The following is a 72,089-nucleotide window of genomic DNA, read 5'->3' as shown; positions in this document are numbered from 1 at the left end:
TCCAATTAGGTCTCCAAAGTGGAGATACGGTCAGCTAAATTGACTGTTTGGCTATCTGGCAATACTGGACAATAATTGAAAAATATTGGAGAATGAGGATATGCTATTTGTCAAATTTAACCATTAGTTACTTGCCAAATTGTGTTGTAATTTTTTTGAAAAAAGAACGTATGCAAAGACTTTCGTTTTCTGAACATCTTGATATATATACAGTACATTTTATAAAGTTAATTTTCTTGTATTAAACAGGAATTTCTATGAGATCTATTGGGAGATGTCTGAAGATTATCCTGCCTTATCTCGATTCTTGGCTAGATAAATTGGAAAGATGTGAGGGTAAGTATATAATATTCAATAATTAACTGTCCACTCGAATCCGTTGACACGGCCCTAAAATGAAAAAAAGCCTTTGTTCTTCGACGTTTTTCAGATCTCGAACTCTTTTCGCACAAATATAGTAAGAAGAGCACCCATTTGATAGCTCTGGCATGCTTAGACTCAGGCCAGGATAATTCTTTTTGAATGAGTCGAGACCTCGGAAGCACGAGATCAGACACAAGCATTGCGCGCTTTCGGGTACTTCAGCGAGAACAGTGCGAAGTGCTCGCGAGACATCGAAGATGCTGTCTCTAACTACTTCACCTAAAAGTGGAAACATGTTTTGATGATAATCCAAAAACAAATTTGGGTTATCCCCCTTTTTAATGAATCGGTGATAAATCTGGTAACCTTGTCCTAACCTATGCACACATTAGGAAAAAAGAGGGGTTGGGGAAGTGAAAATATAAAAAAAGTATAATAGATAAGAGAGTTTTTATTTTTTAAAGCCCTCTTTTCACCCTCACCCTAAGGGTTATCTTTCACTATTTGCGTGTATACAGAATGTTCTATAAGGCTGATGCCGCCTTTGTCTCATCAACCGTCCATCGTAGAGGTATGAATTCAAGTTTAAAAAATGCTCAAAAGGAGTTAAGATGTTACCTTGTACACCAGTTTTGAGAGTGAAAATACGGTGTGTACAACAAAACAAAAAAAAAATCTAAATTTTGATACGGCCCCTTTGTCACCTAACTTCCAATTAGAAAATTTCTGCCCCGTCTTTCCTGAGACCAACAGAAAAAATTCCGTATTCGTTAGTGCAATATTCATTCGCTAAGATATTTGAATTCGAAAATCGGTGAAAAGTTATCAAAGAACAGCAAAAACTAACGGACACAACTCTCCTTTCCCTCATTTATGCTGTCCTTTCCCGTCTTTTCTCCGATTTTAGAATTCGAGTATTTCAGCGAACATTGCACAGGAAACTTGGATTTTTTTTTCTGTTGGCTCCAGGTGATACAGGGCAACAATTTCCTTGCTGGAAGTTAAAGGACAAGGGGGACGTATAAAAATTTAGATTTTTTTTAATTTCGTTACACACTGTATTTTCCACTCTCAAAACCGGTACGGGGTAATTTTTGAACTCCTTGTGAGCATTTTTAAATTTAAATTATACATCTAAGATAAAGGCCGCGCTATCACTTACAGGACACCCTGTATAGTAGAATGATACATTATGTAAGTGAGGGAAAAAACTTCGCGAGAGGTGAAAAGAGGAAAGAAAACACAGAGAACCTGTTGGAATTTATTCCACTGAAGTTTTGACGTAATGTGTGTAACGCCGGTGATCGTAAAGAGCTGTCCTAACAGTTGTGTCTATATTACAGGCGATTTGTCTGAAGTCTGCCATAGTGCCCAGACTTCAGACATCTACTATTGGCCTGTCATTTGCAAAATCAGATATTGCTCACCACTGTCATCTCCAAATTTGCACAATTCTTCGCACAATAATTGTCAGCTTTTACCATTTTTGACTGACGTTGCATTTGCACATGCTTCGTTTAAAAAAAATGTTTACAAATACTTTACATTAAAATTTTTGTATAACATGAACATTTTTGGAAACTAAAAGGTCTAATGAGTGTGTCATATTTTTATATTTGTTATTCAAAATATGTTAAAATATATGTTATTATCATGTTTAAAAAAAATTGTGCAATTTGGTCACAAATTGTAAGAGCGGTCAAAAGTGGGTTAAGAATAATTTTCATTGGCTTGCTGTTACAGGAATTCCCCTGATATCCATCTCAACATGCCTGAGAGTTCTCTTGCCATATTTTGCTTCCGAGATCGATGGATTAGAATTGATAAAAGGTTAGTAATCTTTTTCATCAAAATTATCATTTCGTGTTGTCATTGATCAAATTATCTAAATCACGGGTTCTTAACCTATTTCAACCGTGACCCAAAATCAACATTAGCTTCGCGACCCATGGGCCTGTTTGTTTTTCGAATTTAGTGAAAGCAGTAACGCAATAAGTGCACTTATAACAGGACTCATGGAGCCCCTTCACATCCTAGAGAAGGGCTCCTGGACTGGGATCTTTGGATGCCCCCCAAGAAAGATTTTTCACGGGGCCTTTCTATAGTGAATTTGTAGCATGAAAAACAAAAAATGATGGTAATTGTACCAAGCCCGGGGCTGTAGGCCTGTCAGCCCCAGGGCCATCTTAACGCATGGGCCCATCCGGGCACGGCCTGGGGCCTCAAGAGAAGAGGGGCCTCAGAAAAACGATAATAAGTTGAATTTTTCGAGAATTTTCCATGTAGGGCCTCAGAAAAATCACTTGGTCCGGGGGCCCATGATGTTCTTAAGACGGCCCTGGTCAGCCCCCACTCTTGCGGGGGCCATGACAGGACTGTAAGTGGATTAGCATAGCACATCTCGGAAGCCCCTTTGAATAAAGTTTGAGCCGGGACCCTTATCTCATCCACTAATAGCCAGGAGTCCCTGGCTATTAGTGGATCTGAACAACCCATCTCGGAAGTCCTTATGAGCAGAGGCGTAGGAAGTGTTATGCACCTGTGGGTGCTTGGATTGAGTTAAATATGTCAAATTTTGATTTCTCAATGAATTCTAGGGTTGCTCTGACCGATGGTACTGAATACCATTCTGGTGTTACACCCGCAGCTCCGACGCCATTATTTGCCAACCTAGTTTAGATCGCGACTCTTAAGAGCTCCTGATCTAAATGTTGAAACATTATAATGTATTTTTGATTTTGCAGTTCTGACCACACTGGCGTGTGCAGTGGTATGCAGCGTAGCCATTATCGGATGCGTCAAATTAGGCATCGAGGCCCTAGGCTTCCGCTCAGAGGGTGTCACTGCAGGTTCGATAGCAGCTTGGGTGCAAAGTACTTTCTACGGTGGCAGAGTTGATTCTGGTAGCTTGTTCTCGAACATGCAGAGCGTCGGCGCAGTAGGATTGGCACCGAGCACCCAGAGGAAGATCGCTGTAGCGAGTGGAATTGGCTCGGCGGCTTACCTGTTAGGTTCATCAGCGAACGCTTCTACAAACACTGAGGAACAGACGGAGAGAAGGAATTGGAGAAGAGTCAATTCCAATTCAGCAACAACTTCGGCAATATTTCCATTTCACAGTGGAGCAGCTGGAGCACGCGGTAGTGTGTTCCACGACGTGCGGAGAATTGGCGAAGTTAGTGGATTGGATCCAGAAACCTGTACGAAGATCGCTGTAGCGACTGAGTTTGGTTTCGCGTTGGGCAATCTATTGTCCAAACTAATGTCGGACAACAACAATGACGAATGATCCGATGCTGAAAATCTTAGTATGAATGTTGAAAGACATATAACAATCGTGCCTTTTGGAATTACTTATTTTGTAAAACAATTAGATAAATTAAAAATACTGTAATTATTATTTTAAATTCTTTGTGGATTTTTTCTCCCCGTACCCTTTTAGGGTGCCTACACAAGTAACTGCACTTGAGCGTCGGTATGAGAGGTTTGCGCTAGCATCGTGATAGTGCAAGTGGCTTGAGGCGTGAGCGAATGTTGTAATGCATGCTTGTTAAAGCCGCTTCAGTGAGCTGTGCTTCTGAGTGCGTTAATGAAGGATAATTCCAGCATTAATTAAGGATAATTTCAGATTGATGAAAGTGATAATTCCAAAATTAATGAGATATAATTTCAGAACTAATGAAAGAAATAATTTCAGCATTAAAGAAAGTGATAATTCCAAAATTAATGTAAGAAATAATTTCAGCATTAATGCAAGCAACTATTCCAGAAGTAATGAAAGAAATAATAATTAAAAAGGAAATAATTCCAGAATTAATGAAGGAAAATTCCAGAATTAATGAAGGAAAATTCCAGAATTAATGAAGGAAAATTCCAGAATTAATGAAGGAAAATTCCAGAATTAATGAAGGAAAATTCCAGAATTAATGAAGGAAAATTCCAGAATTAATGAAGGAAAATTCCAGAATTAATAAAAGAAATAATTCCAGCATTAACAAGGGAAATAATTTCAATATTAATGAAAGAAACAAATCCAAAATTGATGAAAGAAATTGTTCCAGAAGTAATGAATGTGTGTGAAATAATAATTAATAAAGAAAATGATTCCAGAATTGATGAAATAAATTTCTCAGCATTAACGAAAAGAATTATTCCAGTGTATTAATGAAATAAATAATTTAACCTTTTTTTACATGAGTTCTCTTTTTTTTTTTAGTCTTTAAAACGCAATATTTAGAGACCGAACATTTCGACCGAGATGTACATTTCTATGGGGAAATTGCCAGGCAGGAACTGTGTTTTCACCGAGTCACGTAATTTCCTTGCATTCGATGTCGCTGCCGTCGCGACGGCTGGATGGTGCCCCCAGTAATATAATTATCGTTACGAAACGGGGCTCGATGCCGCTGTTTACTGAGTTTTTAGCCCCGTTTCACTATGAGTGACGTAATGGTTTCATCATTAACTGCGACCAATCACGATGAGCGAAATTTCTATAATGTTGCTAGAAAAGTAGGATTTTTTTTTTTATGCGTTCCCCGCGCGACTTTAGAAATTACACTATATGTTCGCTCTAACTTGGGTCCTGATGTAAATAAACCACTGTACCAATTTTTGATATCACTCCGCATCCTTTATCTCTATTGGTTGTAATTTTACCCGCCCCTTCATTACGTGTTCCGAACACGTGCGTTTTTTTCCTCAAACGCGAGATTGTAAATCATGATTCTAATTTATGAAGAATTTTCCTGGAAATTTTTTTTCACTGTTCTCCAAATTTTTTTGAAATAAAAACTGTTGATATTACTAATTAAAATGGAAACAGGTATATATCTCCCAAAAAAAAAAAATTCGATAAGGTATTCTGTCGTTATCATGGCACACTCCTCAAGAGTTGGGGTGACAGGGCTCCAGCCCGGACACAGCCTGCGGGGGGGGGTCTTGCGGCAGGATGTGGTGCCATGGTCGTTACAAAAGTTTGTGCGAGTTTATTATTTTACGGCAGATAGTGAGAAAAAATCCTCTTTTTTTCTTACTTTTTTTTCTTTAGAATTTTACTATTTTATTTCCGAGCTAATTTACGCCGTATGACTTTCCTGGGCCGGATATGATACCAATTATAACGTGAAACAAATTATGAGCAACTTACCGTTGTGTTGCCGCTTTTTATTTTTCTTGCGGTTCTGTATAATTAAATATTTCATAATAATCCACGGGCTGTAGAAGTTCCAATTTGATGAGAGAGTCATCCGCATTTACTTCAACCTGTTGTTGATATCCTGTTTTTTGTCGACAATTTCGGTTTTTTATCCATGCGTAGGTTGCGAGCCATGACCCCAACATCCAGCAGCAGGAGCCCCTGGACTGGAATCTTTAATGGGTCCCCCAGGCCAGGCTTTCTCACCGGATCTATAGTGTCTGTCATAATGAGGCTAACTGAATCAAAAATGAGCGTTACTCATTCGAACCAGATTTTAAAAACGTTACCTTCACGTCTACGTGATAATCCTGACTTCGGCTCGCCGCCTTCGACGAAACCAATATTACTTCCTCCCAACAAGCTGCTCAAGTGAGAAGTCTTTTGAAATGCGCATATTCACCACGAACGATAAGTGACCCCCCCCCCCCCACCGTTCAGTGTACGTCAAAGCGTGTGGGTGAGAAAAAAAATCTTGTTGGCAGAAACTTTGTTTATAGGAGTCCAGAGCAGCTGCAAAGAAATGCATTTTCAAATGGCTCTGCCAAACAAGATAGACACGGATATTTCATTTATGTCATCAAACGATAAAGAAGAAAACTCTTTTTCTTGCAAGACCTCTTGAAGAAACGTATACAAGTGTATATCAAATCTGTTTGTTAATGGGAATGATAATAATAATATAATGAAACTTCCGTTTAAAAAGGGGACGGTAATGTTTGAGTGAGAAAGGCGTATCCTGTCAACACCCACCCTGAAGACATAGCAGCAAAAATGCTTTGTGTGACCGATCTTTAAAAAATATTTTTTCCCGTCTTCCAGATAACTTTGAAATAATATGGAATAAATATTAAAAAAAAATAAAAATTATGAGGTATTTTATGGTATGAGGGGCAAACGACAAAGGATTATATTTTTGGCTGTGTTGCACAGTAAGGAAAGGTGAAATGTTCTTCAACCAATCATTTTGGGCATCGTACACGTGCTTTTATTTACATCAGGACCCAAGTTAGAACGAACAGAGATTAGGAAAACCCGGCTTTATGCAGGGCTATCGGTTGCGCATCCGAAGAAAATCTTCCATAAGTACGTTGTTTATATTCACAGGTTTGAACGGCTTTGACCACGCTTCAAAATTTCGTTACCATCTAGAAAAATATCCCCATAAAGGTACCCTGGAGCACAGCCAGAGTACCCGGAGTCAGCATTGTACGACGTTGTCGCAAGCACCCCCTATTTTGGTATTGCGATTAGTTTGAATTTCGATGATTCCAGTAGAAAAAAAAAATCGTGTTTGAAGATCCGTATATATATATATACCAGAAGCCAGGGAATGGTCACAGCAGCCAATAGCCCTGCTTAATTCAACCGTAACCGTATACCCGAAGAATATTTTGATTATTTTAATAAGAATTTCGATTATTTCACCCGAAAAATAATTTGATTTTTTTTTTTCGCATCAAACCCGGCAATATGTAATTAAAATCCGGAAACCCTGTAAACGTTTAAAAAATCCGACATTGCCGGACCAAATCCGGAGAGTTGTCAGGTCTGAATATAGATAAACATCAGTGTAGTAGCACAAACCATTCAAATTCGGACATTGGGCGGTCTCCAGATCCGAAGAGAGGGGGGGGGGATGAAGAAAAAAAGAAATACAGTGGAGAGAGAAAGAGAGAACCCCGTTTATAGCCCTGAGTCTCCCATAATTTTTATTTAACTTTCGGATTATGCTTAAAAGTTACCTGAATATGAAGAAAACAAAATGATCACGAGATTATGAAATTATATTATTACTGGAAATGAAAGAACGAATTCATATATTGTACTTGTTTCTTACCAGCAGACCAGTTGAAAATGCTTCAAGAATAACAACTGGGAAATGAAACACTAACACAATGGGAAAAAAAACTTGGAAGGCACATGTAGTTATGCGAAGAAGAAGTATGGCCTGTTTATGTAGTATAGTTTCCTTTCGACAAATGTGAATTATTTTGTTTATGGCTCGCTGCGTTTCCGTAGTTCTCAAAAGCTTACAATAAACAAACCATTTTAGAGCCCACTTTAAAGGGGATCATCAGCTTGCTGAATGTTTATGTATCCGTTTACAATCATATTAAAAATTATGGCTGTTCTGGCGATAATATTCGTAAAAATATTCATTTCAGTGACGTCTTTTGCTACCTACAAAAAAAATTGAAATCCTATTGACAGAAATAAAACACAGTAAAAAAATTGACAGTAATAAATTTTACCGAGTTTCGGGGTTCCAGTTGACATGAAAACGCCGTGTAATTGATGTTGCACGTGAATAAAATTAAATATTTTAACATTAATATGTCTAGGAATAAACTGTGACTGAAGCCAAGTGTGTATAATGAGTGAGTAAAAGTCGTACAAATGAGAGTCGTATTAACGAGTGTTCCACTGTAGTGGGGCTTCATGAGTGTTTACTGAACCCCACTATGTGAGTATACAATACTTGAAGAGTAATTCCGTCACTATTGAATCTCAAATGTTTGTAAAAAGACAGTATCTCTTTGTGGTGAAGCTAGCCAATGGTCACTTTCAAGCGGGGCCAGACAGTAGTAACAAACCATAAAAATAATACCAATCAAGACCTGGGGTATCATACGTCAACAAAGCCGCTTGAAAGGTTAAAGACTCTTAATGCAGCTTTGTACGTCAATGCCTTCTTAACACATACTGGGGATGTGAGCGGAGAGGTACGAAATAGCGGCGAAAACAAATGTACTGTTTTGTTCTGCGCCTCACATACTCGGGCAGCGAGACGAGGGGGAGAAAGAGGCAGCTCAAAAGGTACGCGACTCTTTCAAGCCGGTTTGTTTTCATCGCGAGGTAAAATCAGACGCTATTTGGGGATTGGTCAGTTTTCTCCCCCTTTTTTTTCCCCTCACTCTCTTGGAAAAAAAAAAAGAACTTCTGAGGGGGGGGGGGGAATCATCATCATCATCATTACACCCATTTGGTTTGGAGGCAGTGCTTCGGGTGTTTTTCCACTTTTGGCGCTCTCTCTTCTTTTCGATTCCCATTTTTTGTGCTTAACCCAGTCTATCCTATTTTTGCAACAGAACTTCCTTCTGACGAACGAACAGTGCTGCAACTAGGAAGGGAGCGGGAGGGTGTGTGGTTTCCCGGGTGTAGTATCAGAAGGGGCGCAAATTCCATCCCTTAAATTTCATCTTTTTAATTGTCCCTGAATAGTTTTTAATAACAAACGTACTGCCACGGGACATAGGCACCAGAACCTGGCCGGGGGGGGGGGCTATTTCAACCCCCCCAATAAATTTTGTGTTAGGGGGCTGAGAACCCCCTTCCCCAATTAATGAATAAATAATGCGGGGCACTGCACCCTTCTACATACGGGCTCGAGGCTCACCGCGGAACGACTGGCAACTTTCAGCCCTCTCAATGTTTTTCATGCCCACGCCTTTGCCCTGGGCAACAAAATGTAAAGGGTGGCAAATTTTTGTCGGAAACTGGAAAACCACTAAAAAATCATAAGTTATATACCACTATAAATCATTATGCAGTCGCGGAATAATCATTTCTTCCCCACAAAGACATCAAAAATCTTTTACAAAGAAAACTATCTATGTACTGTCTATACCAGCGCAGTGGCGTCGGAGCCGGGGGTGCTGTGGGTGCTCGAGCACCCACGGAAGTTTGTAAAACGGGTCCGAGCACCCACAGAATTGATTCAGAAATCGAAATTTCCTACATGGGACTCAAGACGAGCACCCACAAGTTCGAAACACTTCCGACGCCCCTGTACCAGCGGTTCTCAACCAGTGCTCCGCGTTCACTCGATGAAAGTAAAATGAACCAGTAAATTTTATGCCCGAATGAAAAAAAAAAACGTTGCGTACGGGGCTCCGTGACTCAGAAAAAAGGTTGAGAATTGCTGGTCGACACTAATTTTCTACTCAATACTGAACATGTTCTTAGAATTTCAACGAAAATTTGTAGAGATTTTTCCAGGAACGTCATTTCAACGTTTTCCAGGGAAGGGGGCAGGCAAAGAACATGAACTCAATGTATGTATATCTACTCTATAATATAAAACACAAACTCGAAAAGTGCCTGTTTCTAAGCAACCGAAATTTGTGACGATTCTATGTTACGGAAGTGGGTGACGTTTTTTGAGTGGTGGAAATCTGTTACGGAAATCGGTTACGATTTTGGGTCAAGTATTCATTTAACTCTAGCATATTCGGGACCCATTTGACCCATCGGGACAGAGTTACGTGCATTTACGGAGAGGCTGCCACATCCTACAGCAGGGCGCCTAGACTGGAATAGATGGCGAGCCCTCAGGAGCTCTCTATGGTTAATTTATAGTGTGAAAAATCAAAAAGTGATAAGAATCGTTTCGGCCCCTTTCAGCCCTGCCCTTGTAGGGGGGGCATGACGAGAGGTATAATATACATATAACACCAGTGCTCCCAACACACAGGGTCGTCAACACACCCGGGGGATTGCACGTATATCTTAATGGGGAAGTTAAAAGGTTTGATTTCCAGGGCCCTTGATGGATCTCGTTGTTGTCTTGCTGCTTTAACATTGAAAAATTTGCGATAGTGGAAGCCCAAGATATATCCAGTCTGGGGACCCCATAAAATTTGCGAATTCGGTCACGGGTAACTGAGGGGGGGGGGGCCTGGAATTTATTCGTTGGTAAAATGAATACAAATGAACATTTGCCGTGGCACTCACAGGGGAGATGTATGACAAGCTCCGAGTCAGAGGACCGTTTCATTTTGGGGGGCCTGGATGAATCTCATTTTTTTCTGTTATTTAACATTTTAGAATGTGCAACAGCGAAAGCCCGAGATAAAGCCAATCTGGGGGGCCCACTAAAAGTATGCGAACTGGTGTCCCAGGTAATTGGTTGGGGGCCTTGGACTTTATTCGTTGGTAAAATTAATACAAATGAAAATTTTTCATGGCACTTGCAGCGGGGAATGACCAACAAGCTTCCAAGTCGGGGCCCCATGTTTAGAGGTTTCATTTTGGGGGCCCTGGATGAATCTCATTCTTTTCTGTCGTTTAACATTGTAAAATTTGCAACACATCGATAGCCCGAGATAAATCCAGTCTGGGCCCCGCTAAAATTCAGCGAATTGGAGTCTGGGGACCCCATGGGCATGTTTTCTGGGGGTTCTTGATGAATCACATTTGTTTTATGTTGTTTTATTATTGTAAAATTCGCTTCTTCAGTAAGCTGGTGCTTTCACATGTCCCTTTCCATAACGCTGATGAAGTCGCTGGGACGAAATAAACAAGACATGTTGTGATGAGAAGAGGGGGGGGGGGGGTTGGCCGCCAAAGGCTGCAGGGGCGCAGAGCCCCTAGTATATATATATTTGTATGTATATATACCATTTTTATTGTATTTTCAAAAGCTCCTCTCCCTCGAATGACGGCCCTGGATTTGTCAACACGTTGATGGATTAGCAGGGTTTCTCAAACTGTGCGCGCCAACCTTCGTCAGGGGTGCAGCTTGGCAGTGATCCTGACAAAGGTTTTTCAAAGAAATGCTTTGCTTACAACTGCTCTTCACATAGGCGTACGGCAGAATTTTCTCGGGGAGGGGAGTTCAAATTTTACGTTATGGGGGGGGGGGGGGGGTTAGAACCCCAAATCCCCCCTTTGCGTACGCCAATGTCTCTTCATAAGGGAAATGGGTGGCGCGGGTGGAAAATGTTTGAGATCCCGTTTTTTAGGAAAACGGATAAACACCGTGATGATTGCTCATCGCTTACTAACATTGTCGAAACATGGTTTCTGTTTTTTCTCTTTTATTTTATTGTACTGAATATCTATTATGTCCGTGGATTTGAATTGGAATGTCGTGTGTTATGAAAGAGGCACAAGATTTTTTTCTGATGCAAATAATGAACATCTCACACACAATACATATTTCTGTATTTCTTAAAAAATCGAAACCAGTTGATTGCAGCATCCGTGCGTTCATTGAAATTGGTTATGCACAGAACATGCCGGTTATAATCAGTGCCCTCGTAAGGCATGGGCACACCAGGGCAAGAACCGTGGGACCTCAAGATAAAAAAGGCTTCACAAAAGTGAGATGTGGTTGAGATTTTCGGGAATTTGCCTGGTAGGGCCTCAGAAAAATCCTTTGGCCCTTGGGCCCATGATGCTCTTAAGACGGCCCTGCATACAGGAGGAATCTGTAATTCTGGGATTTCATAAATAATGGATCCACACTGATAATTTGTGATTAACGACCACGTATACATTCAACGCTAATAACAATCATTTTCATAATGATACGCTGGCCATAAAAAAATTACGGTTTCATCATCTCATTAACGGTGATATTTTCTTTTGAAAGTATCGAAATTAGCTTCTGCGGATTGTAGGCATGTAGTGTCTAACTAATTGTATTGTCTCTCTATCTTGATTGAAGTATAATTATTTCAATCTTTATACATATTGTGCAATAATATTCGAAACAACGGTTTGATACAAGAAGTCATTAAAAACATACATAAACAGGACTTGTGGTCTTTTGAGGATTAATGCGTTTATTGCAGCGCTTCTCAACCTTTTTTGACCCACGGAGCCCTTTTCCGGTGTGTAATTTCTATGGCGGAGCCCCAGACGCCTATTTTTTTTATTTATTCAGAAAAGTTTCTGAGTTATTTTAATTATTCAAAAATATTAATTATTTTTTTCAAATTTACTGTTTTTTTTTATTTATTTTCCTCGAGTGGCCACGGAACCCCTGGGAGTTTACACGGAGCCCTAAGGGATCTTCGGGGCACTGGTTGAGAACCGCTGGTTTATCGGAATCCTCCAATATTGCCAAACTGATTGATTTGGCATGAACAGGCTGGTAGGGTTACTAGTTGGCGAGATGTCACTTTTCCCGCTCAAAGGCTTTTCTTCTTTACCCTTCAGAACGCCTGCGGTCATTTTCGCTCTTCTGTGCCTCCTCAGTATGTTAGGGGACATCGATGCTGATCTCGATGTATTTCTCGACTCTCCAGTATGTGTTCGGCCTAGGAGATTTGCGGGTCGGTTTACACACGTTAAGTGATTAAGTAGTAACTAAATTTTCCAAGTTGCCAAGTACTTTTTAATGTATGCAGACGATAAGGGCCGTTGACACGGAAGGAAAAAAACTCACAAACAATATCACAATCAAAAATCCGTTTAGTTTCAAAAATCGAAATTCGGCCAAAAGCCAAAGCGTTAGTTAATTATAATGTTGCGATTATTTCACAAATAGTTGTTCCATTATCGTCGTCGGGCCAATACAGCTGACCCAGCTCCACAGACCATACCGATCTTAGCACATGTGGCTGTTGCTAATCCGGTAGCCCCAACGCTCTGCAAGACGGCGAAAACGCTACCAGAAGCGACGGCACCACCATAGACGGCACTCTGTATTCCCGCAGCGATCGAACCTGCAGTTACTCCAGCTGCACCGAATCCTAGCGCTGCAACTCCCAAGGTAGTCCCTCCGATAATAAGTGCAGTGCTTCCGGCTGTATACGCCACCGCTTTCAAAACTGAAAATAAAATTGTAACAATCGTAATAAATCTTTTTATGCATTGATAATTCGATTGATCATCGATTTGATTAGAAAAACGATACGAAAAGAATATCCCGTATCATGTAGGGGTTTCGATGATAATTATTCCACGATTTCTGCGGTGGAAATTTCGATCAAAAAATACATACTTTTTTTCTTTAACGGACCCATTTTAATCAGCGAAGAAAGGTTATGAGCGGATATTCTTCAAATATAAACTGTAGGCCAACACCACTCGAGGGATTGCAGTAAATATTCCTGCAAATTAAAGTAAAATATAGTTAAAAATGGAATGAGATTGACGTGATATGGTCTTGATATCTCTGTTCAATATCAGGGTTTTTAAGTGCCCTAGTTAGGAATTGTACGTACAAACCTATTGACATTTGCAATTTAATTTCATCTCCAAAAGGCTCATTGATGTTGTTGTTGCCACAAGACCAAAGACCAATCTCAATGCGCCTTAAGATGCCATACACCATTTGGAACTCGCTGCTCTGGGATTGTATTTTTCATTTAGTACACTCTTTCACATAGAATGATTTAACCCGTCCAGTGTTACTGACGTTGCCCGAGTGGCGTATATGGTGATAAGATGCTCGTCTTCCACTGTGAACGTTACCATTAAGGTCCATGGGTTCGAATCCGGGCATAGAACGTCAGTTCATTACCTACAGGGCCGCAACTAGATACTTGGTCAGCCGGGGCAAGCACGCTTTTTGGCGCCCCCTCATCATGTTGAAGGAGAAGTTGAAGAGTGAAATTTGCTCCCCCTCTAGTCCGGCACACGGGGCACCAGACCCGGCTGCACCACCCTAGTTGCGGCCCTGATTGCCTACCGAGCCTGGGGCGACCATCGATGGATTTAACCTTCATATCCCACCCAACTCCACTGGTTGGAAATTGCCGTATGGCGATATATGAACGGAGTTGGTGTACGGTAACGTAGGTTACTGACGGAATATTACGTCGGAAATTCTACGGAAGAAATACAAACACCATTTGTTTGTTTGTGTGTGTGTGTCTTTTGGGGTTTTTTTTGCTTGCCAAGTATTTACGCCAATTTGAGATAAGAGTAGATAAAAATACGTTTTTCACTCGAAATCTTCTTTTTTTTCCTATTCTTGTCTTTGCTTGAAGGATCGCACATAAGAAAAATTTCGCAGTGAGAGGATTTAAAACTGACTAGAGTGTGTGCGTTATCAAATTAGAAATGATATCATGTACAATATGCAAATGCGTGAAGTTATTGGAAATAATGTGGGGGCGGGATCAAAAATATTATGGGGCGGGGCTAAACCAAATATTTTTTATGTATCAGGTATTATCGAGATCGTGGCAAATATTGAGTGGGCTCCAGCTTATAGACCGGATACAAGTCCGAGCTTACGATAATATGCGGTATTATATAGTTCTGAAAGGATGACGTCACTCCCCGCTATCCATACAAAGGTTTATAACAACTGGCTGTTGCGAAAATGAATTTCTGGAAGTAGAGAAAAAATTCAACTTCCTTTGCGGGGAATCGAACCTACGCCCTAGACCACTAGACTACAAAGGAAACGAATCTTTCAATCTTTCGTTGGAGCTCGTATATACTGAAAGGGACCGTTGGCAGCGTCGGCAGTTGTGAGCTTGGCCTGAGTTAGGTCCGGGCGTCCATGTTCGGCCCCTTTCAGGGTACACGAGCTCCAAGGAAAGAGTGAGACATTCGTTGCCTTTGTAGTCTAGTGATCTAGGGCGTGGGTTCGATTCCCCGCAAAAAGGCAGGTGAATTTTCTCTCTTTCCAAAAAATTCATCTTTGCAAGAGCCAGTTGTCAAAAACCGTTCGCTAGCAATTTATTTGGCATCGTATATATTTTTTTTTATTTGCTGATTATACACTGGTGAAATAAATTAAGAGAATTTGCATATTTTATCGAATTTCATGAAAAGAACTGAACTGACTGTAAAAACACTGCTTCTAGACGAAAATGCAAATCTTGTACGTCAAATACGTAAGCGTACACGTGTGTGTAGGCGGAGCCAGTAGAGAAACAGGCTTTATAAGCGCGCGTAAGTTAAGACGCATTTCGTTCGCTAGCACACCTCGGCGAATTTCTTGGTGTTATTTTGCAGCAATCGGTTAATTTCAAATTGTAACAGTAAAAATGAGTAACCACCAACGTTTAGATGATGGAATGAAGTGGGGAGGCTAGAAGCAGGCCAATCTCAAGTCCAGATTTGTAAAGAGCTCTCTTTAACGCCCAGTGTCGTGTGTAACTTATGGAAACAGTTCCATCGAGAGAAAGCCTGGGCAAGGTCGTCCAACAGCCACGACGGCCAGAGAAGATCGCCATTTGTCGATTATAGCGAGGCGTAACAGGAGTGACTGTTTCCAAAAGACTTCATGAGAGAGAGTTGTTTGCAAGACCTGCTGTTTGCCTCCCGCTCACTTCTACGGACAGGAGAATCCGTTTATCATGGTGCAGAGAGCATAGAGATTGGAGTATGGATCAATGGGCGACCGTTCTCTTCACTGATGAGTCCCGGTTCAGCCTAAGCACCGATTCTCGCCGTACGTTCATATGGAGAGAACCAGGGACCCGCTACCTACCCTCCAATGTCCGCGAAATCGACCATTATGGAGGTTTAATGGTCTGGGCAGGCATCATGTTGGATGGCCACACAACTCTCCATGTCTTTGAAAGAGGCACTGTGACTGGTGTGAGGTATAGGGATGAGGTCTTGGAGCCCTATGTTCGCCTTTTCAGGGGTGCAGTTGGCCCTGAGTTCATTTTAATGGACGATAACGCGAGGCCACATAGAGCTCTTCTGCTCGACGATTTTCTAGTGAGTGAGAATATTCGCCGGATGGATTGGCCAGCCAGATCTCCAGACCTTAACGCTATAGATCATGTCTGGGATGCTCTGGGGAGGGCAATTACAACTCGCAACCCCCTCCGGGAACCATCCAGGGAATAAAAACAGCGTTGCTGAATGAGTGGGACCAATTGCCACAGGAAATGATAAACTGCCTTATTACAAGTATGAAATCACGCTGCGAGACCTGTATATCTGTATACCTGTATAAGAGGGGACCATACCCCCCTATTAACCCATCTATTAACCCATTTTTTTGTTTATTCTGCAACCGCTGTTTCATACCTTCCGACTCCAGCGAGTGTTAGGCACGATCATGCGTGTGTATTACAATTATTGACTGGTTATTTGTTTTGTATAGTATCAATGTATGTACATATCATTGTACCCCCCCTCCCCAATCGGGAATTGCTGCTTTAGAGCCCTTAGAAACTACCTGTACTGGTAAGTGGATTACTTTACAGTAACTTCAGATCCCCTTTAGCAGAGCCGCAACCGCGGGACAGCAAGGTGTTTTAGTGCCCCGGGCGCTGAAACAAGAAGGGTGATGAATTTACACTCTTCCCTTGGAAACTACGTGAGGGGGGGAGCAAAATTGATGCTGGCCCAGGGCAATAGAGTGGCAAATCTTCGTTGCGGCTCAGCCCTTAGGTTAAGAGCCCCCTACCCCCGTATGCCTCAACTGGTTGAAATAATAAGCAAATACAAGCTCCTTGAACTGGGGGGGGGGGAGGCCGAATGCTCACCCCCGCCCTCTCACCTATGGCAATGATACAATTTTCTTTCATTGAACGGGAGGTGATAGCCCCTAGCGCCACCTCTGTACCTGTTTATGATTGGTATGTAAATGAAGAGATTTTTTTAACCACCTGCCGTGGCAGGGGGGTACGCAGGATCGAAGAGTTCGGGGGGTTTACAAAAGTTTCTTCCAGAGAAATTTTGAGAATCTTCAAGAAACATTCAAATTAAAAGATATACAGAAAGCTGGATGTTGTAAAGATGATTATTTTCTGAGATGTTGATTTAAGCAAGGAAAAATCTCATTTCTGCCTCTACCGGGCGTCGAACACTGGCCCCTCGTGTGCCAGATGCGTGCTCTCACCACTAAGCTACAAAGGACACAGATTTTCTTTCATTGGAGCGTATATATTACGAACGGGACCGTGCAATGGACGGTGAGGATCAGCTAATAGGTCATAGACAAGCCACCAGATGGCTATATATATATATAAAACATGATGTCGCGCCCTCCACTTGTTAATGCAAGATATTATGTCATAAAAGAAATTGATTACAATGGCACACACATGAAAGATATTCCGGTATTGCAATGCTTTTACGAAAATATATTTAAAAAAAATTAAATTTTTGGTTGACTTTGGTTGCAATTCTTCTTAACCCTTTAATTGGCAAGTATTGAAATATCCATAGAAGAAAAAGTTTTGAGGGATTATACAGGGTGTCCTATAAGTGCTAGCAAGGCCTTTATATCATCAACCGTCAGTCGTAGAGGTGGGATTCCAATTTAAACAATGCTCAACAGGCGTTCAAAAATTACCCTATACCAGTTTTGAGAGTGAAAATGCAGTGCGTAACAAAATAAAAAAATCTGAATTTTTATAATGCCATAAAGACAACGCAGGCGGTTAGGTTTACCAGGTATCAGTTACGTACAGAACATACACTTTCGGCATAGTTGCATATCTGAAAGCAGATAAACTGGTAGTAAATTGTCCAATCATGATAGATTGGTGTTTTGCCGTGTTTAAAAGAAGGACCGATTGCACCACTATATTTTATTCTGTTAAATGTGTTAGAAGTTCCAGCACTAAATCGATGTTAAAGCAAAATTTTAATTCAGCTTCAGGAACAATCGACGAGATTGCAGTGTCTAAACTTCTGCTCTATGACAAGCATTTTTCATAGGCTTTTTTCATGGATCAATAAAAAAATATTGCTCCATCTGGTAATTTTTCCCGAAATCTTACATTAATGTGAAAGTATGTAGGCCTATGTATGTTAATCCTTTATACAAATATACAATTTTAGACCGATCGTCGCCACAAATTTTGCATATACATATACCAAACATGACCGGGATTGAATGATAGGCTACTTTAAAAGTTCGTCAGAGCTGGGCAAAAAACATTGCAAAAAACATTTTGCCCATTTCGGGCATCGAAATGGCAAAAAACTTCCGGGCAGCAATGGTTCGTGGGCCTCAACAATCACTTCCGGAATGTTTACTTAGGTTACCGTGGTTCTCAAACAATACGTTTCAGACATGTATATGCCTTCACAATGGTTTGGCACTTCTTTAATACTGCCAGTATAACAGTTTATTCCTTTATAATGGTTTGTCACTTTTTCAATTCTCCCAATAATTGAAGAAAAACCAGAGAAGCTCCAGGTATTTTTGCTAGTTTTCAATAAACGTTTGCAAAGTAGTTTCCTCAAATATTTCTTAAAAGAAAGAAACTAAAAGCAGTATCTTTTAAACATTTAAAACGGCTATAAAATATAAATTTCTATAAATATATATAATAAAAAAATATATATTATATATCTATAATATAGAAAAATGTACATTATGAAAATTTAATTTTCGTCGAAACACACATATATATATATATATATATATATATATATATATATATATATATAAAATCCAGCGCGATTCTAGAACGACCTAAGAAACAGCTAATGTGCACGAGAAAGGCGTGATTTTCATTTGAATCAGTTGAGAGAATTTTAAGTATAAAATGGTAAATTGATGAATTTTTTATATATATTTTCAGCTTAATAGGATAAAAAGCAATAACTGAAATATTTTCGTGCTTTTTAGGTCACACAGTAAATGCTTGCATATCTTCAAAATTTTTAGGTCATGTAAATCCGAGCCGTAATAATTATAAAAAATTAAGATAGACGGTACTAAGTATAATAATAATAATTTTAAAATGAAAAAATTGCATTTTTGTTCCGATAATGGCGATGTACGTGTCTTGTTTTCGCGCGTGAAAAAAAGTGTTTTATATTATTTTGCATTATCTGAAAACAGTAAGTTTTTTGTAATTGAAATGTCAAAAGCAATGGCTGATAAATAATGAAAAATTATTGACAATATAAATTTTCCGTGAAATATCAAAAATATACCTACTTTGATGGTCGGAATATAGATGAATATAATTTGAACTTAATACTGTATTACAGGAAGGTTTCAGTTCGCGGACTGACGTTTCTTCGCGTTTGGTTATGGATTGGCATTTATTTGGCGGGATAATATTTCATTTGGCTGAAACGAGTCAAGTTTATTTAGCGAAAATTGTATCTTACTATCGATCGTAATACAAGCTCGATCTATCTTTTACGTAATACGAAAAACACACCTGAGACGGAACAGTCAACAGAGTTCCAGCTGTTGCGTAAGGGTTGCCATGTTTGAGAAAAGGGAAAATTCCCTTCCTTTGTTAAAAGTTCATCTGCGTTTATTCAGAAAAAGAGGTAAAAAAAAGCGGAGGACGTTCTTTTGTGGTGACGTAACAGCGATGTCACCATCTGAAACTCCTCCCAGTATTAAGACGCGGGGAGGAATGTTCAACCTTTTAGACACGGGGACGGGGCCGCCCTTACCAGACGCGGGGCCCGGTGTGAAAATGGGGTTGTGGGGGTGGGGAATCGAAAATTCTGAAAATGAAAGTCGTGAAAATTCTGAATAAACAATCAAATCTCGATAAGTCGAACGCGCAGCGGCCGACGAAAAACTTATCGTTAGTTCGATTTATTACAGGAAATTCCAATTTCAGATTGGGGAAAAAGAAAGATGTTTTAAAATAACTAATAATAAATAACTCATAGTAATTTTATGAATATCGTGTTAGGACAACATGTCAAACTACCAGAGATGAACAAATTCGGAAAGGAAAGAGTTTTTCTAATTCAATCATATTTAATTAATATTTAGAACTAAATTTGACGTACATACCATATTATGGAAAAGGACGCATACATGATATCCATACAAACATAGGCGGAGATAGACTTGGCAGTCTGGAGGGGGGGGGGGAACACGGTCAGTGTTGCTGGGGGAGGCAAGATGATGATGTGATGTCAATTTATATATGCACATATATATCAGACTAGTCGACTTCACCTTTGACGCTGGGGGACGCTGCCCCCCCCCCGTATCTCTGAACATGCATACAAATGAAACGACACATTATTAATTGTACACATTATTAATTTCTACACTATTTTCTGCCAACAAATGTTAATGATTTTTGACTGTCCCTTTTTTTTCGTCCTTCTTACATGAGAAAGGCCGGCATTACATTATAAAAGTTTTCGAAAAGTTCTTTTATAAAACTTGAAAAATGCAACCAATAAGATCATCGGTTGCATTTGCTCGAATGTAACCAATATGCTTATTGGTTGGATTTTTTAAGTTTTATAAAAGAGCTATTATCAAACTTTTATAGTGTAACCCCGGCCAAAGTCATGAATTTTTTGCAAGCAAACAAATGAATCCGCTGGATGAATCTGCTAAATTCCGTTGATAAATGCTGAATTCTAGTTCTAAATGCTCAATTCTGTTGCTAAATTCTATTTCTAAATGTCTTTTTTTTTTAATTTATTTCGTTTCCGAAAACTTCGACTTAGAGGAAGAAAATTTCGAGTTAAGAGAAAATTTTAACATTAAAATACAGAAAAAGTTCTGGGGCTAAGTGAAAACTTCGACTTAAACATACATTCGAGTTATCGGAGTTCGACTTATCACGAATTGAGTGTATGAACGAAATAGTTTCTGAATTCCATGAAAGTTTAATTCTAATTGCGAATTTTCATTCACTTCTGGAATTCTAAAAATTTATAATTTATTAAAGAAATAATTCCACAATTGTTTCTTTCTAAATGAATTTCAGAATAGATGCAGATTTCCAGAATTTATGAAAGAAATCATTGTTACAATAGATGCGCCCGCCCCCAAAACGCGGAACCGCACCTTTCGCACACCCCTTAAGGTGGCTCTGGACGAGGAGGGGGACAAAATGAAACTTCCCTCGAAGCCTACGGGACATAACGCTTACAGGACCGAAGCCTACGGACATTTTTTTTCACTACCTCCTATATATAGGATGTATCTAGGAGATAGTGACACATAACTCATGCAATTTAGTAGTATCTGAATAGAAGGGGGCAACGGGACCCCGAGTTCAACAGGAGCAAAGTTAATTATTAACTAATTATTATAAAACATTTATTAATTCTAAAATTAATTTGTTATCGCAGGGAGTCCCCCCTCGAGGGGTTAGCGCACCAACCTCTCGATGAGTATAAAAAACAAGCCTGCCGTTCGGAATCAGCAATAAATTGTAGGTTCCGGTCTAATTAGCCCTCGTGTGCAGAAAATGACCGTGGTGCGATGAAAATGATCAAATCAATTCTGAAATTATTTTTCTCATTAATTATCAGTTTCGATCAGTTCTTAAATAATTTTTTTTCACTTTTCAGGATAATGTTTTTGATTAATTATTGATTAAATTAATTAACTATGAGATTAATTTTAGTCTGAAATAATTTTAAATGATTCTTTAATATTGTTTATTTCGGTATTTAATTCTGAAATTATTTTCCTTCTCAACATATCTTGGAACCATTTCTTACAATATAATTATGCAATTACTCTTTTATTGATTGTGCAATAATTTCTATCAGAAATTAATGAATTATTTCTCTTGATTTGTATAATTTATTTTTATCCCTAATTCTGGGATTATTTCTTTCAAAAATTATGAAATTATTTCTTTCATTAATTCAGAGTTTTTATCAATTTGATTCGGTTTAAAATCGTTTTTTCAATTTTTTAAACCATTTTCTGAAAATAATCAGTGGGCTACGACAAAAAGCTATAAAGGCCAAATATATCCCGTGGGCCATGCATTGAAGACCCCCCCCCCCTCTCCCACTCCTGTCGTAGAGGATATGTTCCTGCCACGAAGATGGGCTGGAAGATATCACGGCAACGGGATAAGTCCAGTGGCAAAGTTCTGGCGTTGTTGCAGAGGACTTTATCGTTATATCGAGTATCGTTGTAGCGAGGTTTCATGGTACAGTACATGTAACAACTATAATTCGAATACTCTGCACTATGAACTTGATAAACTGGCGGATGCTTGAAATTTATGCATTCACCTACAACCAAATAAAGAGACCAAAAGAGTGATGTATAGAGTTTGCAAGCACGTGAGTGAGCAAAAGAGTGACTTAAAGCGTGTGAGTGACCTAGAGTGTGTATAAGCATGTGAGGGGTGACCTAGAGTGTGTGTAAGCATGTGAATGACCAAAAGAGTGACATAGAGAGTGTGAAAGCATGTAAATGAACAAAAAAGTGACCTAGAGCATGTATATAACCTTGTAAATGATCAAAAGAGTGACCTACAGAGCAATAAACCATGAGCGACCAAAAGAGTGAACTACAGCGTGTGCAAGCATGTGAGTCACCAGAAGTGTGGAAGCATGTGAGGGACCAGAACAGTGTGCAATCACGGAAATGACTAAAGAAGTGACTTAGTGTGTATGAGCATGGGAGTGACCATAAGAATGACTTAGAGACACAGATGTACTTGCAGGAGTGGGGGGAAGGAGACCAAGTGTTTGTGGAAACAGTAGCTAAGAAATTCTAACAATTTCATTTCTCTGAGGAGACCTGGTGAAATATTTAAAATCCCTTTACATAGAAAAGAGATATTTTAAAAACACTTCGTCTCTATTTAGCTCCCAAAATTTATAATGCCTTTGCCATTCGAATTAACAAATATAACTTCGTATCCTAAATTTAAAAAGGAATTATTTACTTACGTTACTGCTATCACTAACATTGAAGATTATTTTCAAATGTATATCACGGGACTATGCGAAAATACGGTACTTGAATTAAAATTGCCGCTTTATGTTTATGACTATTATTAGCATGTACATTATATATGACTGTTAAAATTGTTTTGACTATGATCATTAATTTCGTTGATTGGTTGTCAGTACGGGCATAATTACCCCTTGACAACTCATATATATCGATTTACTTGCATATGTTTAGATGCATCATATTTTACATCATATTGTATTGTGTTTTTGAGTGAATTTGATTGAATAAAGTTTGGTTCCTAAAAAAAAAAAAAAAATTAGACTAGAATGGGAGAAAAGCCGTATAAAATACGTATATAGCCCATAGGTGGCAAAACCATAAATGCGCCTCTGTCTGTGGTGGCCTTTAAGCAACTGTCACGGCTCCCCCACTTTCATTGGATTTTATGCCATTAATTTAAAATATCTCTGTAACGATGTGTGTGTGTGTGTGTGTGTGTGTGTGTGGGTGGGGGAGGGGAGCACATCTGCCCAGATTAAAAAACACTGTAAAAATTAAATATAAAGTGTATTAAATGACAAACACTGCACGCAGCATCATATGATCACTTCAGGACAGTATATATCAATGAAAGCTCAGAAACAAGTACAATGACCATACGTCCCGTTCGAACTGATGAAAAACGGGACAAGAAAATTTGCCAAAATTATATGTCTATATTTTTATACAAATCATTTTTACTCTCAAATTTCTCCTCTTTTTCTCTAGCCACATGGTATGATATATGGATATATGTCATACCATGGGATATATACCATACGGAATGGATCCATATATCATAAAAAATGGATTTGACGCCTACCGGATAATTTTACATCATGACATCGAAATTTTGATAAGAATCTCCGGCCACTTCGCGAATCGGCCGGGTAATTCCCGAATCATTTCTGAAAATTGGACTTTGGCCAAAACTTTCGGAAAATTCATGAATTGGCCGCACTTCGGGCTTCGGCAATATATATATATATAATTCAGCCATTGTGTGAGGAGTTAATATGGAACCTATCTAATGGAAATACCGAATCGCATTAAAATTTATTTTTAATATACGATAGATTCCAAAGATCCCTTGGGAAAATCTTTCGGTCGAGTAACTGTAAATCCGGTAAACTGAGAGAAACTGACCAAAAACTAACCTGAAGTAAGTATATGCGTCCCCAGAATTTTCTCGGGGGGGGGGGGTGGTACGTTTTTTCCTGCAAAATAACACTATAATCTCGGCTTGGGGGGTGGGAGTTAGAACCCTCCCCGCCCCCCTTGCGTACGCCAATGGAAGGAAGGCATCTTTTTTTTCATTCCGTGGAACTGTCTTGTAACCATCGAGAGTTTAAACCTCTGAGGCAAAAAACCCCAATTTGTAATTGCATTTTGACACAGAGCTTAGTGGTTTACGCAGAGCCGCAACTAGATGCTTTCTTTCAAACCGAGCACAACTCAGGTCTGTTGCCATGGGCAATTTATTACCTAATGAGTTTTGCCGGAAGAGTAAGTGTGCGTACCTAACAGTCTGAGTGCGTATCTAGTGTTGTGTCTGATTTCGCAGTGCTGCCATCTGCCGCTGTGGTGGTCGATTGGTCCTAGTGACAGACTCGCATCGCGAGAAGAGCAATAGGCCTACAATGGTAAAATATTGAAACATTACACCACTCATAGTTCGAAAAATATGTGGTAGATGGCAGCACTACCACTATAACATGCCTTACACAGAAACAAGTTTCACGTTAGGTTCACAACACGGACACGCACATTTGACCATGCACCAATTCGTTAGAAATTCCGTAGAAGAATATGGACGAGGTATATGTGTGGTTTAGCAGTAGTGCGGCCAAATATAAGTCAGAGGTGACGTGAGTGATATGTAATGCTTGAATATTGGTACCGTTTGTTAGCCTGTTGCTCGTGGTGGCGAGACTTTTAACGGGGAGATCGGCTCGCATTCACGCCTCGAAATTGGGAGCCACTGAAAACCAAATTCAGCGATCACCGCTGTGGTGCCAGTGGGGTTCGAACCTAGGACCTCGCGATGCGAGTCCGTCACTATGACCACTCGTCACCGTAGCGGCTGCAACTAGATGCCGGCCAACTGGAACAAGCACGCATTTTGGCACTCCCTTGTAATGTTGAAGGAGAGGTTAAAGCAGTGTTTCTCAAAGTGTGACGTGGCTCCAAGGGGAGTCGTCAACCTTTGTCAGGGGCATCGCAGCGACTTGGAGATATTCATTTGTGAGGCTATTTATGCTTTGAAATGGTTGCTTTATATGAGAAAATATCTATCAAGCTATATATATATAGACTATATTCTGGGGAGCCACAGATGAGCAATGAACTAAGCAAAGGAGCCGCGAGTGACAAATTTTTGAGACATCTCCTCTAAGATCCAAAGGCGGCTCAAATTTCACCCAGTGGTTCTCAAACTTTTGTCACCTACGGCTCCCTTACTTAGTTTATGCGTCATCTGTGGCTCCCCAGAATAACTTGGTAGATATTTTCTCATAAAATTGTCTTAGAGGAGATTAGTTACGCGAGCCTCGCACTTATGGGGAGAAAAATTATTTCATCAATTCTGAATTTTTCATCCGTTCTCGAATTTCGTAATTTCACACAACTATGGTCCAAACGCTCACTAAAACATCGATAATCCAGATGCTAACAACATCTAATGGACTATTTAATTACTAAAGCAAAAAGACCATGGATAGTGTAATATGGCGATGTAGTTAGAACGCCCTCCTTACTTACCGATACTTTCCAGCGAATCAGCTATTAATTGGGCGTTGTTTTTCACGTTATCTTGTCCAGCTGCAAACTTTCTCGGCTGCAAGTTACAAATACATACAAATACAACGCCACAACAGGCAAAATGCCCAACGAGGTGGCTGAGAAAAAGATGTCCATAAGAATATGGATGTCATATATTTCAAAAATACAGCAACCCAATTAAAAATGCAATTAATAAAAATTATAAACAATATATACACATGATAAAATATTGTACAACGCCCATAAAGAATACTTATGGTTGTCTTATTCTAAGAATGGATAGCTTCTCGATTTACCTCAACATGTTTATCGTATTTCTTTTTAAACGTGCCAATTGTGTTACAATTTACTACCTCCGGGGGTAAGCTATTCCATTTATTAACAACCCTATTAGAGAAAAATTCCTTGCGACACCATAACCTTGCATTGTCCCTCAACAATCGATACTGGTGTCCCCTTGTACGTAAAAGCAGTCGATTGGCGGTGTACTAAAAGTTCATGGTCCATCTTATCCATCCCATTGAAAATCTGGAACACTTCGATCATATCTCCTCGACACCTGCGTTCATCCAATGTAAACATATTCAAAAAATGAAGTCTCTCTTCATAACTCAAGCCCCGTGTGCCAATAAGGACACGCGTAGCTCTTCTCTGCACCCCTTCAACCAAGTCTATGTCCCTCTGTAGGTATGGTCTCCAAAACCTTACTGCATTGCATACTCCAGTCCCGGACGAACTAAGTCTCGAAAAAGCGGAAGAATTACTTTAGGAGAACGCGAAGAGACCTTTTTGAAAATAAAACCAAGCATTCTATTCGATTTTTCGACCACCGCTGAACAATGTTCAGAAAACCTAAGCCGCTCGTCAATGAGAATTCCCAAATCGGTGACCCTAGTTGCATCCGGTATAGTGACACCATTCAACTTGGCGATGCAGGATCGACATTTCGTCCAAAAAAATGTTATATTCAAGTCTATTTTTACAGATTTTCTTGGTGATAAACCTGCGGGAACCATCGACTCTACTCTACTGTACACTTCTGGGAGGAAAAAATACTCGTCATGCCGTCTCTGGGTTTTTCTCCGCCATCTCCTCCCGATACAAGAGCCGTATGACGTCACCATTCGATTCGGAACGTAGCCGCCAAACCACCCCTCCCCAAGAGTGGTCTCGTCTCGCAGCCGTCTCTGGGTTTTTCTCCGCCATCTCCTCCCGATACAAGAGCCGTATGACGTCACCATTCGATTCGGAACGTAGCCGCCAAACCACCCCTCCCCAAGAGTGGTCTCGTCTCGCAGCCGTCTCTGGGTTTTTCTCCGCCATCTCCTCCCGATACAAGAGCCGTATGACGTCACCATTCGATTCGGAACGTAGCCGCCAAACCACCCCTCCCCGAGAGTGGTCTCGTCTCGCAACTACTGCTGCCACCTGGATTTCGCTGTCGAAGTGGGCGTTTCACCGCTTGTATTTAAGTGTCGCTACCCATGGACTTTCACGATGCAGGATCGACATTTCGTCAAAAAAAATGTTATATTCAAGTCTATTTTTACAGGTTAGTTCGCTTCACATTTTCATACCAACTTATTTAATCTTTATAAATTTAATATTCTTTGTGTCGATCCTGCATCCGACGTTTAAAATTATTATATACTGTGTGTTTCTATTTTTTGCTCAACCATCAATTTTTTACTTAAAATATATGTGTGCTTTAAAGAAAAACCCTTTTCGCTCCGGTCCTTGTTACCACCATTCGAAATTGTTCCATTCAAAACCTCTTCCCTTTTTCCCTCTTGTCCTTTTTACCCACTTGGCTAGCTTGCTTCTACTGGCGGGAGATATCGAATCCAACCCTGGGCCTAGGGTCAGCCACTCCCCAACACGCTCTCAAAATAGATCAAATCCTTCATCTGAATCTTCGACTCTTTCGGGTAACTCATCCATTCTCCGTAATATTCAAGACACCCAAGTAGCCATTCTTGACAAACTTACCCTCCTCACCCAAAAACAGGACTCATTCAGTCATCAGCTAAGTGATCTATCCCACCGTCTTAGTGCAGTTGAGGAAAAACTTTCCCCAGTAGAGGAACTCCAAAGCCAAGTCTACGACCTCTCCTCTAATCTCTCTGAACTCCAATCCTCCCTTACCAATAAAGTCATCGATCTTGAGGATCGTTCTCGACGGGATAACTTGATTTTCCGAAACATTCCTGAAGAATCTGACTTCGAGTCCTCCTCCACCCTCGAATCCAAAATCATCCAATGCTGTTCTGATCACCTTGACGTAAATATTACACCTAGTGAGATAGACCGCTGTCACAGATTAGGTTCCAAAAAGACCCACGGATCCAGACTTACCATAATAAAATTCAACAAATTTAAAATCAAAAGTGAGATTCTAAAAAATGCCTCGAAACTTAAAAACAGCAACATATCTATCTCAGAAGATTTCTCTCTCGATACACGCAAGCTTCGTGGTCAAATTTGGAGAGCCAGTCAAAATACCGTGACGAAGGCATTAAAGTAAAACTTATCCACAATTTTGCACTCATAAATAATACCAAATATGTCTGGGATCCCGATATTAATGATATCCGCCCCCTCTTCCCCGCTCATGCTGCTTCGAACCTTTCTATGCCCTCCCTCTCCTCCCATATTTCCTCGGTACCCCCTTTAGGCTACTCCCCCCGAGCAACCCTTCCGTCTACACAACCTCCAAATTAAAAAAATGCCTTCCAGTTGGGAACTATTAACACTCGCAGCCTGAAAAACAAAACTGATTTTCTAGAATCATTCTTACTCATCCATAATCCCCATTTTCTTGGTGTTACAGAGTCATGGCTAAATAATACAATCTCTAATTCCGAAATTTTGCCACCCGATTACAATGCTTTTCGAAAGGATAGAAACTCTCGGGGGGGGGCGGGTCTTACTTATTTTCAAAAAATCTATCCCTTTAACTGAAATTCTATTAGATTCCGAACTCGAAATTGTTGGAGCCGAATGGCTTCAACCCAACTGTCCCCCACTTGCCATCTTTTCTGTCTATTTCCCTCCCTCTCCTGATTTCCACCTTTTTGAACAACTGGAAATTATTCTTGAAAAATTTTATAACACACATTCTATTCTTATCTCCGGAGACTGGAATCTTCCCGGCATTGACTGGAAAAATATGGAATCCCTGTCCGGCAATCACGGAATTAATAACAAAGTCCTAGATATCTTCCTTAAATTTAACTTGGTCCAATCCATTTTTGAACCCACAAGAACCACCCTCTACTCCAGCTCTACCTTAGATCTCATTGCTACCTCCAATCGAATTTCAGTCCTTTCCACCTCCATCTTTGAGGGTTGCTCCGACCATAATATCCCAGTCATTAACTTTTCCCTCCGCCACTCTATCCCATCCTACAAACTCGCCCCTAAACGTAATTTCAACAAGGCAAATTATCCACTTATGCAAAATATTTTTCGCTCTCACTTCAATGATTTCTTATCCATATCCTCTTCTAACAATATCCACACCCTCTGGACCTCTTTTAAATGTATTATAGACAAATGCTTAACTACAGTTCCAATTAAAAATGTTTCTCCTAAGTCTTTTTTTAATCCATGGATCACCAGAGATATTATTCATTTAAAGAGGAAAATCCGCCGAATCGCCTTCAAATATAAAACTAACAAATCCAATTCACTCAAATCCATAATTTCAGCCTCCACCCGAGTCCTCAGAAACCTCATTTCCGTCCAAAAGTCCAGATACCTCTCTCATTCTCTACCCCATTACTTAAAAACCAATCCAACAAAATTCTGGAGTTTCCTTAGACCTAAATCTGTTGGTCCCACTTCCCTGAGAAGTTCAAATAAATATACATTTTCTCCTTCAGAGATGGCTACCGAATTCAATTTAGCTTTCTGCTCGGTTTTCTCAATAGACCCTTCTCCTCCCCAATACTCTTTTTTTGATTCTATCCACAACTCACCCCCTATATCCTTATCCAAACAAGGTATCCTAAAACTTTTGAAAAAACTGAAACCCCATTCTGATGGCCCTGACGACATCCCAAATTCTATTCTTAAATTCTGTGCTGATGAAGTCGCCGACTATCTTTTAATCCTGTTCAATGTTTCACTAAATTCTGCTACCCTCCCGAACGACTGGAAAATCAATAAAATTATTCCTATCCACAAAACGGGTTCACTTTCCAATCCCCTTAACTTCAGGCCAATAGCAATCACTTCCTCCTGCTGTAAAATCTTCGAGCATATTGTAGCAAAAGAAATCCGTATCCACTTAGACTCCATCAGCTTCTTTTTCCCCAACCAACACGGCTTTAGACAATCTCTCTCTACTACCTCTCAACTGGCCCTCTTCATCCACGACCTCTCTGAAGCCATTGATAAAAACCTACAAACTGATATCGTATTCCTAGATTTCTCTAAAGCCTTTGATAAAGTTCCCCACGATAAACTTCTTCTCAAACTCTCCCGCCTTGGCCTTAACGTTCAATTACTTAATTGGGTGGAGGCTTTCCTAAAACACCGTAAACAGTTTGTTCATTTTAATGATCATAACTCGTCATCTGCCTCCGTAAAGTCTGGGACCCCTCAAGGATCGGTCCTCTCCCCGTTACTTTTCCTAATTTATATCAATGACCTTCCTCAATCCCTCAACTGCACCACTAGACTTTTTGCTGATGACTGTGTAATTTACCGTATCATTCACCATCAATCTGATCAAGAACTTCTCCAACATAACCTGGCTTCCATCGCCGACTGGTGTTCCCTATGGCAAATGCCAATGAATATCTCAAAAACGGTTCACATGAAAGTTACCCGTAAACTTCTTCCTCTTGAATACTCCTACTCCATCAATCATTTACCGTTATCCCAAGTTTCACATATCAAATACCTTGGTGTCATTATTTCAGCCGACCTACGTTGGAACAAACACATCGACTACATTTACCAGAAGTGTCTTAACAAACTTTTCTTCCTCCGCCGCAATCTTAAACACTCTACTCGGGATATCAGACTTCTCTGTTACCAAACTTATATATCCCCCGTCCTCTCCTACGCCGCTGAAATCTGGGACCCTTACACCTCCAGTAATATAGACAAACTTGAATCTATTCAAAATAAATCCGCCCGATTTGTTCACGACTGCTGGTCATCTTTCATTTCTGTGTCCGAACTTAAAAATGAACTTCATCTCCTCCCTCTCTCTACTCTTCGTCTCATCTCTCGATTAACATTGCTTTCTCATACCATTGGTGAATGGAGCAAACTCCCAAGCTCTATTGTTGAATCTCCCTCTATCACTAGTTTTTTATCCAACATCAAACAATATCTTTGTCATTCCCAATCGCATCCTCTTGTATAGGCCCAAGGGCCAACAATATTGTATAAATAAATAAATAAATAAATAAATAAATAACTCATAGGAGAACCGTGGGTTGTTCGAACCAAAATGAGCGACCATGCACTTATCAACTATAAACGTCATGCTCCATTCATTTGCCCATGCTGCAATCCTGTTTAAGTTGGTCTGGAGCAACTCCCTATCGCTTTCATTCCCGATTACCCCCATTAGCTTCACATCATCTGCGAATTTGCTAGTAATCCCATCGATACCCTGATCGAGTTTGTCGATAAAAAGTGAAAAAAGTATGGTGCCAAGGACACTTCCTTGAGGAGCTCCTCTTGTGACGTCTGTCCAACCAGAGAATTCCCCGTTCACCATAACTCGTTGCGACCTATCTCTTAACCACGATTCTATCCAATTCAGGAATGCCTTCTGGAAATCAAGGTAAACAACATCTACATTTTTGCCCTTCCCCAAAGCCTTCGTCACGTGATCATAGAAGCAAAGGAGGTTAGTTACACATGATTTCCCTTCCCTGAACCCAAGCTGATTATCCGACAATACATTATTCTCGTCTATCCACTTCACAAACCACCTTTTGATGATAATTTCCAAAATTTTCGAGAGGGAACTTGTCAAACTCACTGGACGATAATTGGACACAGCTTTTCTACTACCCTTCTTAAATATCGTAACAACATTAGCAAGTTTCCAATCCTTTGGGACGATACCCTCATCAACACTACTCCTGTATATCTGTGCGACTGGACCCAACAAATCATTAGCACATTCCCTGAGGACCCTGGGATAGATATAATCTGGTCCTGGTGCTTTGCTTGCACAAGCATTTCTTAGAAGAGTTAGGACCTCCACGTCTTCTACTTGAATATCGTTGAGGGTTTTATTACTCCATGCAACACCCGTGTATCGAATATCATTATCTCCATTAAAAACCGACGCGAAAAAGTCATTGAAAGCACTACACATGCCTACATTGCTCTCTAACCTAGAGCCTCCTATCAAGAGGGGGGCCAACTGTCCCCTTACATCCATTATTGACGTATCGAAAAAATGATTTTGTCTCATAGCCAATGTTATCTGCCAACCTAGATTCAACTTCCTTTTTACTATCTCGCTTTCTTCAACACTCTTCTGTTATCTGTAAACAATGATAGTTCACCTCGTCCACTTTTATACTCTGAATGCTCTTTTCTTTTGAAGATAAAGGTTACGCACGCAACCATAGAGGGTGCGATGTACAAACACGCTTTTTTCGAACAAAGGGTATGACGTCGTGCAAAACAGAGGACAACTTCGAACTAAATTCTTCCCATTGACTTACCACCCCTACTGATTCCAACCGGTCTTTGAAAACTTCCGCTAACCTTCCTCTCAAAACATCAAAGTTAGTTCTTCGAAAACAAGAAACCAGTCTTTTGTTATCAACCTTACCCAAAGAAAAGTTACAGTGAAATCTGACTATACGATGATCACTAGAAGAAAACTCTTCCCCCACCGAAACATGTTCAACAAGATCCTCAGAACTAGTGAGAACTAAATCCAAAATAGCAGTACCCCTAGTGGCTTCTGATACATGCTGATACAAAAAATTGTCGAGCACCAACTTAAGAAAGTCTCTTTCATACTGATCTCTAGATGAAAGGTTCTCCCAATCAATACCTGGGTAATTGAAATCCCCTAGTATGAGAACCCTCTTGCGCTCACACATGTAGGAAATTTCATCATGAAATTTGGCGATGTGGTTTGAATCCCTATTCGGTGGATTGTAACAAACCCCAACAATAAGTTTATGACGTCTTTTGTTCTCAAGTTCAACGCATATGGTTTCAATATCACTTCTCTGCACGTTACACTCTCTAGCCTTCAAACATGATTTCACGTATATCAACACTCCACCCCCTTTCCTATCAGATTTATTTCTCAAAAAAGTATCGTATCCTGAGATGTGTAAGAAAGATTCATCCCCATCGTTTGCCCAAGATTCTGTAATGGCTATGAGATCCAGGCCCTCCACAATTATCATAGTTTCTAAAAAATCTTTCTTATTACCCAAGCTGCTGGCATTTATTAGCACACATTTTAATTTGCCCGGTGATTTAGTGTCAATCGAGAAGCCATCCAAGTCAGAGATGGGTAATTCCCATAGACTAAAGATATAATAGACAGCGCACGCTATTCATAAAACTTGTCGAACGTGAAGAAAAGATGAGCAGTATTGTCGGGCAAATAACAGGTTCTGCGCTATCACATTTGGCTCGTTTTCGCAGAACATAGTGATTTCGTGTTAATGCTAGGATGTTGTTGTAACGAAATTTGACTCGATCAAGTTGATGAAAACTTTCCTTCATTTGTTCAATGAATTTCATGCATTCTTTTGTAAAATATTTAGGGAATGTGGGATTTGAAAAAAAAAATCAATTCTATAATATAAACAAATATTGAGAAACTAAAATTTTTTATTTTCCATAAGGGATAATTCCTAATAATTTAAGACTTTTGAGTTTTTAAATCTTATTATCTTAAATCTTAATCTTAAATCTTATCTCTTATATATACAGCCTATTTCATTTATATTTTTAAATATTCTCTTCTCATTCACTTTGCCACTTTTAATTTCGAAAATTTATTTCAACTAGGGTTTATTAAAACATAAAAATTATCTTCAAAGAACATTAAAATTACTCTAATCATACATTTATTTTGAGTAAATAATTATAATGCATCATATTATGTTATGTAATGTTACACATTCGCACTCATACCATATTCAGTCATGAAAAATTCAAGTAATAAGTAAAAGTTTCATTTTCAACATTCCTGAAAAACCTTTTATAACCTTATCACACAAAAATGTAAACACTTACATAATATTTCAGGAATAAAATGAATTTTTCAAGAAAATTGCAATACCTCATCGTCAGTACTTTTCTAAATTATAAGAAATGAAATTTCGTGTAGCGTATATATGTAATAATTTAGAGTACGTAAATGTATGTTACATGTCACATATGTGTAACCTCTTCGCTCCAGAAGTATACATATGTGAATCTTCATTTTTATTTTAGGCATTAAGTAGTTTTTAGAATGATTCTTTCTTCAAGTTAACATCTGAGGTACACAGTGACTTCAGATCTTAACTCAGACGGTCCTAATAAAGATATTGACTGAAAATTAATTAATCAATTAATTAATTGATTTTCTTGTTTGAGGGTAATTTCACATACAACAAACACAAATTAATCAATAAAAAAATTTATTTTCTGTAATAGTTTTATCTCAGGTGTGAAGAGAGGTAAAAATACTATTTTTAGAGGTAGTTATACATTTTTATGCAAAACTGCCATTGTCTAGAGGGTGCGTTTTCATTACATTCTATTTAAATAAAATATTTGCCATAAATTCCTCATTCTGAAAAGCATATTTTCTTCAAGTTGAGCGAAACTCGAATAAACTCACTAGCTCGCCAAATCTCGCGGAGACGTATATTTCAGTTAAAAGTTAATAAAACTCATTACTTCAATCATTTATTACCAAAAATTCTATTAAAACATTTAATAATGGCTCATGACATTTGAATTTTACCAAAACTTGGAACTTTAATTGAATTAAATCCAAAATGGAATCGTTAAAAAATGGGACTACGGCAGAAATCCATTGAATCGTCAATTTAATATTCCAATTTTTAATTTATAAGAAGGGGAAGAAGCAAAAAAGTATTCCTTTGTGAAAGGGTACTGGTCACCCTTTCCTAAACCGTTCAGAACATCCGAAAGCTGCGCAAGTGTTGACCACTCTAATCAAAAATAAGACAGCACTTGGAGATCGTCATACGAACAGCCATAAGGAAAGCATTGCCGGCGAGATTCCCTGACCAGCCTTTTGACCGGAGTCACGTGATTCCGATCTTTGCTTCACATTGTAACCCCTCGCGCTCATTCTGTATTATTCTAACTCTGTGGCAATTCCCGTCAGTACTGTTGTGATTATCATTAACTAACCCGCATTCCCGACTACGTGGTCTGGGAGTAAAAAACCTGACCTAAGACTATCGTAAACCTCCTAGACCCCCCCCCCCTCTTATTTATCTTATTTTGATGGAAGCCACCTATCGGTAAATGCGGGAAGCTCCAAGAACGTGACCCCAAATGTCCTTCAGGCCTATATTGAATTGGTGGATCCTACTCCTATACCCCCTATTACCCATTGGCGTCACTGGAATCACTGCGACATCTGAACCCCCCTCCCCAGCGGATAATAGTAAATCCCGATACTCTGACAGAGACTCACTAATATTCGATCCTACCTGATTCGTTCCCACCCACAGAATCACCCGCAAGGGCAACTTTCGGCGATGAAAAACGTCTCGAACGTTCCCAATCTTTCCCTCAGGAAGACAACAGCGCTCGAAACCCCGAAGTTACTACAACAAGCTGTTCAGCGATATCGATGTTCTGTATGGCAGGTTATTCAGTATTTACATATGTTTAATAAACATTTTTACTGTTGCGTGCATATAAAATAATTATAAGAGGAAAAATAATAGAAAATTATACTTTGCTCTCAACTATGGTCCAACCATTTTTCTGGACCATAGAGCTGTTATCCGCGGCATCGCTCGCATGGATTTGGTAATCTGAAAATTACTCGTCGATGATTCCCCCATGTAACAATTGAACTCCTCATGACCCCCTTGGGGGGATGAATTTTCAGAAATCCCGTCTTAGAGGGTATCTACTTTGTAAAATATATTATTGACTAAATTTCATATTTATGGCTTCAGCGATTTCGGCTCAGTGATGGCTCCATATAACCTTTGAATCTCCCTCTCTTAGGGGATTGAATTTCGGCTTCAACGGTTTCGGATCGGCTGATTTCGTCCCCACTTACACTATTGAACCCCCCCCATGACTCCCTCACACCATTGAACCCCCCTTATGACTCTCCCCAAACTATTGAACCCCCGTTATGACTCCCCCCGAACTATTGAACCCCATCATCATTAAAACCAATCTCACCACCTCCCCACGTCATCAAAAGTCGGCAAATACGAACCCCCCCCCTCTCGATGCGGAAGTAATACTTGAATAACCCCTTTAGCCTCTTCTTCAATATTACAAGGGGAGGAGGGGGCACCAAGGGCTTGCTCCAGCTAACCAAGCATCCAGTTGAGGCCTTGTAATCGATTTAATCATTATCTATCAACCCAATTATTGTATTTTCATAATCCTCGCGATTACGGATTCTTTTGCTTTAATGACAATCCTTCTCGAATGTTCATGTCATGTTCTCACTCTTTTTCTAACTTGCCTTGATTTTTTGAATAGGGAGGTAGCAATCTCAAAATTTCTGAGTAAATTTAAAAAAAAATGTACAAACATCATTCTAATTTTCCCAATCAAATACTAAATTTCTCATCATTATTTATCCTACCAAAGAAATAATAAATTTATTAAAACTTTAAAATACATGAATAATTATAAAAAAAAACTGCCTTCCTAATTAAAAATCATAATGCTGTATTAAATTTGATATTTTAACAGTTTGAAGTAAATACAGACATGAACATAAGTATACAGGGTGTCCCTAAAATTCGTAAATGGTTTAAAAATTCATAAAAATCGAAGGAATTGGTGCATTTGAATGCGGTTTGTGAAAAATTTATTCCCACGAACGGAAATTTTTTATTTTGGTTCCAAAAAAATAAGTTCGAATTTTTGTCGATAGAGGACGCTGCACAAATATCTGGTAAGAGTGACTGGACCCGAACCTTCCTTCAATCTTTTCTGTGTAAGTTTGTGAAGCTTCTAGTAATTCGTGGCTGAGGTAAAACAACTTCATTAATAGTGCTTTATCCAATGGCCAAGATCACAATTTAAACCTTATGTAAGCACCAGTAACAGGAAAACTCATGAATGAGCCTATTAATCATATACCTAGCATTTTACAGGACTCTGCTCTGCTTACTTCTAGTGATTTGCATACTTGCAGTGATTTGCTTTCGTGAAGCGCCCTTCTATCGACGAAAATTTGAACTGATTCTTTTTTTCTTGTACCGAAAAAAAAATTCCTCCATCACGAGACAAATTTGTTTTGCGCAAAAAAAAATAATCGAATTCAACCAATTCCTTCAATTTTTAAGAATTCTTTAACCATTTGTGGAACACCCTGTATCAGGAGACTCATGTTTTTCTTTCTAGAACCTTCGAATAGACGCGACGCTTGCTCCAGACTTCCACATAAAAACGGAACGCACTGCCTTCTACCGTTAGACGAAGAGCAGTCGACTGCAGAGGAGATACGTTACGTTGAAATCGCGTTAACATTGAATCTCTCGGCGGCATCGATAAGTTTTGACCACCGGTAGCCATGGGTCCACCGGACCTGAACGGGGGTCTTGTTAGCTTTCTGGGTGAGTTTGTTATCCTGTATGCATTTATGAAATGTGTTTAAAAGTTCTGATATTACTCAAAAAAAAGACATAACTTTTATTCCTCAGATGCGATTGTTTTTTTAAAGTAGAGTTTGTTGTGATTCTTGTGAAAAGGTTTGTGGGGGTATATACCAGTCTCTTTTGAGTTTTGAATGGTTTAATGTAAATCTTTGAATGTTTTTGATTTCGTATACTCAGAGCCGCAACTATAAGGGAGCAGGCGGATCTGTTGCTTTTTTAGGTGTCGGACCAGAGGTGACGCAAAAATTTCAACCTTCAAATTCTTTAAAATTACAGGGGGCTGGGGTCGTACCGCAAATAGCGTGCTTGTCCCGACTGACCAATCATCTAGTTTTGGCCCTGGGAAAGATTGAAAATGTAACATTAACAAAAATTACCGTATTGTCATTATTACGTTGAGCAATTGCCATGCATAATTATGATAATATGCCTTTTTTATTTTAATTTGGAAATTTTGAAGATGAATGAATGGTTTTGAGAGGTGAATATACACATAGTCAATGACGATAGTTTTCAGCATGAATACATTCAGCAACAATGATTATTTGAAAATGATATAAAGAACAATCGTTTTTTAAAAAGACATCCCCCCTTTCATAGTTTTGTAAATCATACATACTTAACCCGTGGCTCGCGGGCCCTCGGAATTTTCTTGTGTTTCTCGTGACATCAAATATAATTTTACAAAATCAAACTAAGCAGCACATTACCAGATCACTCAAGTGACCCGCGGTGCATTCCCAAATCACTTCAGTGACCCACGATAAATTTCCAAACCACTTCAGTGACCCATGACAAATTATTAGATCACTTTACTGACCCACAACAAATTTCCAGATACCTGAAGAGGCCCGCGGAATATTTACAGATAACTTGAATGGCCCGTGGCATATTTACAGATAACTTGAATGGCACGTGGCACATTCCCAGATAACTCGGGTGGCCCGCGGCAGCGGTGGTGTAGCAGTAGTAGGTAGGGCCTCCAAAAAATGGCTCGGGGATCCATGATGTTCTTGGGTCAGCCACCTCGTTGGGCGGTTTGCCTGTTGTGGCGTTGTATTTGTATTTGCTCAATTACTCACTCACACGTGACAAACTGTTTGTGAATTGTTTGTCTGTGAGTGATCATTCATGTGGTTATTCACTTGGTCACTCACCCAGCATCCACACACTCATGTAGTTATTCCCCTCAACCGCTCACTCTGTCACTCGTGCAGTTCCTAATAAAGTTAGTCACTAATAAAATTTAGTACTACTATGTCACTCACTAGTTCAACGGTTCCCAAATAGGGAAACATGTCCAAGTGAACATTATGTGTTCATTACTCGAGCAATACCAAACATTTCTGACTTCCTGTGTCCCTGATGGCCTATTAACTGGAGATCCACTGCTTAATTGTAAAATTACAAAATAAAATATACTCGTCGACGGGCAGAGCTGATTGCGAAATTTTGCTGCCAGGGGTGTGGGGGTGCCGCTGTGGTGGTCGAGTGGTCATAGTGACGGACTCGCATCGCGAGGACCAGGGTTCGAGACCCACCGTCGCCACAGTGGTGGTCGGCTGAAGTTGGTTTTCTGTGGTTCCCAACTTCGAGGCGCAAATGCGAGCCGATCTCCCCGTTAAAAAGCCTCGCCACAGAGAGCAGCAGTCCTACAAACAGTACAAATATTCAGTCACTACACATCACTCACTTCACTTCTAAGATATAGATGGCAGCACTGAAAAATTACACAACACTAGATACGAACTCAGACTGTTAGGTACACACCCTTACAATTCCGGCACAGCTCGCTAGGTTGTAAATTGCCTATGGCGATAGACCTGAGTTGTGCTCGGTTGGAAAGAAAGAAAGGGGTGTGGGGGTCAGAGTTTTGCTGGCTTTTGCTGTAAGGGGAGGGGGGCCAAAAATGACTAAAAATTTTCTGACGTAATACTTGAACGGCCCCTTGACAGAAATTGTACTTGTAGTGACATCACTGGATGAAACATTGTTTTGGCTCTTTTGGTTTATTTGTAGATGAACAGATGGCACTGCTAACGCATGGTTTCTATTGGTCCTGGATAGAATGCTTTTTATGTTGTTCGATAAAATTCCCGATGATACATGACTGCAGCTTCTGCTGCTATAAATGGTTATCCATTGCAGATACCTAGATTTATGGCAGGAGGGGGAAGTCCACGACTAAAAGTATTTGGGGACCGTGCACTACGTCATTCACCAACTCAATGGGTCACTCGCTCAATCGTTTACACATTCACTCACTTCTCAATCACTCATTCACTCACTTCTCAATCACTCATTCACTCACTTCTCAATCACTCATTCACTCACTTCTCAATCACTCATTCACTCACTTCTCAATCACTCATTCACTCACTTCTCAATCACTCATTCACTCACTTCTCAATCACTCATTCACTAGAGATTAACTGCTGTCAGTGAATTTTCCTAGCAGTGAATTGCTTGGCGAAGAATTTTCCATAAATCCTATTTTATTTTTCGCAACTCTAAACACTCCAACTTTGACGCTCGGATTTATTTGATGATAAGGCGACGAGTCCAAGTACACGCATTGTCTGCGTTAGTCAAAACCGAAAGTAAGCAGTTTGAATCGCCGGTTAGAGCCGACGCACATCAGCTGTTATTGTTTGCCACTTTGCTGCTGGTTGAAACTCACATAATCGCATTTTTCCAGTTTAAAGTGAGCGTGATTATTTATATTTAACTGAGGAAATCATTCGTGGGTTGCTATTAATTAAGCCGGGTTTTCCTAGGAGCAGGTTCTCTGTGCCGCGCGCAACGTGAATCACTCAGCGTGACACGCCGTCCACTCACCAATAAGAAAATCGGTATGATTTTTCCTACAGAGTGCAATGCGGCTCACGACAGTGCGTGATTGGCGGACTGCTTCTGGAGGTTTGAAAAGCGTCGTGCGCCGCGTGTTTCACCCATTTTCATTTTCCCTTCCCTTCGAACCGGAACATGCAGACGACAGAGAAGCTGATGCCAGGGCGATATACTGTATAGCCGCCCTGGTCTGATGCGCCAAGCTAAAAAAACACAAACACGTAGCGTGATTATGTAACACGTTTCTGCCGGCGTGCAGTGGCCCAATTCGGTTCACGCGGCGTCAAAAACCTACTCCTTGGAAAACCTGGCTTTAATCGTATTCGTGATTTTGGTTAAGCCAGGTTTTCCTAGGAGCAGGTTTTCTGTGTCGCGCGCAGCGTGAATCACTCAGCACAACACGCTGTCCACTCACCAATGAGAAAATCAGTATGACTGTTTTCCTACAGAGCGCAACGTGGTTCGCGACAGCGCTTTATGTCTGGTGGACTGCTTCTGAAGGAGTCAAACGCGTTGTGCGCCGAGCATTTTGCCAATCTTCTCTTCATTGCGTTGTGGTTTCTTTCGCTTCCCTTCAAACCAGAGCATGCAGACAACAGAGTGGCTGATGCCAGGGCCATATACTATATAGTCGCTTTGAGCTGATGCGCCACACGAGAAAAACTCAAATGTGTAGTGTGTGATTATGTAACACGTTTCTGCTGACGCAGAATGATCCAGTTCAATTCACGCAACGCAAAACACTTATTTGTAGGAAAGCCTGGCTTTACTCTTTATCCAAACCTCATCTGTTGTGTGAAATCAAGAGCCATGTCCTGTTTCAATATTAAGGGTGAGTCTGATGGGCCCAGGACGATTCCCTTTTATTATTATTTTTTTGCTTTTTTGTTTTTTCATGCTATAAATTCACTATCAAAGAATCCCGTTAATTGAATAGTCTGGCTTGATAGACCCGCTATTAATCCCAGCCTATGGCCCTGCTCAAGGCGGGGGGGGGGGAGGAGGGAAAGCAAGTATCCCTCAACAAAGCCATTGGAAGGGGGGAACACCATGAATCCCACCCCCTGAAATTACACAAAACGCCCGATATTTATAGAATAATATGCATAAGTTAATTGTTTTATCACTTTGTCTGTGTCGGTAAATCAGTTGTCTCCTCCGAAACAAATTTCTGTCGGGGCAGTCTTGACACATAGGCCAATCTGGGACTGTCAGTTGTATAGAGAGTCTTCGTGACAATGAAATTTGTAATTGAAACTCAACTGCACCATACGTACATATATTATTACTGTTAAAGCTGGAAGTGCAGCCATTTTGCAAATTGGTAAGGTGTTTTGGTCAATATCTGCTTTGTAGTAATGATCTAGGCTTTCACTGGCTAATTCACGTAGTGGCTGGATATCCATGGCCCAAGTTCCATGCTGTGCTGTAAGTTGGTTCAGTAGATGCCAAATCCATTTTTTTTCCATTACCAACATGGGATACACGGCTATATATAGTAGCTGCTGTGGTGGTCCAGTGATCATAGTGACGGACTTGCATCATGAGGTCCTGGGTTTGAACCCCACTGGTGCCATAGTGGTGGTTGGCTGAAGTTAGTTTTCAGTTTCGCCCAAAACTCCACCTCTCATGATGTCTTGCTAGCTTTTTTGCTCGTAGTAACCAATCACCAGCGTGCTAATGCTTCCTGTGTTACTAAGAGAGTAAGGACTGTAATTACGCGGCTCGGTAATATATCTCCTTTAAGACAATTGTATGAGAAAATATCTAGTTATTCTGGGGAGCCACAGACAGGCCATGAACTAGGTAAGGGAGCAGTGGGTAACAAACGTTTGAGAACCACTGAATAAAAGGGTGAAATTTGATCCGCCTTTGGATCTTAGAGGAGATGTCTCAAACTTTTGTCACTCGCGGCTCCCTTGCTTAGTTCATGGTTCATCTGTGGCTCTCCATAATATAGCTTGATAGATATTTTCTTATACAAAGCAACTGTTTCAAAGCCTAAATAGCCTTACAAATTATTATCCCAGCTCGCTCTGATGTCTTGACAAAGGTTGACGACGTCCCTTGGAGCCACGACACACTTCGAGAAACACTGCTTTAACCTGCCCTTCAACATTACAAGGGAGTGTCAAAATGCACGCTTGTCCCAGTTGGCCTGCATCTAGTTGTAGCCGCTATGGTGATCAAGTGGTCATAGTGACGGATTAGCATCACGAGGTCGCAGGTTCGAGTTCCACTTTCACCACAGTGGTGGTCAGGTGAAACTGGTTTTCTGTGGTTCCTAATTTCGAGGCATGAATGCGAGCCGATCTCCCCGTTAAAAAGTCTCGCCACAGAGAACAACAGGCCTACAAACAGCACAAATATTCAATCATTACACTTCACTCGCTTTATTTCTGAAATATAAGATAGCAGCATTGAGAAATCAGACACAACACTAGATATGCACTCAGTTAACTTCACAAAGAAACTTACACTTCGAAATTCATTTTTATTTAATATATGTCAAAACTAAAGGATGGCTTTATTATTCGGCTGAACTAATTACTATGTATCATACAATGCCATTTCAGCAAATTCTACTTGCACAATAATCAATATATCGGCTCCGTCATGCCAGAATCATAAATATGTAATATCCTTGCAAAAAAAATGAGAAAATCACCAAATTTCAAAATAGTATATTTCTTAAAAATTAAAAGCAAAAATAGAATGGTGAGTAATATAGTCGAATCCTGTTATAATGAACACCAAGAGACCGGAGGAATCATTTCGTTATAACGGAATTCCAGATTATCAAGCTATGTAAACTATGTAATGTTCCTATGTAAACTTATTTAGAGGATTAAAAAAGTGTTTGTTAAAACAAGTTTTTCACTATAACGGTATTCGTTAAAACGGGATTCCACTGTATGTGAATATACTGGGGAAACTGTGTCTACGTTTTATGAACAGTGTTTTGAATGGTCGATTTAAAGTGTAGAATCATTTTGATGGCTAATGTCACTGCCGGGCCGTGACATTAGCCGAACCGGGCAGTGAATGATTCACTGTTTCATTTTGCTCCCTTTGTTACTCATCAGTCATGTGTATGACTGGGCCTTCCACTCACAAAAAAGACTGGGCTGCGGGCTTCCAAAGGTTAAGAACCACTGCTCTAGATCATTCTTGAGGTCAATCACTGCCCTGGTCTTTCTTGCTTTCCAGCTCACTCGTTTGTTGTAAGGTCCAAAGTGAAAGAGCGATTTAAAAAAATTGGAAAATTGATTTCTGTTTGCTCTCTGTAGCAGGTGTGTCAGATCCAAGGTTAAAGAGAGGGGGGTAAAAACTTTTTTTTTTTAGGAAAAATTTAAGTGTAGGCGGGGGCACCAAGAATCAGTGCTGTCTTAACGCATGAGCCCGGGGCCTCACGATAATGAGAAGTAGTTGAAATTTTTGAGAATTTGTTGTGGCCTCAAAAATCTCTTGGCCCAGGGCCCATGATGCTCTTAAGATGGCCCTGCTAGGAATAGGTCAGCCAGAGTTGCCAACTGCTATTGTGAATTGCCTGTAGTTTCTACGGACAGCCGCTATAAACTAGAGCTATGCGAGACACTCAATACTATGGAAATCAGTTTAGATCGGGTCTTTGAATTTCTTGCGGTGTGTGTGTTTTACTTATTTGTATTATTATTATTTTTTAATTGCATCGATCTTTACCATAACGATGAATTCATATACGCATGCGAGAGAGTTAGAGAGAAGACTAACTCTGAGCCAATCCGTTTTAGTCTGTGCGCGGAAGGCAATCTGTAAAGCTGCGGGTACACCCCCCACTCTAGATGGTGCCCAAACGTACAGAAAACTTGTTTTCCTTTGAAACTGCCCACCAGAGTTTAACCTATGGTTGAATTTTTCGCAAAATGCGAAAGAAAATCTTAGAATGTTAAAGAAGTAGTAGCCACTTTTGCAAAAATGCATACAGGAGGTACGAAACGAGTAGACATCTAACCATCAATCATTAGCATTTTAGCATTTTGCTAAAGCTCCCCCCATTTCCGCTTTTTGGCTAAAGGAAATTTTTATCTAGCTGAAACCCTGCGCCCTGAGTGGTTCAGCGCAGCAGGTCAGGACCCAGCTTTATTTGCATAGTGCTTGGTCGAGCTCACTGAACTTGTGTCAGAAAGAATGTTTTGCTGTAGGTTCTGCAGGAGCTCTGATACAAAGAAAACATAAATGCGTGGAGGGGGGGGGGGTCTAGGGTTTCTAGATGTCCATATATACGACCCACAAGAAGTATGGAGGTTGGGATTGCATTGAATATTCATGAATGAATTATTAAGGGACACCTTGGAAAATTGTTTCGAGAGTTGGGGAGGGTTGGCTCATGTGGCATGAGCCTTCTAGGTTCCAGTGCCGATGAGATGCGATATTTAATGAATTTTCAATTAAAATTTTTTAAAAAAGTTGAGTTTTTGAATGATTATGTTGTCTTGGGGGGGGAGGCAAAGCTGAACATTCATTACTATGATAAGCTTTAAGCCAATATTGGCATGTCTGGGTCACATATGGGCGGAGGTTTTGTCTCGAGCTTCCCAGGTGTTGCCATGTGCAATTTATACCAGAATTACGTAACGAGTTGAAAAAAAATGAACTATTAACTTTCATTCATAAATTCTTTCACTTTCCATAAGCCTTTTGAATGTATTCAAATGAAATGTATGTATTGTAATGAATTATATTTTGAACATGTGATTATGTTTCAGTTGCAACTGTTATATTGTGTGTTTCGTCTGCTTCGGCATCTGCTCCTGTGAATAGGACCGTTATCCCACCTGCACTATGTCCATCCTTGCGACCTGGCAACTCCCATTGCAAATGCGGCAATTCAGATCTATTTTTCGTTCCGTCTATTCCAATGTAAGTAAGATGTTGTGGTACTAAATATTTAAAATCTTGTATACTGTGCAATTTGTGAAGATATCTCTTATTACTGTATATAATTATTAATAACTAGCTATAATACCCGGCTCTGCTTCAATGAGGCTGTTAGGATCACGTGATATCTCCCTCTTTCTTTGAGGGACATGCAAACCGTGTCTAAGTTAACCAGTATGGCGACTTCATGAAATAAAAAAATCTAGATTTAAAGAAACATGGAAACAAATATTTTATTTTCCTTTTTTTAAGGGGCGGTAGGTATTTCGATCCCCCCTCCCAAACTTCAAGTTATCCTCTCTGCCTGTTTATGCTTCAAAAAATGCTTTATTAAAGCTGTGGAATTTCTTCGGTGTACTCTACGGACCCATGATTAATTTTGAAACATCCTAAACTATATCAATTTATGCAGTTGAATAATCAAAAGACAATACGAGAACTTAATTTTCATGCTTGAGAAGATATAAATAAAAAGTTGAAATCAATGTTATTGTCTGGATATGCAACTCAAAAGTAGGTCCGGGGCTAATTACTTCATATTTAATCTCCTAGCGAACTCAATATTTCAAAAATCAAGACTTCTATACAATTTTTAAAATTATTGATGTGACGGAAAACATCACAAAATTTTTGCATTTCTACAGTAAAATCGGCCATTTTAGCACTGATTTCTATGAGGATCACCCTTTTCCTGACCCTCAAAGCGATGCTGATGATTATTCAAAAAGCCTCATTACTAGGAGTATTGAAAATGTGGCCAACCATTATAAAGGCATAAACTATTATACATATGCTAACAGGATTAGAGCAGTGACAAACCATTGTAAAGGCATAAAACACGTCTGAAACGCATTGCTAGGGAACCATGGTAACCAAAGTAAATGTTCGGAAAGTGATTGTGGAGGCCGAAAAACCCATTGTTGCCCGACAATTTTTTGCCCATTTGTGGCATTTGCCCTGCTCTGACGAAATTTTAAAGTAGCCTATCATTCAAGTCTAATCCCATTTGGTATATATGCAAAATTTGGCGACGATCGATCTAAAATTGTAGATTTGTAAAGAGAGCATACATACACACAGACAGACAGACAAAAGCAATTTTATATATATAGATTATTTTTCGCATTTTGATCTTGTTGCTGGGGGGGGGGGGGAGGTGACCTTGTTATCAAACCGAATCAGCCCATGTATCAAGATGTCCCTTGATGTGAAATTGAGAGATAGACTAGTTCAGATAGACAAATCCCAGGCATTGGGTCACCATGGCAACAAAAAAATTGGTATTGGCGCCTAAAATTTTCTTTGTGCAGTTACTAAAGTGTAGGCTCAGAGCAGCAGCTTTTTGAAATTCATAGCTATGTATCGTCTAACATATGATGCTAAAGCATCAGACAGAGCAGAATGGAAAAATTTAGAGGAGACCTTCATCCAGCAGTGGATTGAAAATGGTTGTGATTGATGATGATGATCGTCTTACATAAAGGAGGGTCGCTGTACGAAAAATTGTTAAAAAAGCCTTTCCAGTCAGTGGGGAGGTGTTAACCTCTTCCATGTTTTTGTTCTTGCTCCTTCTTTCAATGAAATGCATTTTTTCCACTCTAATGCAAGAATACACCAAAAGTGAAAACCTTAAGGGTTTTTGTGAAAACTGGAAAAAATAGATTATTCTGGTTAGATCATTCTTCTTATAATTTCCCAGTACAAAGGATTACTTGCAAAAAAATAGTTGTCAGTGATTTAATTTCGTGCCCGAGTGGCATGGTGGTAAGATGTTCGTCTACCATCGTGAAGGTTGTTGTCAGGGTCCCTGGTTCGAACCCAAGAGAAGATATCGATAAGATATTTTCCCTAACAAACTCGAGGCGACCACCGATAGACAGCGCCTTCACTTCCAACCCATCTCACTAATGGCAGTAAATTGCAATATACCGATATGGCCAGAGTTGGTGTTTGGTGAAGTAGTAGTGATTTAATTTCAAAGACGATGTGGTATATGGAGATTGGGGGCCATCTATGATTGAATATTAGCGTAGGTTGTGAGTTTTGGTCAAAGAACAAGTATTTGATACCAAATTTGTTTCTCGTTTTAAAACAACCTTTTTTTTTTTTTACGACAGATTCTAAAACTTTCTACATTAGGGACTGCTTATAAAATTTTGTAGATAGAACTGTTGAATCAGAGCTATGGGTGCTGAAGCATCCCCAGTATTTTTGAACATGCATCCGAGCACACTAAAATTTATTCAAAAATCAGAATTTTTTTCTACATGAAGCTCAAGTTGAGACACCAAGTTCTAAAATACTTCTGACACTCCTAAATTTATCTTCTTCCATTCAAACTCAGCATTTAGATTATACCACCATCCATAAATCAACGACGTGGAATGAAACATATAGAATATTTTGTTGAAAAAGAACTAATTGGGTATATAATACAGGGTTGGGTTTTTGACATGACAAGCGTCAAAAACTGGTTTAAACTGTCAAAAACCTAAATGAATGCCTTTTGATAATGTTTTGAACACAATAGGTATATAACATGATGAAAAATTTATATTTTTTTGCATATTACAATGTTTTATTTTCAAACATTAATTTATTACAATAATTAAAACAAAATGTTACTTATAATTTGCAATTTTGAATTTTTCAACATGAGAGTCTAGAACATATAAAATATAATTTTACGCTTTATTCATCTAAGCTTAACTTGTGTTCAATTTGCTAAGCTGAATAGAGCTGTTTATTCAAAATATGTATGATAGGGCATCGCAGTATTAGGTTTTTGACTTCAGAAACTAAATCAGTATTAAAACTATCAAAAACTCACTGTCAATGATGTCAAATAGTTTTTGTTAACCTGATAGATTTGTTAAATAACAACACACTTACTTTTATGTAGTTTAAAGGGTTTTATGTTCAGAATTATAATTACTTTGGAAAAATACATATTTTGATATTTTAAATTTTCTGATCAGCCCAAAATTTTATTCCATATAAAAATTCTCACGCAGCATCTGTTAATACACTAATTAAATTTATTTATTTTCCCCTAAAATTTCTTAGCTCAAGTTGTATAAATTCACAGAGATTTAAAGTGTATAAAGTGTATAACCAAGGCATTTTTTTTTTTGCATGTTTGAATACAGCTTCAATTGGAAAACTATTGCATTATAAATGCTAGTAAATATACCATATGATAGTGCAAAAGTAAGAATAACTAAGTTTGAGTTACAAGAGTTTCTTAAGCATCATATACAAGCTAGCATTGTGAAATTAAATGACATTTTAGTCCTACAATTTAGTATTTTGGTCTCTAGATATATTTAAATGTTATGCACAATAAGAGTATCGTTTTAAGTATCTCAGCGATTATATCTATATAATTTAATAATAACAGAAACCACACCATTACATATATGATGTAATAAACCTTTTTTAAACACTTGTCTGTTGTAAAAAGAGTACAGCAGGTGGTTTATATCAATGCACACATATATGAGCAGTTGCAAAAATTTTGGAAGGTCAAGAATCATTTTGAATCAGAGGATGTCAAATCATTCCATAGTTTTTCCTTTCATGTTTATGCTATGCTTTATTCAAATTGTATATTTTATAAGAAAAAAAAAATATATATATTATGCAAAATAATTCTGTAGAGAGTAGAAAATTATTTTACAATCATATTATATATTTATTCTTTGTTTAACATTCACTTTAAACATTACATGCAATTAATGTGTGTACTTCCAATAGGAATTTTTATATTGAAAAACAATATTTAAGGTTTTTGACAAAGGTTTTTTGACGTGACAGTTAAAACCGTCAAAAACTGTCATTTGTCAAAAACCTGCCAACCCTGGTATAATATAATGGACAGATAACTATGCAATGCCTAATAAACTGCTGGCGAAGTATATAATGCCAAATTATATACACCACCACACCGCCGCTGTGGTGGTCGAGTGGTTATAGTGACGGACTCGCGAAGCGAGGATCCTGGTTCGAACCCCACAGTGGTGGTCGGCTGAAGTTGGTTTTCTGTGGTTCCCAACTTCAAGGCGCAAATGCGAGCCGATCTCCCCGTTAAAAAGTCTCGCCACAGAGAGCAGCAGTCCTACAACGATAAATCATTCAATCATAACACTTCACTCATAGTTAGAAAAACTGGTGGCAGATGGCAGAACAACACATAACAAGCACTACAGAGAAACAAAAAACTTCACGTCAGGTTTCACTACACGTACACGCACATTCCTGCATGTACCGATTCGTTGAGGGTTCCACAGGGGGGGGGGTGAGCGGGGTGCATGTGTGGTGTAGCAGTAGTAGGTAGGGCCTCCAAAAAATGGCTCGGGGATCCATGATGTTCTTAAGTCAGGGCAAATTATGTGCAAAAACGTTATAGAGAGAAGCAACTGCTTTGAGCCAAAAATTGATTTTGCCATTGGAATCCTGTTCATTCATCAATATCAGAATGAAATCTGAGAGACAATTTCAGTAATGGTGAAGAACCACAAAAATTTACCTGACACAGCAAAAAATTTTAATTCATTTTTAACGAGAAGTCAGTTACAATGACAGTTTTGCCCTTATGATTGTGAGTAATAGACTTATACTATGTTTCAATATCTCTTATCGAGAGGTTAACTAAATTGATTAATTAGTTCTGATTAATTCTCTTGAATTTTTTTTAATTGTTTTTTTGTTTGTTAAATCTGTATTGAGGTTGCAATTAGTTTATTACTAATACATGATATTAGTATTCAATATGTTAGCTGGATTTAGTTGAGTTTATCATCTAGTTTTTTACATTTTTCAGGTGCTATGTTGCTTTGCATTGTGCACCTTGTGAACCTGGGGTAGACATCTGCCAAAAGTTTCGATTTTGTGAGACGTGCTCCCCGAATCTGAATGGATGTGAAAGCTGCCCAGATGGTCATTTTGGGAAATATTGTCATCTCAAAAAGCAATATGATTTACATAATGGTAAACAAAAATTTCATTCTTTTTTCATTTGCTTTACATTTAAACAAGACTTTTGTAGTCACCCTCGCTTGACAGATTCAACCCAAACTCCTTTACCTCTCCATGTACATGATCAAAATACACTCTTTCAAGCCAAAATGCTGGCCATCATGGGAACAGCATGTGCCGATAACACCAAAATAAAAACAGACATGCTGTCCTCCTTGAAAGCTCTCACAACTCATCCAATGGCCTGTGAAGTCTGTGAGCTACTTATTCGCAATGGAAACATTCAACTGCTCTGGATGAAGGAACATAAAGATCCAGAAAATGAGCGAGCTGACTTTTTCGTAAATCTGGCCACTGAGAAAGGAACCCTTTCTCTCCTATCTATTCCTCAGTCAGCATAGAGAACAAAGTGGATGTGACAAGCATTTCGTAACTGGTAAGGAACATGGTATACTGAAACTACAGGGCGTTTCAAATTCCCAAAGTCAATATACGCCACTTGCCATGGTCCAGAAACATTATCTTCACATTCTTATTCTTCACAGAACACGGGCCATTCTCTGCCTATCTGGCAAGATCCAAGATTTCCAAATAAGTAGAAGTCTGTTGTAACGACAACTTGCAATTACATGAAAATTTATAGTTATGACTTGTCATAAGCAGATGTTTTTTGTAACATTAGCTCTTCGGCAATCACCTGCAAATCAGTCGTCATATCAAGATTGTGATCATAAGATATACTTGTTGTAACAGACTTTTACTGTGCGAAAAAGAGGAAAAAATTTTAATTTCATCTCAGAGTGCCCCAAAGACCACAGAGTTATTATGTATTGTAACCCCATCCATCTGGCAAATTCTCAGAAATAATTTCAACCAGTTATTTATGTGAGGTCCCCAGGCCATGCTCGGATGAACCCATGCGTTACGACGGTGGTGCTTGTGTGTGTGCAGTATCATTGCAGTCAAAACATTAACTGTCCTTCAAAAAAATGTGATTAATTAAAAAGCTTGAGAATGGTTGGAAATTGGTTGACCTTGCCAAGGAATTTTCTCCCTGCCTCATGTAACTCTAGGTTTTTTACTCCAATGGAATAATACGGTTATGAAGTATACTTGCAATTTTTTGTTATAATTTTTCTTGCATTGTACAGATTCATTATGCAAACTCCTTTAAGTAAATTTATAAAATATGCAATGCTCTAAATTCATGTAATCTTATTAGACAATTGCAAAAAAATTTGTTTTAAATTGAATTGTTTTCTTATTTCTTTTTCAGGTACTGATGTTTCTGTGTGGGAGATCGTATATAATCGCCAACCCAGAAGTAAGTGATAGGTACTTGAGCCATGGCTTTCGTGGAAGGAATATCCATCAGAACTGTGGCAATGATTCACAGATGAAAGTATCATGTATACGTATAAAATTGATTTTCTGTGTGTCTTCTATATACAAATCTGCAATTTCAGACCTATTGCCACCAAATTTCACATATTTGCTAAACGGGACCTAACTTGAACGACAGGCTACTTTAAAAGCTTGTCAGAGATGGGAAAATGCTTGAAACGGGGGCAAAAAACTGTTGGGCAACAGTGGTTTCTTCGCCTCAACAATCACTTTCTTAATGTTTACTTTGGTTACCGTGGTTCCCTAGCAGTGCGTTTCAGACATGTATACTGTATGCCTTTTTTCATTGATTTTTCACTTTGATGCTGCCAGTTATATGTAGGAATAGTTTATTCCTTTATAATGGTTTGCCACTTTTTCAATCCACTCAGTAACTGAAGAAAACCTGGGCATTGCCAGGTATTATAGCTAGTAAAAAATAAATTTCATTTTTTGCAATACCCATTAATTTATGTATTATTAATAGAAAAATATTTTTTGATTATTTCCATTCATGTATATTACTGATTCATAAATATAAATTTCCTAGGCCATGTATGTCTGTGATTGCATGTTCTCTATGCTTCTTCAACTCTATGTTAATTCGCACGTTTAAGCAAACAAAATATAAACACTACTCTTATAAACAAATGCATCCAAAGGACAAATCTTTAAAAAGTTCCATCTAAAACATCCCAACTAATCAATTGTGTTAATATATCAGCTCTCTGCCACAAATGGTCTGAATATGGCAGACAAACAGTCACTAAAACTGTAAAAAACAACTAACGGATCAGGTTTCAGTGGCCATATATTGAAAGATAGTCCCTCAGGATAAAGGGCTATGGTCAGTATGAGTTAATTCTCTTCTTGATGTTAGATACCTCCCAATGCCAACCAATAGTGCTTAAAAAATGTTGAGAACAAAAAAAAAAAATTCTAACCAGGACCATAGTGTGCCCTTTTTGGACTCAAGGGCAGACTTTTTCTTGGGCCCTTGTCATGAGCATGCCATACAGGGCCCCACTGGGACGCAATGCTCCCCTGGTGTAAATGACTGCCCTATGACCTTATGTGCTATTACTTTCAAAAAGTTCCAGTACTCATTTTATTATAGAATGACTACAGGTAGAACCTGTTTATTTGGTGTTTTCTTTGAAGTAACTACCCTATGCATTTTTTGTTATTGTTCATACAAAGATGCAAATTACAAGCTTTTTTTTGTCATATCCTCCAGTGCCTTTGTCGCTGCTAGCTGCACTTCTTCGCAACCTGAGGCTCATTTTCCTTTTTGAAAATTCTTTATCCCAGAAAAAATGAAAAAGTCACATGGGGCAAGATCAGAGTTATTGTAACATTATCATTTAGGTGCCCGTGGAAATAGTCCTTAACCTAGTCATTTTTATACATTTTGATTTGTCTTGCCTTTTATTGTTTCCAGGATCAATTGGCAAGATCATGTGTTGCCGAAAATTTACAAAATCGGCGTCATTCTTAAAAAGCGTACGTCTTCAAAATTTGCTGAGCATTGTCAAAGAGTTGGCAAACTTTGCATTTTGGAAGACTCCAAAAAAGTAATATATATGAGGAGAGACAGCTGTATCTGTGGTTGTTAGTGCACTGTTTAGTCAAAAATTAGTTTAGTAACCAAGTCATTTGTCATTTTGCTTTGGCTTGAGTCAATCTTATAGGATACCGAAATAGTGCTGTGGAAAAAGGTAAAAGAAGTTAATTCAAAATTAAAAAAAAAAAAAATTTGGGATTTTTTTCATTATGCTATGATTATGTTGTCTAAAAGGGTTATCCTTCCCCCGTCCTACTTTTTAGTCCTGCATTTTCATACTTTTTCTAATTTTTTGAGTGGGAGCATTGTCAATTTCATTGAAAAACAAACATGAAAGTCTCTGATTTAAAAAAATATATAGACAGAAGTGTCTGGATTAGAGAAGTTCTGCCGTATTTATCATAATATTTTGTTTTTTTAAATTTCTTTGAGTGTTTAACGTTTATTTTCCACATTTTTTTATTTCAGACATCATTGATGTGATTCAACAGATAATAGACAAGGTAAGTGTGTTATCAGAGATACTGATTATATTGGCAAATCATAAACTCATACATAAAGCTTCATTTCATCTTAGTTTATTCTATGAACTTTTTTTTCAGATAAAAGAAATGATCCACGGACTTATTAAAGCAGTGAGTGTGAATTTATCTTTTTTTTCTTCTCATGGAAACCACGGCCCTCTGACATTGATACCATTATAAAGTAGATTAAAAATTTTTTAGCCTTGGCACTCTTCTAGCCTATCTGAATAAACGACCAGCGGATGTGTTGACCCATTTTTATTTGAATATTTTCTACGGTTATGAAAGTTCTGAGATTTTTCATTTCAAAGTGAACTTGTCGAAATGTTTTTTTCTGTTTCAACGTCTGACGAGATTTTGTTTTCTTTCCTTCCTTTCATCCAAGATCCCTTTTACCAGATGAGGTAAAAATGATTATGAGGTTATTTCACAGACTGCAAAGTCTTAAGTTAGGAATTATTTACACAGTCGACACCATTTATTAAAATCATGGATAATGTTATCAACTGGGTATTTTTTATCACTTTTCCAAAGAACGAAACAGATCAATATCATAACATAGGAAAAATTTTGTTTATAGTTATCGGGAAGGATTTAGTTACCTAAGGTTTATCATAACTTATTTTTTCCCTTGCAAATTAGCATTATCAGGCTACAAGACTATGCAGGAGAGTAGAAAGTGGTGTCTCCTCCCACACTTGTTGACAAAAATTCTCATAAGCGGTCCATATTATTTGGTGTGATTTATGCACGTGTGGAGCTGCTTTTGCAATGGCCTTCCCTAACTCTAAAAATAATATAAAGCCCTTTTCTCCATTAATCCTGGAATTCTTACATCAGTTAAAATTTTCATTAGTTCAAAAATTTGTACATCAGTGTCAAACTTCAATTAGTTCTGGAATTCTTACAACAATTTTAAATTTTCATCCTTTCTGGAATTCTTACGACAGTTTATAATTTTCATCAGTTTGGAATTTTCATGAATTTTTTAGTTGATTTACACTTTTCTGTGTGAATTGCTTCTTGATTAAGACTTGTAAAAAAGTAGCTCTTTTTTTATTGCAGTTATCTTTTCCCCCATGGTCAAAATAGTGTATATACCAAGTTGGAATGAACTATGTCCACTACAGTAGATGCTACATAGGTCAAAGTAGTGTCAGTATAACTAAGCTGAGTAGTGTCAATTGAATTATACTGACACTACTCCGACCTGTGTAGCGCCCATTGCGGTTAATGTATTTCATTGGAACTTGGTTGGATGGTGGGAAAAAGATAACTGCAATAAAAAGCTCCACTTTTTCACTTGGTGGTAAAAAATTCAACTTTTTTTGTTCAATCTTTATTTTTATATCCTATATACCAAGTTTCATCAAAATACCTCTATCATAATGGTAGCTACCGGCCTCTGAGTACTGTCAGTATAATTTTAACCACCCTGTAAATTTTTTTGTTTTTTCACTCTGCAAAATTAACTTTGGAAGGGCCCCTTTAAATATCACAGCCTAGGGGCCTGGCAGCAGGGGAAGGGACCATGTTCAGCAGTCTTTGGCCAATCTGAGAGTTGAACAATTAATGGATAAAGCCTTTGTGTCAGTGAAATGGTCATTATTGTATATGATTTTGGTCGTACTTAATTCTGTATCTCCTTAGAATTAAACAAATGTTTAGCATATTGGAAACACATTAACATCTTTATACCACAAAATGCTATTTTGGAGTTATTTTAATTTTTCTTTCATTTTATTTTTAAGGCATTGCATCTATCGCCAAAAGAAGCTGTAAGTAGTTGCACTTATTTTTATCCTTTATTTGTTAATATTTTGAAAGCTATTTTATGTGGTCCTTTTAAATTTTGTCATGAGGACAGGCGCAGATTTTTCTTTTTCTACCTCACACAACCCTGCTGCCATTGAATGCCTTGATGCGATTGAACCATCATTGATAAACTTCTAAAGAAAGCTGTATCATAATACAGTAGTACCTCAATTATCCGAGCTAATGAGGACCATACCTACCTTGGATAATCCAGTCCTTATACATTTTACAAGCAACCACTCAGAACCTCACACATCTAACCAAATTAGCCAATACAGCTATTTTGCACTTGACAAAACATCAGACATGTATTATAAGTAACAACTCTGCACTGCAGCCTTGTTATGTAACCTCTGAAAATGTCTGCCACACATGTGAGTGAAGCATTGGGGCGCAAATATCCTAGATCATAGCTTCCCAAACTTTTTGTTCCATTGTCCATCCCCCCCCCCGGCCTGTCTTTTGAATTTTTTTCGCATTGCCCCCTAAATCAAGCAAACCCACAGGATCCTATATTGTACCTGTATACGGAGGCAATATACGGAAGGGGGAACTTCAATTTTTTTCATCATCTACCTATCTCGTGACCTTGGAAAGTAGTTCTATTACCTTGAAGCACAAAGTCCTGTACTGTTATTGGTATGACCTGTGGGCTATTAAAGTCCATGAATGAATACGCCAAATTTTCCGATTTTGGAGAACGTTTTTTTCTCCTGCGGGTTGCATACTGGAAATAACAGCAATTTCGCCGCTACCAACCTACATTGAAAAGACAGCATATCTACGCCCTGAATTTGCTTTATTTCCTACAAGATTGCACACTCGCCTTTACGAAGAATCGAAAAGGAGATTTGTTTACACGTTTAAATTAACAAAATTTTTCGAAGATTGGTGGGAAAAAAAACGGGATCTGCAAAAAAACTCAAGCTAAAATATGCATAGTTTTGTCATCTAGCCACTATGCAGTCGTGTTGTTATCGTCGCATATATCATGCTCATTTTATATATATACATAACTTCTGCGAGATACCTATTATATATAAATGCCCTACCTTTCCAAAACATGTTGTTAGAGAGGATGAAATGTTTGCACTATCTCTTGTTTTTTGCACTCCCTCTCGTGCTGGGATGGTACATTACTCCCTTATGTATTGTTGGGATGTTGCTCAAAATTGTGTCCCCAACAGAACTGTCAATTATGTGTGGTGAATAGGTTGCACTACAATGCATAGAATTACAAGAAGTGAAATCAGTCCAGAGAATAGATATTTGGACAGACATATTCAAACTTTGTAACCTTGAAAGCAGCCCAAAGTTCAAAATTTTGCCAGTTCTGGAGAAGGTTTTTTAATCTTTAGCACATGGTAATGCAGACAGTGAAAGAATTCAGTGGTAAAAAAAGTGTGTTTGAACAGTGAAATATCTGTCCACCCAATGCTTTAATGGGATAAGAAACAAAATCTTATGTTCAAGGGCATGAGAAATTTGAAAAAAAATTGTCATCGAGATGCTGAACTTCTGAAAGCGACTCGTGATTCGTATAGAAAATATTGTAACAGGCTTCAGGCTGAGAAAACAGCAGAAAAAACATTTTTAATCTATTAACATGCTATTATGTTGAGAAATTTTTTAAGTAGATAAGGTATTTATATTTTTCACGTTTTTTTGCATTTTACTTTTAAATTTAATCATTTCTTTAAATTCTGTGAGAAGCTAACTCTGTTTCACAGAAACCCTTATTATATTGCACACTTTTTTTTGCTATATCAGGATGAATAAGATTTTGATGTTATGATTTAAGATTTAAGGCTATGAAGATTATTTGCATAATGGCATAAATGCAGTGAATATGGAAGAATATATGACTTTGCCTAATAATACTCAAAAAATCATCAATGAATAAGGGAAATACCAGGAAATACTAAAAAATTCATAATGCATTTCGACACTCTGTGAGTGTCATCTTCAGAGAATAAAAGTATCACACTGACCGAGTTTCCCTACTTGGATTGAGTACCAAATCGTCAATCTTGGTTGCTGAACGGAACGAAAGAACTATACGTCTGTTCAAGTCAAACGTCATGGCAAGAATGAAGAGAAGTGTCTGCGTGTAAGTCTTTTGCAACTTCAATGGTACGAACCCGCAACGAGTGGAAAGGGGAGTGGGAAATGTGTTTTAAAATAAATTTTTGTTAACTGGGGCTGGTCTAAGTTTGCAGTCAATCTGGAGCAATCGGTAAACATCACTCCCAAGGTTCTCAACTGACTTTGGTGAAATGGCGTCATTCCTACTGCCACTGCATCGCGATTCTGCTGATGCGAAAATCCGGAATGTATGCAAATCGGCAATGCAGTCTATGGCGATTGGTCACTGCTTCAATATAAAAGGCAGTGATGGTGTCGTCACTTCACTCATATCCAGCTGTACTTCGCCACTCAATGGTTAACTCCACCTGGGGAGTTAGGGTGCCATAGCTTGGAATGCCTATGTAAATCCTCCATGTTCCTAAACTCCTATTAGGCCGCTTCTCATAATGTAAGGCCGGCCGAGGTAAAAGAACGGACGAGTTGACTTCAATTTCCAGCTACGAGATGAAATTACTCCCGGTGAATGGAGATGTGGACCGACAACTTTGTGATATTCAATTTTGTCAAAATTTGTAAAATTTTCTGAATCAAATCCTTAATCATTCTATCTGAAATAAACTTAAATTGTTGAAGTTCTAATTCAAGACTCTAGTTGTGTTTGCTCGTCATGTTCATTATTTTTTATCCTGGATGTGACAGCATAAACATCACACAACACCCTTATTGGCTGCTTGCAAAATGGAGCTATCTGATTGGTATATTTGAATTTTCTTTAAATTCCCGCTCATAATGAATTTAAGCCATGGGGTTGTGATCGGTGGCATTGATTTATTGACGTTTACTGATTTTTGAAGGCCCCAGATGTATGTGCCTTCGTAAAAGTCTAAATCCGCCATGGATTTCCCTTGGTCAAAAACTCTCACTTCCTGAAGTTTGTATCTATTGCCCTCTTGCCAGCAGTGAGTGGCGATGGTCGATTTTTCACATTCTTCACAGTAAGAATGTTCATTTAATGTAGTTTTTGTCTGAAAAGCTATTTAATGAAAGTGTAATTATACCCCACGATCCAATAATTTCACTTAAGATCAATCTGATTCTCAAAAAAGTTTAACCTTACAGCCACATATGTGCCTACTGAAACCTTTTGTTTCAAACCCCCGAAAGATGCTATATCACAGAAAAAACAATGAGACATTTATTGTATTCCATGTGGTGGGAGTAACCTTGGCTACTACTACTTAGCTACGTAGGACAAACACAGGGACCCATAAAAACTTGATTAAATGAACATGCTCGCTGTGTTAAAAATCAAGAATGTAATAAAGTGACCATCTCCGCTCACTGCTGGTAAGAGGACCATAGATTCAAATTTCAGGAAGGGAGAGTTTTTCTTGAAATCCATGGATGCTTAAGTGCTATGGAAATGAGTCCAGACCTCTTAAGTGCTGTGGAACTGTGCTACGCATCACTCAAGTAATCAGTAATTATGCCACGAATCACTTAAGTAATCTGGGGATGTTCTGTGGGTAACTTGAGTGATGTAGAACTGCACCAGGGCTGCTTAAGTGCTCTAAAATTGTGACAGATGTCACTCAAGTGATCTCTAAATGTACCACGAATTGTTTAAGTGTTCTGGAACTGTGTCGTGAGTTACTTAAGTGACCTTTGAATGTGCCATGGGCCTACTTCAGTGATCTCAAAATGTGTCAGGGGCCTCTCAAATGCTCTAGCATTGTGCCACGGGTCATTTAACCAATCTGTAAATTTTCATTTTTACGAAATTGGGTTTGAGGGGGCAAGTCACATCCCATAACCTTCAGGGCCACATTTGTTCCGCGGGTCAAGGGTTTGCTATGTGAATGGCTTAAAAGGTGGGTTGCAATTAATTTCTTAGAAACATTTTGAGTTCATAGCCTTCAAATAGCATTGAAATTAACAGAAACCGATTATAATAATATATAAAAGTATTTTCTTTCGAAATTTTAATTTTTTTAAGAAATATTTTTTACTCGTCTAGGGGGGGGGTGGCACACAAGCCCTCCCCCCCCATCCCGCGTACATTTCGGATCCCCACCAATATGTGTTAGCAGGTGGGGGAAGTGCTGACGAAATTTTTGTGACAAGGGGAGAGGGCGTCTGAGTTTTGCTTACTTTTGCTGGCAAGGGGGAGGGTCAAAAATGATTAAAACGCTTACGTAATACTTGAACGGCACCTTTCATTTGAAAAAGCCTTTCAGCAGATAGCAGGCAGACCTACAATATGATACTTGCATCACATGAAAATTCAAGCATTTATCAACTTCACTTCACAATATCAAAGACAGATGGCATCATCAGCCAAAACATGTGACAAGCGCAACTCAAACAACATCAATACATTAGGAACCACACATGCAGTCAGAACACACAATCTGGCATTCACCGATTCATTAGAAATTCCACTGAGGAGAGTGTGTATGAAATGCATGTATGGTCAAGTAGCAGTGTGAGTGTCAGAAATAGTGATTAAAATATGGGCATTTCACAGTACAGTCAAACCTCGTTAGTGCGTCACCCGGTTAACATGCCACTACACTTACCGGGTCACTTTTTGGAACTCCTAATTGTAATTGGCACAGCTATGGCTTACTCCGCTTAACGAGTCACTCCTCTTACTAAGTCATATTTTTGCTCTCCCAAGAGTGACTCATTAACGAGGATTGACTGTATATGATTGATTCATCAAATTTTGTTTTCTTTTGAAGTGTGGATTTTTCTGTATCTTTCGTTATAGGACAGTGTTTTTGACAAGACAATTTAGTTCTTAGTTGCTTTGTGTAATGGGGATGCCAATCCCCAAACCAGCAGTTAAAAAGAACATTGTTATAAATAGAGAATATTGTATTCTGATAGTTCAAAATATAACAAACTTCTCTATTTTTTAGGCAAAAGCGTTCCTTACTCCGTTGCTGAAAATAGTAAGTTATAAATCTTGTTATTTTGGATCTGTTGATATATCCTTATTACTAATGATGTGTGTGAGTGTAAGTAACCAGAATATTCAATTCAAGACAGAAACACATATTTAATAGAGATTTAAACACTTAAAGTGAGAGACAACATCTGTTGCTGTTCAAACTTGAGCAGCCATGTTTTCTGTACTGTTGCCAAAACTCAAACTAAATACTTGACTAATAGTGTGTTGCCAAATACCAAAAACAGAAATAAATAAATTGTTTGTCCATTAACATAATATTCTAAAACTTTCCCTTGTTAATAAAACAAACAATCGTTACAAGTCCTATTTTAGCGGACAGTGTCACTAATCTTGGCTTGTGCAATGGCTTTGTCATCATATTGGCCAACTGATACTCTGTAGAGACCTTTTGTACTGCAATTTCTCTTTCCATCACTTTTTCACGAATGAAGAAATGTTTAATGCTAACATGCTTTGTGTGGTGATGGAATTCTGGGTTTTGTGCAAGTCACATTTGCATTATTATCAGTTTGGATCACTAGAACTTCTTGATCACTGGAACTTTCTGCCAGGAAGCTCATTTCTTTGTTGGAGTACTTGAGAGTTCTTGCCATCTCAACAAGAGTTCTGTTCTCTCATTGGCTACTTCCATTTTGTTCAGGAGTATATGTTGCAGTCAATCTGTGAATAATTCCATTCTTCTTGAGAATTCTTTGGACTGCTCGGTTTTTGAACTCTCCACCACTGTCACTCAAGACTTGTTCAACTTTATGACCCAATTTTTTAGCATGAGGTAAAAAGTCTTCTCGTTGAAGTCTTCTTCTTTTCTAGCCGTACATCCCTGATGATGGCTATCTTCATACATCTGATTTATGCTTTAAGAAGGAAACATAGCGGAATTTGGTATACTGGTCCTTGAAAACAGCAAAGTATCGATACTTTCTACACGATACATCAAATGGTCCACATATATCTGTAAAGATAAGTTTTCCTGGTTTTGTGGCTTTCTCTCTAGTGCCGAACTTCAAATTATGAGCCTTGCCATAGATACAGGCTTCACATAACTGTTTATCAATGTTGACCTTGATATTGAGTTCTTTTTCCATTAATGACTTCACATGCTGTTTATCTTGATGTCCCCATCTTTCATGGTAAAACTAAAGAGAATCATACTTGCTTGTCATATTTACTTTGACTGGGGTTTTTGGTAGCAGCACTTTAATTTCAGCTCTGAAAAGACCACCACTGATATCTCGTGATCCACTAAGGACTGCTTTGCCATTAATTTTCAGATAACATTTTCTAGATGTTGATTCAAATACACTGTTCTGGTTTCGGTCTTGTGTTGCTAATACTGAAAACAGATTCTTGCTAATATCAGGAACGTACTAGACATCTTGTAAATTTTTACATTGTTTTCTACTATTTACTGTGGCCATTATTTTTATTGTACCTTTCCCTACGGCTGGTAGTACTTTTCCATTTGCCACAGTTATACCATGCGGATATTCAAATTTTTCAAAGTCTACAAAGAAATTACTACTCTTGGTAACATGTTTAGATGCACCATTATCTATATACCAATCATCACAATTCACTTCTGCAGCGAAAACATCTTCATCTACAGCCAAGAGAGACATACTGACAGCAGCAGCAGTACCACCACCCTTACTCTGATATCTTGTTGAACGACTTGAACTGGGTTTCGGTGGTTTACCATCAGCAATCCATTTACGGCAGTTCTTGACCCAATGTCCTTTCAGATGACAGTAATTACACGTACTATATTTCTTACTTGAAGATGTGCTTTCTTCTCTTTTCTGATGATTCTGGGTATTCTGTTTGAAACTTGCTACTAGTGCTTCGTGACCTGATTCACTGTCATTGATGTCTGCTTAATTCCCGCTCATGAGAACATAGCTGTGTCGTTAAATCATCAACAGTTATTTTTTTCTTCACTCAGGAGCAACCAACTTGATTTGAAGGCACGATAACTTTGAGGAAGAGCATCAAGTATCTTACATATCAGCTGCATATGTGGAAGCTTGGTTTCTTGTTTACTTTCTAAACCTTTGTTAAGCTCATTTCACTTATTCTTCAATTTGGATAAGTTTGCAGCCATATCCTTAGTTGATGACCACTTAAACTGGAAGAACTCTAAACAAATGTTGTACAGTTGATTTTTAGATGTGGCTTCAAATAGCTTGTGTAGCTCTAGCCACACATCCCTAGCACAGTCAAATCTCATTACTTTCTGTAATGTGTCCTCTGTCATTGAATTTGTTAGAACCATCATAGCACGGTTATTTGCTTTATTATACTCCTTCAAGTCAATCTTGTATTGACTTACAATAGTTTCTGATGATCCATCCAATGGCTTCTCTGGCAGTTGCATTTTCCCATTCACTATATCTAAGGCCTCACCATAGAAACTTAATGCAAATTTTATCCTATATTTCCACAGTGTCCAGTCTCCTTTGCCACTCAATGGCTTGACTTGAATCTTGCCAGCTTCCATCCTTAGGAATTTCACTTGTAGGCTTCTTGACTGTAGTTAGGCTTAGGAACTCTTTGTTTACTCACACACATAGCAGAGTCAGCATGAAGAGACCTCATAACCTCTTGTTATTTTGGAACTGTTGGTATATCCTTATTACTAATGATGTGTGTGAGTGTGTAAGTAATTATAACCAGAATATTCAATTGAAGACAGAGACACATATTTAATAGAGATTTAAACACTTAAAGTGAGAGACAACATCTGTTGCTGTTCAAACTCGTGAATAACAGGAGGTGACATCAGGCATGAAAATTGAAGCCGTTGTGGCAACCCTATGGGCTAACAAGTAAGCCCAAACAAACCTCTCTTTTCCCTATACGTAACATGTGTTTTGCCGGATCGAATTCTCTTAAAATATTAATAACTAAATAAATTTAAGCATCATGACTGTTTAATGTGTCTTCAGGTAATCTACATGATCCGATAAAGGGGAAAGATTAAAGTTTATCCTTGTATAAGGGGTTTTTATATTTTTAATTTATTTTTGAAAGGGGAAGATCATTTTTCACTCTCAACTCGTCATATGTTTTTAGTTCAGTGCCTTCAATTTATTTTAAAAATTCAATGTATTACATTAATGTCTATGGAAATATGATTAATTAAAATAATATGAAGCTCCAATAAAATACAATTTTCATAATTTTTTCTTTTAACTGTTTGTTTTGCCATTTTGTTTCGTTCATCATTATCATAGATCCGGGACATTTCGAAAGTGTTTGAAGGCCGTGGGCGCTCGTCTTAAGCTTTACATGAGAAATTTTGATTTCTGAATCAATCCTGAGGTGCTCGAACACCTTCTGACATGGCCGTAGCTAGGATTTTTGCCACCCGGGGCAAACAGCATTTTGCCGCCCCCGTGCCTCAAAGTACTGGAAGTGCTCGAGCATCCTCCGCCACTGAGTATTTATGGTTTTGCTGCCTGTAGGCTGTACAAATTTCGCCACCCTCTTCTTCCGTTCCACTCTCATATTCTTGAATACGCATTACTGAAATATATGCCGCCAATCCGAACCTTCCGCTATGTAGATGTAGTATTGAGAAAAAAAATATTAAAAATAAAAAACTTTTTTTACGAGCCGCGATAAGTCATCTTTCTGGTCTGTAGTATTTAGGAAAATAATCACTTGGGCTGTTTTTCCCCCCTCTTCATTTTCTACCTATTACTTTGCTTTTAAAGTGGTATGTGTACGAAAATTTGACAAAAAAACCAGTTTCGAATTGAATTTGAAATCTAAAATTGTCTGTACTCGAGTTTTTGTTGTTCTACCTGGACTGGAAGTATTTTTACAATATTTTAATATAAAAAGCTGAAAGGCATTATATATACTAATGTTTTACATATATAATGTTTTTCGCAAAAAAAAAAAGTAAGATTTTTTCAAACACCGCTTGTTCAAGTGTCTTTAAACATTGTGTCTCTCTCAGCACTGAGGTGTTACATGCTTTGGCATAATTTTTTTTAAATTAAAATGCAGAGAAGGAATTTTGGGGCACAAGATATGGGTAAATTTTGGTTATTTTTGTAAAAGGTTCCATGTTGTTGAAGCTAATATTCGAAAAAAACTAACAACTGAAATTGTAAAAGCTCTTGTTCAATTGAAAAAATATATCCACAGAATTTGAGGGAAAAAAATCGAGTTCCTAAAGTGAATAGTAAATTTTTAAATGATTTTTAAAAACGGAGATGTTTCTCATAGGAAATCATAGGAAGCTACGGTTTGTTTGGGCCTACTTGGTCCCTTTAATAGAGAGATCACTGGCTTCATCTGGCAACCCAGATTCCCCATGCTTTCTCAACGACGCGCTGGTCGCGTCACCTCCAGTTGTTCTTTCCTCCATGGTTCAAACTTGAGCAACCATGTTTTCTGTACTGTTACCAAAACTCTGAAACTAAATACTTGACTAATAATGTGTTGCCAGATACCAAAAACAGAAATAAATTAAGAGGTAATGTAAGACACCTAAACAAGCATTTTTGGTCTTAGAATGCAGTGAAATCGGAATATCAAAGGCAAAATAGTGTTTTCAAGACGTGCACAACATCATTCCACTAAAAAATATTTTTTTCTGACATATTTGCCGCGATATGGGCTATCAACCACTCGAGGGTGCATGGGTGGGTGGGGGGGAGTTGTAATGGGGTATGCCTCCCCATAGTGCAACCTGGGTAACGCAAAATTTACTGCAAGACATTATACCATATTTGTGCAGTGTAATCTTAGCTGATTCTCCTTTTCTGACTGGTGATTTTTTTTTTAGGTGAAACTTGTGATCGATTCTGCGTACGCATCTGTAAGTTATGAAATTATAATAATCTAATTTTCATAGATATGTTGTATGAAATGAAAGTACTGCAGATTATCATAATGTGGGGAACCTTTGATGTCTCAAAGTGTGTCTGAGAGTTGATAATATTTGCAGTTGTAGAAGTTTTATTTATTGCACAAGAGTTAAAAAATGCTTTGAGATATTAAAAATTCAAGTAATAAAATGAAAGTATGAGCTGACCTGTGAAAGTTCAATTGTAGGGGAATTGTCTTTGCTATGATTAGCGATAGAACTATGATTGTGTGTGCCATGAATTTACAACTATGCAACAGAATTTTGAATCTTGATAGAAACTTTCCAAAACATGGTTTTCAATTGTATGTTTACTATTGCAAACATTTAAAAATGAGACTAGTCAAATTTTATCGCTCTCCCTATTGCCGAATAGGATTACTGAGTTTTGAGGCCTCTGATACATTGCCCACTTAACAAATTAAATATTGCAACACTGCTGGTTATGACAATGAAACTGAAAATAGTATTCAGGAAGATTATTCACATAAAATGTTTTTATCGGGTAGGATATATTAAGTTCTCGTGTCATTTTTTAAAAACAATTTCAAATAGAATGAGCATGGTAGAATACTCACCATCATCAATCTTTGGTGTCCCAATTGGGAAAAGCTTAGACAACTTTTGCCCATTGCTCTAACACCAAGTAGTATCACACGAGTTATGGATCACGTAAATTAAAATATAAAGAAATATGATTCTGTGAGAAAAAAATTCTTAGAGTTTGCACAGCATTAGAAAAGAAAGACATAGTATCTGCTACCATTTTGCTGAATCCCTGTACGTGGAAAAATATAGAAAACTGCAACTGATAAAGGGGCCATATCAAAATATTTCAGGCTGCTTCTATCTGCGATATTCTTTTTAAAAAAAGAAGCAGAAGAGGTCTCCCAGGGATAAGGCCAAAGAACTCAACATGAAGTTATTGGTAAATAACACATAAGAGTTCAAATTATAGCAAAGAGTAGATACTTGCCATAAGTTCAGGCGTTTAGTATAATTAAGAAAATTTATCAAGTTGTAAATGCTGGTTACATTTACCACTTCACTTAGTGTGACCTGATAATCACCAAGGTAGAATACTTATTATAGCATAGCTATATTGAGTATTCTACCATGCTCGTGGATTTTCTGGGAGTGTTCACAAATTTCTACCCATCTTCTGGACTCCCAAAAAAAATTCCAGAGTTATGTTCCATGATTTAAAAAAATCTCTACTTTGGGAGGGGGGGGGAGAATTATCCTTAAAGAACTTACAGAGAAAAAGTATGTTGTACGTGTTTTTCCCCCGAAAATGATGCTACACGACTAAAGTAAATTCCCATTGCAGCAAATAATTAAGAAATGTTTAATTTTGGTGATAAAAAGACAAATAATGCAGCATCAGTTCGTCATTTCCACAGTTGAACCTGTGAGGTGACTTGTATCTTGATTTCTGTAAAATTATCTGTCTTGTGTTTGGGCTAATTGCATTATTTTGTTGCTGCAATTTTGATTTGCATGCAGTCAATGCATAACTATATCACGAGATCTGATATATTGCATTATGAGACAACAGTGGTGGTGAGTAATGAGGGGGATAATCCTCTGTTTGGCAACAATTGGCAGAAGTTAGCATAATGATGATGTCATATTTTTTGAGGGAAAAATTCCCATGATTTTGCTTTCAATAATGAAAAAAATCATCTTTGTTTTGAAAAAAAATCCATTTTATGTCTGCATATAGAATTTGGATCGGTGTAAAAATCTCAATCAGATTCTCCAAAGTTAGTGGCTATGATATATATAACATTTATTGTAGCGAAATTTTTGTTCTAGCTACAAACAGCTTCAAACAATGATGGTGACGCTGCCATATATATATATAATAACATATCCTCACTGACTGACTGATTCATCATCACCGAGCCGGAACCACTAAAGCTATAAATATAAAATTTGGTCAATAGTTTTGTTTTATGACATAAAGACTCACTAAGAAGTGGTTTTTTGAAATTTGACCGCAAAAGGGGGGGTCAGAGGTAACATATTGAAATCGTCCCTTGTCCAAACCACTGAAGCTATAATCATGAAATTCTGTCAGTTTCATTATATGAAGTAAAGACCCACTAAGGCAGGTTTTTTTTTTTTTAAATTTGACCCTAAGGTGGGGAGGTCATAAGTTGTTCAAATGTTATATAGCGAAATCATGCTGAGGCGAAACCACTTTACCTATAATTATGAAATTTGGTCAGTAATTTTATTTCATGACGTAAAAAAAACTAAGAAGGGGATTTTTGAAATTCGACCTCTAAAGCCCCGTTCACATGTGCAAATATTGCGGTAGCATTGGGAATGCTAGCACCCGGTTGACTACTTTTTTTTTTCGTAAGGAAAGAAATTGGGAGCAGTCATTGGGGTGAAAATTCTTGAGGCAGGTTTTAAACCCGCTTTTTCTATTTCCCATGTGAACGGGGCTTAAGGGAATCATACGAGTGTTCAAAGGTTATATATGCTGAGCCAAAACCACTATAGCTATAATTTTGAAATTTGGTAAGTGTTGTATTTTATAATATAGAGAATCATACTACGACACATAGCCGGTCAATTTGTCACACTCAACTCATTGGGCCTCAGTTTGTTATGGTAAAAATTTATCGTAATGCCAATTTGTCATGGTACAAATTTGATGCAGTTCCAATTTGTCACAACACAAGTTTGTCGCTGTGTCAATCCGTCGAGGTACAAATTTGTCAAAGCTCTTGTCTGTCTCAATGTTAATTTGTCGTGACATCAGTTTATTGCAGAATCTATTCGTGGAAAAGTTGATTCTTCACTGTACACGTTCCACGCGATCTTGTATGTAGGTTTTTTCTTATACATGAAATAAGAACATGAACAAAAGTGCACACGCATTTTACTAAAAATAATTATTTTTTGTCATTGCAGAAACATCATTGAAATTAAAATTTCAATTCATATTTTTATTTCATTATTTAATTATTGTGATAACCATATCAATTACATTTAAAAATTTAACTGTTTATAAAAATGTAATTATATTTGAAAATATAATTACATATATATTTGTTATATAATTGATTTTTGCCATGATAAAATTTCAATATTATGTGGAAAAATTTAATGCTTATGATATTCCCCAAATAATAGTGGAGCCTCGCTTTAACTGTAAACTGCTATCCACCCCATTGGCTTTAGAGTTTCTCCCCCTTCCGAGAGTCACCACCATTTACCACTACAGTACCTACATTAAAAACCTGAAATATTTAATTGATAATTCCATTCAATTAACATTCAATTTTCACTGTATAAGCTGCACTTCCCGCTTTTTGTTGGGATTTCTTGCAGCGAAGGGAGTTGGGTGAAGATCAAGGGTAGAAATGTAGTGCTTATGAATGACGATTCGATGAAGAAATTTTCTCCTACCTATCGTTAAAAGAAGAAAAAAATATGATAGTTTAAAAAATGGCATTACTTATTATTCTATTTATTATCATCAGGCTTTTCTTTTTACTGTGATATTCACATTATACAAGTGTTTGAATAAAACGATACTCAAAGGCACTGAAAATAAACAAAGGTTTAGATATTGTGGAGTGTTTATATGTATGTGTGATAGAATTTTTTTTTTAAATTTAAATTATCGTGATAAATATAGGCTATAATCAGAGGCGGATTTATAGCTTTCCCAACTGTGGGCTATTCAAACCTTGCCTCCCTTCTCCCTTTCTAATTCATGTTCTTGATCACCAATTACTCAATTTCGGTTATGGTCTTTCACTTGAACGTGTCATCCTGGGATAAAGCGTGTATACGCCCTCCCCACCCAGGAAAATATGCCTCTGAATATAATCCTTTATTGTTTGTTAATGTTAATTCACTTGTGTTGTAAGAAGAAATTTTTACTAATCGTCGTATGAGTGTCATGTATAAGAAGTTACATATAATGGGCTAATTATGTCTTATTTCATTCTTTTTCTTGAGAGGTGTTACTTTAGAGTTGAAAAAAAAAACAATAAAAAATCGATTGACATTTGCAGTGGTGTCAGAGACAGGGATGCTGTGGGTGCCCACTGTACTCCATGGAATGGGTATGAACACCCAGAGAATTAATTCAGAAATCAAAATTTCCTACTTAAAGATGAAGACAAGAACCCACAAGTTCCAAACATTTCCGTCACCCTGGCCAATCAAAGGTGCTAACATGAAGAAAACATTGAAGGGGCCTAAAAATTGCCATTTATTCTGTATATAAGGGACTCAAACCCGTACGCAGGAGGCAGAATGGTTCATTGCATTGTATATTCATGACTTATTAGGGTGGATCTCAAATGGCATCAGCCCCGAGGTTCTGGTGACTATGACCAGTGTCCAGAGTGTTTCAATATTATTTTCGCATAATAATACAAGGTGATTTGAAATGTACATTCTATTGCAAAAAAAATAATTTAAAAGTAAGATTTTTCGCTGCTGTTATACATAAAACTTGAATACATTGTCAATAAAAAATTCCTCAAAGATGCATTGATATATTCAATAGTGAATTATGCTGGGAGAAGGGCACATTGATCGCAATTTATTATCTTGATGTGCGTCCCCGACACCCCCCCCCCCCACTGCGAGAAATAGAAATCCTGACAGAAAGCAGGAAATGCTGCTATTTATATGGTGAAAATTAGATTTTCAAAATTTATTGAATCGCAAGTTATTATCTTGGTGTACGTTCCAATGTCTCTCGATGACTTTAATTAACACTTTTCTTCATTTGTTAAAAATTGAAATAGAGATGGGGAGGAGGAACATTTCCAATGAATGAGAAAAAGTAATTAGTTCCATTTTTTACCCCTAAAGCAAATACCCTATTTATAAGTTCACAACAAACATTTGAATTTTAAAGAAATTCAAATTTTTCGCGACAAATTTACATTGCGACAAAATGACTCTGCGACAAATTGAATCAATTTTTTTGAAAAATTAGGGTTTTCAAAAAATAAACACAGGCCAAAAGTATGGATCATCTTGTGTGGTGCTGTTATTTAGTGTTGATGAAGAAGGTTCAAAGTAAGGCCGGCCTAAACTAATTTCCATTTTATGTATCGTTTATTTTCAGTGTTTTAAAAGTGAATTTGTAGGTGTGCCCGCAGACTTAGTCGGAAAGGGTTAACAAAGTGTGATACTTTTTTGGGCGAGTAACCCCAGTCGAATGTAAATGATACTTAAGATGGAGTAGCAAAAGAAATGTTTATACAAACTTAACTTCTGTAACTGGTATCTGACAGTCGAGTTCGAAAATCGAAAACCCACAAAAAAGTGAAGATGAAAAGATTTGGAAAAAAGTCCTAAATTTTTCTGTATGAATGTATCGAAAGATAATAAATTTGTTCTTCCATTTGAAAGCTGAAAATTGCATTGTGTTACAACTATTAATATTGTATATTTTTATTTTCAGATCTCGCAGGTCATTAACAAAATACCTGTAGTAAGTAACCAATACCTATTCTCCAGAAGTTTTGGTTCTAAACAAATGTAATTTTTGGAAGAAATTATTATTACCTAGATTTCCTATAAATAAGCTGCTGGGATTTGAAAGCACCATCCAGAAAGATGACCAGAAGGAAAAAAAATTGTGGAAGTGCCATTAGATTTTTAAATACTGATGCTCTATATAATGTTATTCAAGAACTGATAAGACCATTCTCGAACCAAACTCTGCCAAAGCTTTTTTGGTGCTCCCCGAAGAGATTGAAAAATAAAACAATTTTCCCAAAGTGCTTCAAAAATTAACATTTATACTAGGTTAAAGCTGGAGCTATCTTCTTTTTGAATCAACAAAAACAAATGTTTTTAACGTAATAAAATGTGTCAGAGCAAACTTCAGAGGTTTTCTATAAGAGCTAAACTGCATTCTTTGACCAGTGGACGAAATATGTGTGGAAATATTTACTTCTTAGGTTGAAGCCATGTGTTAAGACAACTCTACATCATGTCATCATCAACTGTATGCTTTCAATCTGGAATGTTTGATCATTGTTATGTGCAGGTCCCATAATATTTTCATCCTTACAACAGCCTAGTATAGTTGGAATTGGGACTAGTTATTACATGCTGTTAGATCATAATTGCAGGTAGTACCATGTTTTTCTAACCCATAGCTCCAAATTGAGTAGAGGAATGCCTATGAAGCAAATGTACAGTTAAGTAGTAGTAATTTATAGCTCCTAGAAATGCCCCATTATAAGCACATTACTCTGGCTCAAAAAGCACTTGGTGCACCCTTGCTTTCAGCAAAGGTACCCTTATCCTTTTTCGACTTCTGAAGCCTGTACAGTGAAGTGTGCATTGCACAGTCCATATAAAGACTAGCTCACTACATTCCTCACTCAGCTACGTGGTAATCTGATTTAAATTCCTGTCCTCTATAACAACGCATGATCCAGCTGAACAGTATCTGATAACAATCTCCCAGAGCTAAAGGTACAAACATAGTGCATGCTGATTTCTGATTCTGTGAGTCAACATCCTTACAGATTAGTTAAAACCCTGAATATCACATTTTAAATTACTCTTTAACGGCACCGACTTGA

General features: G+C 38.2%; 4 protein-coding genes across 5 annotated transcripts in view; 3 read left to right on the top strand and 1 right to left on the bottom strand.

Moving 5' to 3' along the window:
* Positions 1 to 3,767, top strand: part of LOC149066952 (uncharacterized) — a 16,137-nt gene extending 12,370 nt beyond the window's left edge. For both annotated transcript variants that reach the window (XM_089253153.1, XM_089253154.1), the window contains exons 5-7: positions 250 to 336; positions 2,107 to 2,193; positions 3,108 to 3,767. In XM_089253153.1, the coding sequence (XP_089109279.1) occupies positions 250 to 336; positions 2,107 to 2,193; positions 3,108 to 3,652 (719 nt within the window). In that variant the 3' untranslated portion in view covers positions 3,653 to 3,767. The remainder of the gene's footprint in view (positions 1 to 249; positions 337 to 2,106; positions 2,194 to 3,107) is intronic.
* Positions 3,768 to 12,745: 8,978 nt separating this feature from the next.
* On the bottom strand, positions 12,746 to 19,251 carry LOC149066951 (uncharacterized). The gene is made up of 3 exons (XM_089253230.1): positions 19,170 to 19,251; positions 13,296 to 13,404; positions 12,746 to 13,122 (listed from the first exon to the last, which is right to left on the bottom strand). The coding sequence occupies exons 2-3, from the start codon at positions 13,315 to 13,317 to the stop codon at positions 12,848 to 12,850; spliced, it is 297 nt and encodes a 98-aa protein (XP_089109356.1). The 5' UTR covers positions 13,318 to 13,404; positions 19,170 to 19,251; the 3' UTR covers positions 12,746 to 12,847.
* Positions 19,252 to 27,379: 8,128 nt separating this feature from the next.
* On the top strand, positions 27,380 to 28,218 carry LOC149066950 (uncharacterized). Its single transcript, XM_089253122.1, has one exon. The coding sequence runs from the start codon at positions 27,394 to 27,396 to the stop codon at positions 28,216 to 28,218; it is 825 nt and encodes a 274-aa protein (XP_089109248.1). The 5' UTR covers positions 27,380 to 27,393.
* A 9,225-nt stretch (positions 28,219 to 37,443) lies between these two features.
* On the top strand, positions 37,444 to 71,117 carry LOC149066949 (uncharacterized). The gene is made up of 10 exons (XM_089253121.1): positions 37,444 to 37,486; positions 45,127 to 45,280; positions 50,121 to 50,287; positions 51,552 to 51,599; positions 53,691 to 53,725; positions 53,825 to 53,857; positions 55,498 to 55,524; positions 60,574 to 60,606; positions 65,425 to 65,457; positions 70,955 to 71,117. The coding sequence occupies exons 1-10, from the start codon at positions 37,444 to 37,446 to the stop codon at positions 71,033 to 71,035; spliced, it is 654 nt and encodes a 217-aa protein (XP_089109247.1). The 3' UTR covers positions 71,036 to 71,117.
* The last annotated feature ends 972 nt before the right edge of the window (positions 71,118 to 72,089 follow it).

This window comes from Pholcus phalangioides, unplaced genomic scaffold, assembly GCF_987345545.1.
Source record: "Pholcus phalangioides strain wild (caught in Gottingen) unplaced genomic scaffold, Ppha-v1.0 ptg000032l_1, whole genome shotgun sequence".
NCBI classification, from domain to species: domain Eukaryota; kingdom Metazoa; phylum Arthropoda; class Arachnida; order Araneae; family Pholcidae; genus Pholcus; species Pholcus phalangioides.
Note: the sequence above shows the minus strand (reverse complement) of the source record. Positions and strands in the feature narration are given on the sequence as shown.

Coding starts and splice junctions, on each gene's coding strand:
- LOC149066951 (XM_089253230.1), bottom strand. CDS start 13,317: ATGGGTCCGTTAAAGAAAAAAA. Junction 13,123..13,295: donor GGGTCCGTTAAAGAAAAAAA/GTATGTATTTTT, acceptor TTTTATTTTCAG/TTTTGAAAGCGGTGGCGTAT.
- LOC149066950 (XM_089253122.1), top strand. CDS start 27,394: ATGTGTGCTTTAAAGAAAAACCCTTTTCGCTCCGGTCCTTGTTACCAC.
- LOC149066949 (XM_089253121.1), top strand. CDS start 37,444: ATGGGTCCACCGGACCTGAACGGGGGTCTTGTTAGCTTTCTGG. Junction 37,487..45,126: donor GGGTCTTGTTAGCTTTCTGG/GTGAGTTTGTTA, acceptor ATTATGTTTCAG/TTGCAACTGTTATATTGTGT. Junction 51,600..53,690: donor ATATAATCGCCAACCCAGAA/GTAAGTGATAGG, acceptor TTTTTATTTCAG/ACATCATTGATGTGATTCAA.